The 72089-nt window shown below is 42.3% G+C and overlaps 5 non-coding genes across 5 annotated transcripts; 3 read left to right on the top strand and 2 right to left on the bottom strand.

Moving 5' to 3' along the window:
- The first annotated feature begins 19903 nt into the window (after positions 1-19903).
- LOC114810847 lies at positions 19904-20046 on the top strand. The gene has a single exon (XR_003758538.1). It is a non-coding gene; the product is annotated as a small nucleolar RNA SNORA7 (small nucleolar RNA).
- Positions 20047-28863: 8817 nt separating this feature from the next.
- LOC114810892 lies at positions 28864-29001 on the top strand. Its single transcript, XR_003758582.1, has one exon. It is a non-coding gene; the product is annotated as a small nucleolar RNA SNORA7 (small nucleolar RNA).
- A 3303-nt stretch (positions 29002-32304) lies between these two features.
- LOC114810476 lies at positions 32305-32442 on the bottom strand. Its single transcript, XR_003758175.1, has one exon. It is a non-coding gene; the product is annotated as a small nucleolar RNA SNORA7 (small nucleolar RNA).
- A 4261-nt stretch (positions 32443-36703) lies between these two features.
- Positions 36704-36810, top strand: LOC114810929. Its single transcript, XR_003758618.1, has one exon. It is a non-coding gene; the product is annotated as a U6 spliceosomal RNA (small nuclear RNA).
- A 10272-nt stretch (positions 36811-47082) lies between these two features.
- Positions 47083-47220, bottom strand: LOC114810684. Its single transcript, XR_003758379.1, has one exon. It is a non-coding gene; the product is annotated as a small nucleolar RNA SNORA7 (small nucleolar RNA).
- Positions 47221-72089: the final 24869 nt, after the last annotated feature.

The raw sequence follows: 72089 nt of genomic DNA, 5'->3' as shown, positions 1-72089 counted from the left end.
ACTAGGTCATGCTGCTCATGCTGCTTCATCTCCCATGAAGATGGCAGAGAGAGTCAGGGATGGGAAGGCAGTCCCATCTCCCAGACATGTATCTATTTTTCTAAATTTGTCAGGCGATCTGATAATAATTGTAGTATTTATTAAGTGCTTACTATGTGCCAAGCACTGCAGTCAGTCAGTCAGCCATATGTATTGAGCACTTACTGTGTGCAGAGCCCTGTACTAAGCACTTGGGAACGTACACTGTGACAATATAACAGACACATTCCCTGCCCACAATAAGCCTACAGTCTAGAGGGGGAAACAGACATTATTATAAATAAATTAATTACAGACATGTATATAAATGCTTTGGGGCTGGAAGAGGGGTTGAATAAAGGGAGCTAGTCAGAGTGATGCAGAAGGTAGTGGAAGAAAAGGACTTAGTCAGGGGAGGCCTCTAGGAGGAGATGTGCCTTCAGTAAGACTTTGAAGGTGGGGAGAATAAATGCAAAATGCTATGTTAGATATAAGATAAACAGGTTCTCCATGGAGCTCACTATCCAAGTAGGAAGGAGAACAGATATTGAATCCCCATTTTGCAAATGAGGGAATGGAGACACAGAGAAATTAAGTGACTTACCTAAGGTCCTGCAGCAGGAAAATGGCAGAGCTAAGTTTAAAACCCAGGTTCTCCAACTCCCAGGCCAGTGCTCCTTCCACTGTGCCACACTGCTTCTCAAAGCTTAAGGCTATGTACTAAGTTGGGATGTACGGTCACTCTGGCATCAAAGACTCGATGGGCTGAATGGAACAAATGAAACTTTGATCACTCAAACAGTGGTATTTCCTAAGCACAGAGTGTGTGTGTGCAGAACACTGTTTGTTCATTTACTGGGCTACATTCATTCATTCAATAGTATTTATTGAGCACTTACTATGTGCAGAGCACTGTACTAAGCGCTTGGGATGAACAAGTCGGCAACAGATAGAGACGGTCCCTGCCGTTTGACGGGCTTACAGTCTAATCGGGGGAGACGGACAGACAAGAACAATGGCACTAAACAGCGTCAAGGGGTACATAAGCTAAACCCTACAGAACATTGAACTTCCCCTATATTCTAAACAAAGGGCACTTACTTTGTGAACAAAAACTGAATTGCTGAGGACACAGAGAATGTGTCTGATGACTCTATTATATTGTCACACTGTACTCACCCAAACGCTTAGTATACTGTAGTGTACTGTAGTGCTCAGCACACAGTAAATCCTCAAATAAATATGATTGATTAATACCAAAGCCATCTTGGAGCTTTGAAAACACTAGTAACAGCTCTGTATATTAATAACCTTGATTGAATGAGTTATGGATAACCAGAAATCAAGGTTTTCATGCAGCTGTATCATGACATGCTCAACTGAACTATTGAAAGTACATCAATCAGTGCTATTTATCAAGTGTTTATAGTATGCAGACCACTCTACTGAGCACTAGGAAAGTTCAACGCAATAGAGTCACCTTGTAAACCAAGAGACCATGAAAAGCTAGAATCAGTAAAGTAAGGATAATAGATATTACTACTAATAATAATAATGTTGGTATTTGTTAAGCGCTTACCATGTGCAGAGCACTGTTCTAAGTGCTGGGGTAGATACAGGGTAATCAGGTTGTCCCTCATGAGGCTCACAGTCTTAATCCCCATTTTACAGATGAGGTAACTGAGGAACAGAGAAGTTAAGTGACTTGCCCACAGTCACATAGCTGACAAGTGGCTGTGCCAGAATTCGAATTCATGACCTCTGAGTAATTGGAGAGTCATAAGAGGAGGTTTCCATTATTTCTGGAGTATCTTCAAGGGAACCCTCTACTCAACTTTTAATTCACATTCAGAATTGTATCTTTCCAAAAGCCAAAGATGTTTCTTCATCAAACATCAAGCCTTGTTATCCTTGTGTTTACTCTGCATGTTACTTTGCATCTTTGTTCTTAGAAAATGTTCTGAATCTTTAAGCTGCCTCACCACTGGGGCCCCGCACTGGACATCCTGATGATTCAACCAGTGTCCCCACCCAAGCCCAAAGCTAAGGAGGAGAAACCCTGCCCCCTGCAAGCACTTAGTACTCGCTCATGCATACAACAAGCCTTCAATAAATACTATCGATTTATTGATCCTGCAGGAACCGAAAGACCTCTATTGTAAATATTTTTAGGTTTGTCTCCCTTCTCGGGCAGGGGTAGGGGACATGTCACTTTGTTGTTCTACAGTTGCTAAGTCTAGTATAGTGAACCTTTCCACATAGGTGCTCAATAATTGTTACTACCACTGCTGTGTAATAACTACTGTAAGAGCTTTTGATTGGTTGAATTTAGCTTTTTAGTCCTGTCCTGGGTCTGAATCAATGTCCATGAATTCTTCCCAGCACTCAGTTCAACATGTCCACATTGTAGGTGCTTACTCAGCGTGTTCCCATGTCGATCCTCAAGTCCATCTTCTCAGAACAAGAAGTAGTTCATCTAAGCTGCACATACACAGGGGCTGACAGAGAAACCAGAGGGTGGGGAGAAATGGGGGCTGGGACGCAGACCGTGTGGGGCTGCTCAATCCTGATTCTCCTCGGCCTCTTAGCTGCCTTCGACACTGTCGACATGCCCTTCTCCTGGAAACTTGGGTTTACTGATACTATGCTCCCCTGGTTCTCTTTATCTCTGACCACTCATTCTCAGTCTCTTTTACAGGCTCCTCTGATTCTCACTAACTGTTGGAGTGCTTCAAGGTTCAGTTCTGGGTCCCCCTATAATTCTCCATGTACACCCAGTCCCTTGGAGAACTCATTTGCTCCAGTGGCTTCAACTATCACCTATATGCAGTTGATCCTGATATCTACATCTCCCTGTCTCTTGCCTTATCTGCAGTCTCATATTTCCTCCTGCCTTCAGGACATCTCTACTTGGATGTCCCACTGAAACTTTAAATTAACATGTGCAAAACAGAACACCTCATATTCCCACCCTACCCTTCTTCTCTGTGATTTTCCCATCACTGTAAACAGTGCCAACATCCTTCCTGTGTCCTCCCACCTTCAAAGCACATCCCTTCCAAGAGGCCACCCTAGACTAAGCCCTCATTTCCTCTTCCCTCATTATCTTCTGCATCACCTCTGCACTTACATTTGCACCCTTTATTCACCCCTTAGAACAGTGCTTGGTATACAGTAAGCACTTATCAAATCCCATCATCATTACCCTTCCCCCAGCCCCACAGCACTGTATATATCCATATATATTTTTATTTATATTTTTTGTCTCCCCCTCTAGACTATATGTCTGTTTTGGGCAGGGAATGTGTCAAAAGTTACAGTGTGAATGGAATTCTCGGGGCTGGAAGAGCCTATCGAGACGGGCCCTCAGAAATGCTTCCACAGTCCCGAGGAATAAGGCTTAGAGTTAGGGTTAGGTTAGAGTGAGGGCCAGACTGAGCCCCCCCTTTCCCTCTGCTCCTGATTCTATTTAGTTGCCATTGTTTTTACCAGATGTTCTTCCCCTTGACTCTATTTATTGCCATTGTTCTTGCCTGTCCGTCTCCCCCAGTTAGACTGTAAGCCCGTCAAACGGCAGGGACTGTCTCTATCTGTTGCTGACTTGTTCATTCCAAGCGCTCAGTATAGTGCTCTGCACATAGTAAGCGCTCAATAAATACTATTGAATGAATGAATGAATCTCCCCCTTCCCTCCCCCCCACCCTCTGCTCTTCCCCCTTCCCCTCCCTTCAGCACTGTGCTCATTTGTACATATTATTTACCTTATTTATTTTGTTAATGAGGTGTATATCTCCTTGATTCTATTTATCTTGATGATGTTGTCTTTTGTTTTGTTCTGTTTTGCTTTGCTGTCTGTCTCCCCGGTTTAGTCTGTGAGCCCTTCATTGGTCGGGGATGGTCTCTATCTTTTGCCGAATTGTACATTCCAAGCACTTAGTACAGTGCTCTGCCCATAGTAAGCACTCAATAAATACTATTGAATGAGTGAATGAATGAATGGTTAGGGTGATATTGTACTCTCCCAACCACTTAGTATAGTGCTTTCCACATGTTAAGCACTCAATAAGTGCAATTGATTGACTGATTAATTGATTGGTAATAGAGCTGGAGCATACTGGAGCTGGTATTGGTACTGGAGCTGCATTGTGGTGATACCGCATCTCTGGTCTCTCTGGAAGAGATGAACAGCCCTGGACAGAGGTGCTGGAGTCTGGGGGAGCCAGGACCCAGGGCAGCTCAGAGTTGCCTCAGCTGTAGCCTGGCGGCAGTTATGGAAGTCTGGGTGAGGCAGGGGAGCTGGAGCCTGGGCCTCAGGCCTTCTCAAGGCAGTGCTGTAAATGGCAGGCCAGGGCAAGGAAGCTGCGTGGTCTAGTGGAAAGACCACGGGCCTGGAAGTCAGAAGCCTGGGGTTCTAAACCCAGCTCTGCTACTTGTCTGCTGTGTGATCACGGGTAAGTCACTTCACTTCACCCTACCTCTGTTTCCTCAATTTTTTAAATGGAGATTAAATACTATTCCTTCCTCCTTAGACTGGGACCCCCTTGCAAATATGAAGAATATAAAGAAATATAAAGAAATCAATCCTCCAACCTAGAACACATACTCAAATAAACCTAATTCACTCCTAATGACACCAGGTGTAGCAAATCTTAGTGGGCATTTCAAAAAAAGAAAGAAAACCATGAAACGAATCACATCAACACCAAAATAGTCAACTACAAAGCTGATAACTGATGTCTTTCTAAGGAAACCCATCCTGACTCATTAGAGGCTAACATCTGAAAGCACTAAGTATCTGTTCCTTTACACTGCTGTACTACAAAGGTGGTAAATTACAGGGATCAAATTAACTCTCCATACATTCAGGGTAAGCTTAGTCTAAAACAACCTAAGAATACAGGTTCAAAGTCAAAGTATTTACTTTGAAAAGGTGTTTGAGAAAACTTTAATATTCATTTTTAGCCTGGTTTCAATTTAACGGCAAACAGACCCTCTCAGATGCTTTTACCCACTGACAAGTAGAGGTTGTGTCAAGCTGCCATGATCCTAGAGACTAATGGAAAAATAGGCAAGCCTATCAGAGGTATTACAGCCATGTTACTGAAAGATTCTGATTCTTGGAAATCAAGCCTATGACTTCATTGAATCCATTGACTTGAAATGTAAGAATAAATATTGTTAGGAACATTTGATATTAATTTAGTGACAACATATTCTAAAAAGAAATGACCTTAAAATACCAAAACCAGTTATTTTCTAAATATTTAGCTTTCCAATAAAGTTATATCCAAATATCAACCTCGTGATAAAAACCAGCTGCAAATTTTTGAACTCCATGTCTTCTACGTATTTCAATCACTTCAATGTAATCCTCTGTTTTGAAAACATCAAATTTAACAGAAGAAGGGTGCTAAAGCTCTCAAACAATTTTGAATTCACATTGTTTTGTTAATTTTTAATCTAGTTTCTCATTTTTTTCTGGATTTTAGAAGAAATGAGAGGGTAAAAATATATAATAGTGTTGACTGAGTTGACTAAATTTATTTTATATATTGTCTATTCTCCAATAGGAGAAAGGAAAATATATATATATTTTTGGATAACAATATATAAAAGAACCCATGAAGAAATATGCTTTATTTTCTTTGGGGAAGAGTGTGCCTTAATTTATTTTGAAAATTTTGGCAGATGGAAAGGGAATTTTCCTATTCCTCTTCTCATCCATCCTTACTGTTGAAATCTGTGAGTATGAAGGTTTTTTTATTTTCCTTATGCATGGGCATTTGTTTGTGTCCCTTAAATGAACCTACCCACACCTAGTTTGATTAAATTTCAATATTAGCCCAAGGGGGGAAAAAACGAAAACACCTTTCTTTTGACTTCTTTAATATGCCCAAGAAAACTACAACAGGTGAAAAGGCCATACTTTGGAAGGACCCGAAACAGAACTCCAAAGGGTGATTTAACACATGGAATATGGATTGTTTGTTTCAGTATTAGAAGGCTAGAACAATTGCAGTTGAAAATACCATCTGGTGCTTACATGGATTTTCCTTAAAGGTCATTGTCAGGTGCAGAGCTTAATATTCTCCTTTAGTGCTTTGCTTAAGTAGCACAGGTGCAGTCTCTCCAAACCAAGCAAATATTGAAATATAGATTACCACAAGCAGAGTATCCAGCATGAAATAGGACACCTCTAAAATGAGAAAGGAAAAAAAAATAAGGCATAATGACAAGACTCTTGCCATTTTTAAGCAGCATTCTCACTACAACTAGCTATGGTTGTAAGGCAAAAAATATACATGAATCCCCCTACACAAACATGGTCTTTATCTTCGTGCATTCTGTCATTCACATTTTAAATTAAATGCAGTTTCCAAGGATTAAAGATATTTCAAGTTAAAAATAACTCAATGAAATTTACCAAAGTTCCAACTTAATATTTTGATTTTCTGCAGTTGTATCAATTCTCCTGTCTTTTTATTTTTATTTTTTTTCTGCCTGCTTGTTCTATTAGAGAGCTTTCCTTCCAGCCTCAGTGAGCTTACTAAGATTCCTCCTTTCCCTGTAACAGCTCCTGAATTCTGTGTTTCTAATCAGAGTATCCTTTAAACAGTCAGTTAGGTTATTGTTTGCAGTTAATAGCTCTTAGCTTTATCTGCTTGGTGGTGGTTTACAAATTCTGGCTAATGCTAAATTAGAACAGTAATTTCTGCCTGTGTATCTTGTTATTTTTCCCTTACCCTTGGTGCTGGCTGGGGGGAAGGGGAAAAACTGTACAGGAGATGAAAAGCTTTAACATACTCACCCTGAGAAGACAGAGGAAGATCATAGTTGTCTTGCCTTTGGATCTGGATCTCGTTAATGTCACAAAGCACTGAATTTTCTGTGGCAATAAGCTGGACTCTTCCTGCTGTTAAAGGGCCTTAAAATGAACTGGAGTTCACCAAACTTGGTGCAGCTAAACAAACTTGGGTTTACTGAAAAGGTTTCTCTGAAGCTTAAGAGGACAACAAATGGGATGGTGTTAATGCTGCAAGCCATGCAGCTGTTTGATGTCTACAAATTTGACTCAAATACCAAAAATGTATTGGCAACAACCTGCCCTCCTAAATAGACCTTAAAAAAGGGCAGTCTGCATTGTAGTAGCTGGGAGTGAAATAGCTCAGAGTAGACATTGTAGAAGTGTTGTTTTTTTTTTTTGACTTGCAATCCTCCTCGCTATCTGAACCACATCAGATCCTACCTTTGCAACCCAGCCTGTACCCATTATATTTCAAATGAAAAGACTTAGAAGAAGAAGGTAAGATGAGCGGTAAATAGTATACCTGGAAGGCACAATATATATAATAGGCTGCTGAACTATTTCTCTTGTGTTACATTTAAGGTATTATTTAAAAGAGAGTTCCTTTCTAGGAAATGTGTTCCTAGTAAATCCAATACCACCTTGGTGATCAGTTGCAGTAAACATTATATGGCTTAAGGAGATGATGCACTGTTGCCTCTGACTGGTTCTTGGATACAGCTAAACTCAATTTAAGCACTGTTGGATTTGGCCCTTTTGAGGAAATAATGAGTTTTCATTGGTCCCAGATAAGAATTTCCTGAACTGTTAAACATCTTAAAATAACACCTCCATCCATTAGCAGTGCCATATAACTCTTAAGGCCTTACAGAGTTAGCAAAATGCAAACGAAGGTTAAATAAGAAGTCCAAATGAAATGATAAATGAAATGAAAATTACAGCAAAGCTATCATCTCCAGTTCAGGAGCGGTTCTTCACTAGGAGCCAAGAATACCAAAGTTTACATTTTGTCTGAAAGATCATTTCAGGGCCAGGTACAATGACTGTGAATGAAAATAACACTTCAGATCTGGTATCACTGCTCTGATACCTTTATTCAGCAGAGTAATTGATAATAGCTCTTGGTTTAAATGAAGAAGCCAATTGTTTTTGCTCTTAAGTCTTTGAATAATAAGCACCTCAGACTGATTTCTCTCTTGTGTTTGATGTTTGTCAGTGAGGCAGTTGTCAACAAATATTTATTTTTATCCCTTTGAGATCTAGTAGATTCACGGGTGCTTATTTGATTTCATGGCTATTTTCTCTTCTCTTGTTTATAAGAAAGCGGAAAAGTAAGAAAGGAAATGGGTCAAACCTTACAAGGGAAATTAAGTAGGCACTCCTTTGCATTTCACCAGAACTTCTATTTGAAATATTTCTTACGTGATTTTTAGAATGGTAAAATAAATTCTGTGGTGGAGAGGGGAGAGTGAAGAGACATGTGGTGGCAGAGAAATTGAGTGTCAGATAATCAGGAATCTGTTTCTTTGTCTTACACCAATATTGCCCTTTTAGGACCAATCAATGCCACTGTGTTTTATCAGCTGTCAAGTGTTTCATTTGGGGAACTGTCAGATTTATGATTCCTGAATAAATGTTCTATATAAATGCAAATCAGTCTGTTTTTCATGTTGTTTTTCTAGACTTAAGCAAAGTTCAGAATTTTTGAGATTTAATCATCCTGTGTAATAGTTTTTAAGAAGATGGTGCATTTTTTCAGTATGTAAGCTCCATTATTTTTCCAACTGTATGAATCAGAGCAGCATCGGAATTTCCAGAGTGAACCTGAACTATTTATGTTCCGTGAGCCTTTCCTATTTAGGCTTCAAATTCATTTATCAAGGATGGTGCCTGATTCTGCTCTCATCCATTATGCAAAGTGGCTCAGCCATTAAGTGACAGGCTGGAAATTCGGATACTCTGAATTCTAATCCTGGAAGTGTCATTCATTAGTTGGGCGATGTTTAGCAAGTTGTTCTTTTGGGACAGTCCTCAAAAACTCTCACTGGGGAGATAGATGGCAAAGTGTGAACTTTTCAGTAGACAGGGCAAAGTCATATTTGAAATCGGGGCTTCTAATCTAGTTGAAAGTTAGCTTCTTTACAGTATTCAGTTTTTCTTCATGTTTTATTTATAGGCTTTTTGCACTAGAAATAAAGTTTTTGTGAAAATCTACTTAGTTAAATCAAATAAATCAAATAAAGCCCCTGAAGACTGTATGGAACAGAATAGCATAATATTCTCTTTTTTCAAGTATTTAGTATTCTGATTATATTAGTAAAGGGCCTTCATCCACCACTGACTAGTGATGTCTATTGAACAGCATTCAGAATGATACTACAACAGAAAGTGAGCAATAATAAAAAGTACGGTATCTTTTAAGCATTTACTATGTTCCAGGCACTGTATTAAGATCTGGCGGGGGGTGGGGAGGGGAATACAAGTAAATCAGATTGGACACAGTCCCCATCCCCCATTGGGCTCACATCTAAATCCTCATTTTACAGATGAGACAACTGAGGCACAGAGAAGTGAAGTCACACAGCAGACAAGTGGCAGAGCTGGGATTAGAACCCAAGACCCTCTGACTCCCAGACCCATGCTTTGTCCATTATGTCCCGCTACTTCCCTTCAACCTTCATTGCATCTTCATTGAAACACTGTTCAAGTGTTGTAATGATATCTATTCAAGGATAGTGAATAAAATTTCACCAGAAGAAGGGCAAAAGAATTATTAGTAATGACTATTACTTGGGAATATTTGAATAAAATTCAACTCATTAATGAAAATTTTACACTTAAAGATTTTCTGTTTTGACTGGGCTTTGTATGTCCAGCGCTTAGTAGAGAGTGCCTGGCACATAGTAAGTGCTTAACAAATACCATTATTATTATTATTATCATTATTATTATTATATTGTTCTTTAAATCTCAACTGAAGAAACAAATGCATCTGTAATCCCTTTCTAGTTTGGTCATTCATTCATTCATTCAATAGTATTTGTTGAGTGCTTACTATGTGCAGAGCACTGTACTAAGCGCTTGGAATGTACAATTCAGAAGCAGATAGAGACAATCCCTGCCTAGTGATGGGCTCACAGTCTAATCGGGGGAGACAGACAGCAAAGCAAAACAGAACGAAACAAAAACAAGACAACATTATCACAATAAATAGAATCAAGGGGATGTACCTCTCATTAACAGAATAAATAGGGTAATAAATAGTATATGCAAATGAGGACAGTGCTGAGGGGAGGGTAAGGGGGGAGGGGGAAAAGCAGAGGGTGGGGTGGGGAGAGGAGGGGGAGCAGAGGGGAAGGGGGTTCAGCTGAGGGGAGGTGAAGGGGAGGTGAAAGATCCATTACTGACACACTGGCTGAATCCACTCCAGTAGGCATATACTATATTATTGGAAACCAACCGTTTTCTATTGTATTTCTTATCTACATTTATGCAAAAGAAAGCAATAAAGGTAGACAGTGTTTAACTGGACCAATTGTGGAGGCAGGATCCTGGAGTGTGAGCCCTGGTTCCCATCCTTCAACAGTGTAAGGATTACATTCTGATCCAGGGGTTTTGTTTCACAGTCTTTTGAGTGACTCTACTGACAGCCAAGCAAGAGTAATTTTGGATGAAAACCTCCCCTCAGTACCCTGGAGTGAAACTCAAGTTATGATCAAATGTTTCTTAGGGCAGATCCCACATTAAGAAACTAATGGCCCTGACAAATGCATCTGTTTATTCCCTTCCTAAATATTTCTTTGCCTTTGGGTAGATACAACGTTGCCAGCAGATTCTCCCAGATCTTCCTCAGGTTGCTTTCGGGGGCTGAAGGAACTAGTCTATATTAAACAACATGGAGGCCCAAAGGAATGAGTGCAGGTCTGAACGGCACCTACTGTACAACCCATAAGTAGTAGAGACTTTGTCTTCTTCTGACACTTTTTGTCTAATTGATTATGGACAATATTTGCTGGAAGGGAGAGATATGAACCGACTGGAAATTTAAAAGTCAGTACAAATATATGAGAAACTGTGGCGTGGAACTGAAAGTTGATGATCATGGCAGAGATCCCAGGAATTCTTTCTAACTACAACTAATGACAATGCTTTAAAGATTTTTCTTTGCTATTTTCACAAGTTCCTCCTTCAATCTGTAAAATGATCCATCTTCCCCATCATGGAATCCATTTCCATTGCCCCAGACAACCATTCCAGATCTTTAACTTCTTTCTGAAGGCTTCAACATCTTGTTCTCCACTGCTATGTTGACCAGGGCCAAGATATGAAATCTGAATTTCCCCAAGGGCCTCCTTTGCTTCTTCAATATTTTTCTGTCCCAGGCTCTCATTCTCCTTTTCCCCAGGTGAGTAGTAGCAGGGAGGAGGCAAGACTAGAACCTCATGATGTTAAAAAAAAATTCCATTCAATCAGCATTGTTGCACAAGGCCTGTGGACCCAGTGGTGTCATAAGCATCTGGTGTTTACTTGGCAACTCTTCAGGGTACAATTACTGCTTTGGGGGCATCTGTATCCAATGTGGACTATATCCTGGATTGTGTATTTCCTTTTCTTGGGTGTGATTCTCAGGGAATTTGACCCTTTAGTTTATGTCGTTGTCTCGAGTAAGTGGTGGTGCCAATATTTTGTATACATTGGCTGCTAAGGACAGGGAGGGATTGAGGGTGACATAAAACAAGTGTGAGCAGGTGGGTGAAGCTAGTCATATCACCCCATCCCCCCACACTGAATATATGGGACAGATCCATCTACATACTTATGATGGAGTTTCCTATCATGAATAACAAGTGAGTTTAGGTTCAAATCATGAAGATATCAGAATCCAGAATTTTGATTAGGGTACTTGTTGTTTGCAGAGTGCCACTCCCACACTGTCTTTTCTGCAGTCCTGTTCCTGTTGGAGCTGAGGAGAGGACAGCCATACCTAAAATTCTAAGTACAAACCTAATTTATGGCCAAAGGAACTACAGAACAGGGCCAGTGCTCTGTCTTAGTAACCCAGATCAGCAGGCAGTTGCCAAGGGAGCCACCTTCAGTATCTGCTCCTTTCCTCTTCTCCCACTCCTTTCTGGGTCACCCTGACTTGCTCCAATTATCCATTCTCTGTCCCCACCACAAAGCACTATTTATATATCTGTAAATAATTTATTTATATTAATGTCTGTCCTCCCGTATAGACTGCAAGCTCACTGTGGTCAGGGAATGTGTCTGTTTATTGTTCTAGAGTACTCTCCCAAGCACTTAGTACAGTGGTCTGTATATAGTAAGCGCTCGATAAATATGATCGATTGACTGACTTGCTGCCCACATAATCAGTCAACATCATTTACTCAGTGTGGGAAGCTATCATTTAAGCTCCTTATGGGCAGGGAATGTGTCTGTTTATTCTTATATTGTACCCTCCCAAGTGTTTTGTACAGTGCTCTACACACAGTAAATGCTCAATAAATACAATTGAATGATAAACACTCTTTTTAATTGCATTTGCTAAATGCTTACTTTGTGCCAGACACTTGACTAAGCACTGGGGTAGATACAAGCTAATCAGGTTAGACACAGGGCATGTCCCACATGGAACTCACGGTCTTTAATCCCCATTTCATTGATGAGGAAATTAAGGTCCAGAGAAGTGACTTGCCCAAGGCCACGCAGCAGGCAAGTGGTGGGTTGTCTAGGATTAGAACCTTAGCTCCTTCTGTCTCCCAGGTCAGTGTTCTATCGGCTCGGCCACGCTTCTTCACGATACTCTCTTGGGAGACTACTAGATAAGAAGAAGATTATATCATCCCTGCTTACAATTGAGCACAGTTTTCAAGATTACTGCTTGCATGTTCATCACACACGACAACCTAGAGAGTTTTTCAATCATGAACATTCACCACTTATGGCCTTACTTATGGCCTCACCCAGCTCCACTTGGTAAGGAGTGGGCTTTGGTGGGGGTTGAGAATATGTTGGCAGCATTCCAAGTCACATAAACCCACCAACCATCTCTAGCCATCAGTCATCACATATATGCATCCTCTGTATTTATGTGTATTTTATTCACTTGTGCACTCAGTGGTTGATTTTCATTACTTTATTTTTACATACTCTTCTGTCTGTCTTCCTCTGTAGAGCGTAACCTTCTTGTGAGCAGGCAATATGTCCCATTTGCTTGTCTAGTATAGTGTCTTGCACTCAATGGACATACAAAGGAGAAGTAGAATGGCCTACTGGAAAAAATATGGGCTTAAGGGTCAGAGGACCTGGGTTCTCATCCATGCTCTATTGCATGTCTGCTGTGTGACCTTGGATAAGTCACTTAACTTTTCGGGGCCTCAGTTATTTGTTAAATGGGAACATGGGTTTTGTCCAACCCATTAGCTTTTATCTACTTGAGGGTTTATTACAGTGCCTGGCACATAGTAAGCACTTCACACACAAACAAAAACTTCTGTTGCTACTGTCATTTATAAGATTACTATTTCAAGGTGGATTTTTAAGTTATAGGCATGCACCTTACTCAATAGTTCATCTAGGCTTACTTGAATCTATTGAATACTCTGACAAATTCAGTTTGGGGAAGAATAGTAAATTCATCACTCTGAAATTTTAGGATGAGACTGAAAAGTCTCTAGTGTACTTTTAATTAGGATAACAGCTCTGGTTTAATCAATCTAGCAATGGTGTTTATAAATAGTATCTATTGGTATTTAATCTAGTGGGATGAAAACCCCCTATGCCAAATACTGGATAATGTCCTACCTAGAAGTTCCCCAGCTATTTAATTACCATTTGTATTAATGATACCTTCATCTCCTTTCAGTAAACGCTGGTTTCTGTGTATCATCTTGCTTATTTCTATGGATGGGCTCTTCAGTACTCAAGCTTCTCTTTCCTACTTTGTGATCTGATGATAGTAGCAGCATGGGGTAGTGGATAGAGCACAGGCCTGAAAGTCAGAAGGTCATGGGTTCTAATCCTGGCTCTGCCACTTGTCTGTTATGTGACCTTGGGGAAGTTACTTCACTTCTCTGGGCCTCAGTTACCTCATCTTTAAAATGAGGATTGAGACTGTGAGACCCATGTCAGTCAGACTGTGTCCAACCCATTTTGCTTGTATCTACTCCAACTGTTAGTATAGTGCCTGCTACATATTAAGCACTTTACAAATACCATAATTATGATGTATGGATCATTAGTCCATAAATGGTCAAACTTTTAAGTATACATGAGTCATGTATGTATATTTTTTCTAGGTGAATTTTTCAGGTTTTGAAAATGCATTTTATGTAAAATGCCATCTTGATCATGGATCTATTGAAAAATGTCTTGTATACCCATCATGTTCAGCAAGCTCTATCAAGGTCTTGCCCCGGATGTTCCCTCAGCTTGTAACTTCCTCCACCCCACATCGGACAGATCACTAATCTCCCTACTTTCACATCCCTTCTTAAAGCCCATTTCTTCCAACCAGGCTTCCCCAGTTGATTCCCCAGTGCCCTAGGCCATAACATCCCTTTAGCCAATTCAAACACTTGTGAAGTTTTTTTACAAAACCCTTATCATTCAAGTATATAGGTCCACTTTATTCATTGTTTTTCACCTCTAGTTAGAAATATTTTTTTATTTTTATCTTTTCTTTTAACATGTAAGCTCTTGTGGGGAGGGATTGTATCATTTTGTTCTCCTTTACATCCCAACCTGCTTAGGACAGACCACTGCACTAATTAGGCGCTAGTAAATTTTCTGCAATTTCTACCACCTGAGTGAAATTTCATTTTAGGAAGAGTAGCAAAGTACTATGTTTCATTGTCTGCCCAGCATCTCTGAGAGTTAGAGATTAGCAGTTACTATTGTCCTCATTTTATAGGTAGGGAGGTCCTCGGAGGTTGATTGAATTGCCCTAGCTCATATAGCAGCTCAATATCAGGGAATGAGTTAAAACCTAAGTCTGCTGGCTTCAAGCCCCCCATTCTTTCCAGCAACAAAGGAAATACTTCAAGAGACTTTTCTTGAATGAAAATACTAGCATGTTGCCATCTAGGGAACAAAGGGGTTCTTGCTCTTGATCTTTCTGATTCCAAATAAAACTTTTGGGAACATTGAAGACAATTTCTGATGCTTGGAAACACTTTGATGATTCCTCATGTGGCTAGTTCATATAATTCAATCTGTTCCCTCAATAAGAATCAGTTTCTAGCTCTCTGGACTAAATCAGGGTCAGAGGTGGTCAACCTCTGACTTGCGTCTCAAGTGAGTAGGATGTTTAGCATGTGTTTTCTGACCAAAATCTTTGGGCCACTCTGTCTAGAGCTCCAGAGTTGAGGTTTCACTGGGTTCTTTTTGCTGGTCTGACTAATCAAAAGACCCCCCAGGTTCCTCCAACTAGGTTTACACTGACTAGAATGAGCTGGAAATTTGATAAAAGAAACTAACTTCCCCTCCAACTGTGAATGAACACCATCTACCATCCGTGTCTTTTGGTGTCTTGTCTGAAGAGCCCACCCAGGATGGTAACTTTTTAAAGACTCTGGTTTCCTCCCTTACAGATCAAGCAATCGCACATTCTCAAATGATTCCCACCTTAGCTCATCACATACAAAAAGGTTTTGAGTCTAGTTCTTCCCCGACTCGAGCCCTACATCCCACGAAAATTGGTGATAGCTCTGCTTTGGGTGCTGAATAATGAATAAATGCTCACTGAGGCTCAATCCGTTAAACCATTCAGCTTCTCGCCTGACCACGTGTTTTGTTTTGTTGTCTGTCTCCCCCGTTTAGACTGTGAGCCTGTTGTTGGGCAGGAATTGTCTCTATCTGTTGACGAATTGTACATTCCAAGCACTTAGTACAGTGCTCTGCACATAGTAAGTGCTCAATAAATACAATCAAATGAATAAACATTATATATATAGTGAAGATTTTGAATAGTTTATGAAGTTTTCTTGGCCACAGATGGAATTTATCATCCAAAACAATGGATGGAGCCTCTCTTCAGGTCTGAGGATCCAAGCGAAGAAATTGATTATAGTCCTAGTGGCTTGCACAGCACCACAAATACTCTCTCATCAGTGGCCAGAGAAATGAGAGAAGAACCAGGAGAGGACAGTGCCAGTGAAGTTAAGGTTGGATAATGTTTCCAGAAGAAGGATGTTGTTGATAGCAAGTAGAGAAGCAGCATGGCTCAGTGGAAAGAGCACAGGCTTGGGAGTCAGAGGTCATGGGTTCGAATCCCGGCTCTGCCACTCCTCAGCCGTGTGACTGTGGGCAAGTCACTTAACTTCTCTGTGCCTCAGTTACCTCATCTGTAAAATGGAGATTAAGACTGTGAGCCTCACATGGGACACCCTGATTACCCCGTATCTCCCCCAGCGCTTAGAACAGTGCTCTGCACATAGTAAGCGCTTAACAAATATCAACATTATTATTATTATTATATTATTCAAATTATTATTATGATTTGAGAGTTTTGGCCAGGAAAGGAAGGCAAACATAGGGCTGAATGGTGGAATCCAGAGAAAATTTTACTGTGGTAGGGGAGGAAGGAACCATCAGAGTGGATGGTGAATGTATTGTTCAGAGAGGGCACTTGCTTTCATAAGATAAATCATAAGTCCAAAATGGCTTAGTGGAAAGAGAACAGGCCTGGGAGTCAGATGGTAATAATAATGTTGGTATTTGTTAAGCACTTACTATGTGCAGAGCACTGTTCTAAGCGCTGGGGGAGATACAGGGTAATTGGGTTGTCCCACATGAGGCTCACAGTTAATCCCCATTTTACAGATGAGGTAACTGAGGCACAGAGGAGTTAAGTGACTTGCCCACAGTCACACGGCTGACGAGTGGCAGAGCCGGGATTTGAACCCGTGACCTGGATTTTAATGGATGTAGAGTATGTAAAGTAATCAAAGATGATCTGGGTTCTAAATCCAGTTCTGCAACATAATTTTGGGCAAGCTCTTAACTTCCCTGTGCCTCAGTTTCCTTATCTGCAAAATGGGCATTTAGTGGGTGTTTGCCCTTCTACTTAGACTGTATCCTATATCTATCCCGTTGGTTGGTACAGTGCTTGACGCATAGTAAGTGCTTAACAAATACCACAATTGTTATTATTATTATTACTGTCATTGGTATAAAGGATAGGTTTTGAAAACAGGCATAGCACGTCCTCTTCATCAAGAAGGATGAGAGACTGTAAGTGGCTGTGGGAAAGTGTTGGAGCAGAGGGGGGAGACTTCAGGGAGCTCACACATAATGATTTAGATTTTGTAATAATAATAATGTTGGTATTTGTTAAACACTTACTATGTGCCAAGCACTGTTCTAAACGCTGGGGTAAATACAAGGTCATCAGGTTGTCCCACATGGGGCTCACAGTCTTCATCCCCATTTTACAGATGAGGTAACTGAGGCACAGAGAAGTTAAGTGACTTGCCCAAGTTCACACAGCTGACAAGTGGCAGAGCTGGGATTAGAACCCACGACCTCTGACTCCCAGGCCCGTGCTCTTTCCATTAAGCCACACTGCTTCTACAAAGTAGTCTACTTTGTCTCAAAGTAATTGGCTAGATCATCAGGGATGAGAGATGGGGGAGGTAGGTGCATGGTGAATTTCAGGAGATGAAGGTCTGCAGAAATTGGATTGGGCCATGGGCATGAAAGACAATGAGGGAGGTGAAGTTGTGTTGCTGAGAGAAAGAGGGGAAGGAGTTGTAGCAGTTGATAATGCTCTTCTCCCATACTGCTTCTACCCACAAAACTGTTCATTCCTCACAGAGGTCTCCTATCTCCAAACCCCTCCCATTTATCCCAGGGCATCATCATGCCTCACTGGGACTCATTCATTCATTCATTTACTCAGTGGAAAGAGCATGGGCTTTGGAGTCAGGGCTCATGAGTTCGAATCCCAGCTCTACCACTTGTCAGCTGTGTGACTGTGGGCAAGTCACTTAACTTCTCTGTGCCTCAGTTCCCTCAACTGTAAAATGGGGATTAAGACTGTGAGCCCCACATGGGACAACCTGATTCCCCTATGTCTACCCCAGCGCTTAGAACAGTGCTCGGCACATAGTAAGCGCTTAACAAATACCAACATTATTATTATTTATTTATTTATTGAATACTTACTATGTGCAGAGCACTGTACTAAGAGCTTGGAAAGTACAATTTGGTAAAAGTAGAGACAATCCCTACCCATCAATGGGCTCACAGTCTAGAGTGGGGGAAACAGACAACAATACAAAACAAGTTGATAGGCATCAATAGTATCAATATAAATGAATAGAATTATAGATATGTATACATCATTAATAAAAACAATAAATATGTATATATATACACAAGTGCTGTGGGGCAGGGAGGAGGGTAGAGCAGAGGGAGGGAGAAGGGGCGTTGGGGAGAGGAGGAGCAGAGGAAAAGGAGGACTGCAGGACACTCAGCTAAGAGCATCTAAGGGGCGCCCAGAGGGCAGGAGCGGAGACAGGCGGTGACTCGCCTCACAGCAGACTGCCAGCTCGCCACACTTTAAGAGGTTGGGCTCCCTGTCCAGCCTCTCATTTCTTGTTGCACAAACCCATGTCCTCAATATCTCCCTCGCCACTGAACTCAACTTCTCTAACCATCCCTCCATCAGTCTTGCACGAATAACCCCTAGCCCGGAATCCCTTCTACGATAAGCTTTCTCTACTCAAGTGATCATGCTGCAAAGCCCTTTTCGTGGAAATCCATGGACCAGGCTGACTTCAGCAACTTCAGATTTACTGTTACCTGGTGGGCAGAAGAAAGATCTAAGTAGTGTGGTCTAGTGGATAGAGCATGGGCCTGGGAGTCAGAAGAACCTGGGTTCTATTCCCAATTCTGCCATTTCTCTGTGTGATTCTTGGGCAAGTTACTTAACTTCTCTGTTCCTCAGTTACCTCATCTGTAAAATGGGAATTAAGTCTCATGTGGGGCAGGGACTATGTCCAACTTGATAAACTTGTAACTACCCCAGTGTTCAGTACGGTGCCTGACACAAAGTAAGCACTTAACAAATGCCATAAAGAAACATGTTGACAATGATGAGAAAGTTAGGAAAAGAAGTTCCTCTAGACTGTAAGTCGACTCTGGGCAGAAAACATGCCTACCAAGTCTGTTGTATTATACTCTCGCAAGCACACAGTAAGCGCTCCATAAATGCCATTGTCGATCATGACGATGAAGTTCCAGGAGCAATACGAAGAATTCAAATTTTTGACATAAAATTGAAGGTGCTTATTTATCATATCTATCATATTTATTGAACACTTACTGTGTGCAAAGCACTGTACTAAGCATCCTGGATGGCAGAGGAGATTTGAGAGTGTTTATGCAAGTGAGATAGATTTGGGGCAATACATGAGAACAAATGAGCTACTAAGACAATGAGGGTAAAGTGAGAAGACCTCTCACGGTGTCTTATGGGATCCCCCACAGTTCAGGGGTCGTGGGAGAGTGAAGAGCTGGCATAGAAGACTGGGAAGGAGCTGTCAGAGGTAGCCTGAAATTCAGAGGAGTGCTATGTCAGTAAAACCAAGGTCAGAGAAAGTTTCTTGGAGGAGCGGGTGGCCACTGGTGCTGAAAGCAACTTAGCGGTCGAGGAGGATTAGGAATGTTGAGTCAATTAGAGTCGGTTATGAGGAAATCATTGGAGACGTTATTGAGTAATAAATCTCTCCATCAGTGGCCTTCTGTGTGCAGAGTACTGTACTGAGTGCTTAGAAGAGTACGATAGAATTTATAGCCGTTCATTCATTCATTCAATTGTATTTATTAAGCGCTTACTGTGTGCAGAGTAAAGTACTAAGCACTTGGGAAAGTACAATATAACAATCGACAGTGACATTCCCTGCCCACAATGTATCCAACCTGATTAATTTGGATCTACCCCAGCACTTAGAACAGTTCCTGGCATATAGTAAGCACTTAACAATTAGCAGAATTATTATTATTATTAGAGGAGGCCAGTCAGACATTAATATAAAAAAAAGTTGCAGATAAATAGGTAAGTGCTGTGGGACTTCCCTCTTAGGATAACATCTGGAGAGTTTCCAGTACTCTACCAGTGACGGGTATGGGAGGAAGAGTCAAGCAAGTAGAAAGCATACCCATTCCATTCCTAGCATGAGCAGTGGCTAGCAATTGGAAGGCAATCTGCTACAAATAAAAACTCACCCCTGCTGGGCAGCAGAGGCATGGGAGAGAGTCGAGGGTGGAGACTTAAGTTTACTGCATGGAAGAAGACAATGGTAAACCACTTCTGTATTTTTACCAAGAAAACTCTGTGGATCCACTACCAGAACAATTGCAGATGGAGAGTGGAGCGTTCTGGGAGAGATGTGTCCTTGGAGTTGCTATGATTCGGAGACGACTCCATGGCATAATAAAAGACAAGCTGTGGGGCTGGGAGAGGGGAGAAGAGCAAAGGGAGCAAGGCAAGATGATGCAGAAGGGAGTGGGAGATGAGGAAAAGTGGGGTTTAGTCTTACTCATGATCCCTGCCCCCCCAGTAGGGGTTTATAAGCTCCTAGGGGCTTATAAGCTCTTTAGCAGCTGACTCACCCTTACCTATTTGCATTTTTAACTTGTTAATGCCAGTTTTCTATTGTATTTGTTAAGTGCTTACTACATATCAGACACTGTACTAAGCATACAAACTTAGATTGGACACAGTCCCTGTCCCATATGGGACTTACAGGCTTATTCCCCATTTTACAGATGAGGTAACTGAGGCACAGAAAAGTGAAGTGATTTGCCTAAGGTCATGCAGCAGACAAGTGGTGGAGTCCTGAATGTCAGTTCTCACTCTTTGCTAATCTCAAGCTTTGATCTCTCTTCAGGCACTTCTGTACAAATCTTTAAACTCCACTAATTTCACTGTACTCTCCTAAATGCTTAGTACAGAGTAAGTGTTCCATAAATACTATTGATTGGTCAAGCTAACCTTACTGTCCTTCATTTACTACTGTCTTCTCTGAACTATTGTCTGCGCCTTCAATCCACCTCTGTTAGATGTGGAGGTGGATGAGAAACCATTGGAGGTTCTTGAGGAAGGGGGAGACATGGACTGAACGTTTTTGTCAATAAATGATTCATGCGGAAGAGTGAAATATGGATTGGAGTGGGAAGAGACAGGAGGACGGGAGGTCAGCGAGGAGGCTGATGCAGTAGTCAAGGCGGGATAGGATACTTATCCTAACCTACTTGAATCAACATGGTAGCACTTTGACTGGTGAGGAAAGGGAAGTCTTTAAGAATCCTAAGTGGCCTCATTATTATTATTATTCTTTACTTTTTATGGTATTTGTTAAGCACATAGTATGTGCCAGACACCGAACAACGAACTAGGGTAGATAATCAAGTTGGATGCAATTGCTGTCCCACATGGGGCTCACAGTCTTAATCCCCGTTTTACAGATGAGGAAACTAAAGCACAGGGAAGTGAAGCGATTTGACTGAGGTCACACAGCAGACAAGTGGTGGAGCTGAGATCAGAACCCAGGTCCTCTGACTCCCAGACCTGTCTCCTTAGACGATGTCTTACAGGCCCAGGTGCAACATCATTGCTCTGACTTCCTTAGTTTCCCTCTTTCTGCCCCCACTATGAGAGCTCTTTCCATGAAAACTGCCCCTCGGGGAAGAGGTGGGTGTAAGGTAAATTGATCATTTTGCCACCCATATAATTACGATAAATGTAGTACTTGTTAAGTGCTTACTTATGCTAAGCACTGAGTTAGACATAGGATTGGCCACAGTTCCTGTCCCATACCTGGCATGAAGGGGGAAGGAGATCAAATAACATCTCCATTTTACAGATGAAGAAATTGAGGCACAGAGAAATTGAGCCACTTGCCCTAGGCCACACAGGAGGCAAGTGGCTGAAGTAAGCTTGGTGCCATCTCCTTGTTATTAAAATACTAAAAATAATCCTAAAATTTATTATCAAAATGTAGTGATAACACTATGAACTTACTTTGGAATTTATATAGCACAGTGCCTCACGTTTCAGTAGTGAAAGAGATACCATCGCAGATCGATGGAGATAATTCTCTGCCTACACCAGCCCCTTTTTCTTTCTAGCCCATGTTTTATCCTGAGCTCCTCTCAGGCCTTTTCTCTACCATTTGGTCTCCGCCTCGTATTCTTGACCAGTGCTCTCAGTCAGTGGGAGTGAAGTAATCCTGCCTTGTTGGTTAATGGGTTGTAGTGTACTCATAGCATCTGTAGGGAGCCAGTTGCCACTGAAAATAACATACATTGGTGTTTTGTATCAATATTATATTTATAAACCTACAAACTCTTCCCCCCAAGGCTGGGGGCCTCTAGCACCTACTGGAAAATCCAATCCAGGTTGGAAGGCGAACTAGATGGAAGGGGAACTAGTTGGAAGGAAAACTAGTCTGGAGATAATGAGTATTTTGCCTGAACTTGCATCGAACACTTAATTATCTAGTGTTTTGAGTATGACTGGAGCAACATTTTACAATTTTCTTTTTGCTGTCTCCATTTCCTGGTGATCTGGTCAGAATCAAGAAGTGCTGAAATCCCACAAGGAACTCTTTTCTGGCATATTTCTGGACTAGGGGAAAGCATGAAGAGTTAGGAGTCTCCCAAGAACTCTTTTGACTTTTCAGCCCACACATTGTTATGGATGTTTTGATCATTGTTTGGCCTTTGTGGTCATTAGTGAACTTTAGGACTTTCAACTTTCGCTACTTAATGGTAAGTGAAGGAATAATTTGTTCTTGCCACAGCAGAGGCTGAGTGTATCCATTAACTTATCTGTTTTGATAATGTTCCCTGAGTCCGGGTCAAGGGTAAATACTACTCTATTGCTGTGATATACTCTGCAGTTCTTGGTGGTTGCTTATAACCAGCTGCTCATGAGCACAGAAGCAGTGTGACCTAGTGGAACAAGCACAGACCTGGGAATCAGAGGACCTGGGTTCTAATCCTGGTTCTGCCACTTGTCTGCTGTGAACCCTTGGTCAGGTCACTTCAGTATGCAGTCCCTCAGTTACCTAGGTAGATTAAAACTGTGAGCCCTTATGTGGGACAGGGTCTGTGTCCGACCTGATTGTGTATCTACCCCAGCACTTACTACAGTGCTTGGCACATGGCAAGGCCTTAACAAATACCATTAAAAACAAGCATGTGTTCAGCATTAGAAACTGCCAAATGATCTCTGTGGCCTAGACTTTTATGGTGGTTCTTTCTCTCACTTCATGGCATAAGATGATTCAGAGACAACTCCATTTGAAATCACTGGGAATTCAGTCCTTGGATCAGTTCTCTGGGGCCCTAGAAGAAGACAAAACAATCTGATTTTAGGTGTTTATGCCCCAAAGTACTGGAAGCAGCCCTCTTCAGATTTTCGGAGCTGAATCTGTTTCTGTTTTTGAATCCCATCTGAAAACGTTTTGGTTTGGACTGCTTCTAATTGTACTGTGTTGGGGTATGCCCAAGGACTTTCTATGAAGAGATCTCTTAAAATGTATTTTTTATTAATTACTAATATTATGATTTGCTTAATTGCATAGTGTTACATACCAAAGAGTGGAATTTTTTCCTGACCTTGGATAGCAAGAAATCTTATATCCCGAAGCATGATGAGTGATGGTTCTTGTAATTTTATCCTAGCTGGTGTAACTGCAGATGTTGTTGTTTACATAAAAGACTCATTTTAGAAACTTTCTAAGGAATCTAAGCTATCTGGCCCAATAGCAACATGTGGCAGTAAGTTCCATATGTTAATTATATGTTAAATTGATGGAAAAAGGAACAGGGGAAAGTGCCTTTTATCTGGCTCTTATTCTTCCACGTTGGGAACCATGAATCTTCTGTTTGTTAAATATTCTGGTTGCCTAAAATCTGAAGCCATGAGTGATCTTCTGGTATGAATATAGTTTGGAAAAAAGATACCAGAACCTGATACCAGAGCCCCCAACTACAGCACAGTAAAACCTTTTTCAAATATCCTCATTTTCTAAAAATCTTGTGTTTCTTCAGAATAGTTTCTGAATTCCCTGAAAAGGAATAAACTTTTCAGCAGTATTATTTGTTTCAAAATACGCAAACATATTCCAGGTACTGCATCCATATATGAGAGAAGACATGTTGCAGTCCATGCTCTGGCCTGCGGATGTTTTCATTGGCTGGCTTAGATGTTAGAGAAGCAGCGTGGCTCACTGGAAAGAGTGATATGGCTTGGGAGTCAGAGGTCATGGGTTCTAATTCCGGCTCCGCCACTTGACGGCTATGTGACTTTGGGCAAGTCACTTCACTTCTCTGGGCCTCAGTTACCTCATCTGTAAAATGGGGATGAAGACTGTGAGCCCCACGTGGGACAACCTGATCACCTGGTATCTCCCTAGCGCTTAGAACAGTGCTTTGCACATAGTAAGTGCTTAACAAATACCATCATCATTATTATGTCTCCCAAGCTCTGATAGGCTGGGAGATTAGGGCAACATGCCTCACCAAATAAAACTAATTCCACTTCTCATTCTGGAGGCCTGGGACTAGGGTGGTGGTTTGGGAAACATGAGACTTTGTCTATCGAGGTTTTGACAATCTGTTTTTAGATCATTCAATTTGAGGCAGAAATCATGACCACTTGGAACTGTTGTCTATTGCTGTTCTCATAGGCAACAAACCTGAAATGATAGTAAAGGAACAGTTAAGTAGAGAAATAGGAAAAGAATCTAGGAATGCCAGAATTCCCTACCTTTGGCCAAAATAGCTCTGGAAAAATGCCATGGAAATATCATTGTCATCAACAAAACCTGCTATGTGTGTACTGCTAAATATCTTGTTCAAGCTCTTATTCAATTAACCAATTGTATTTATTTTTTACGATGTGTGTGAAACATGTACTATGTGCCAGGCACTGTACTAAGCAATGGGATAGATACGAGCTAATCAGATTGGACACAGTCCCTGTCCCACATAGGGCTAACAGTTTTAATCCCCATTTTACAGGTGAGGTAACTGAGACATAGAGAAGTGAAGTGACTTAGGCAAGTTCACACAGCAGGTAAGTAGCAGAGCTGGGATTAAAACCTATGTCCTTCTGACTCCCAGGCCTATGCTCTTTCCACTAGGCCATGCTGCTTCCTATTTTATTTATTCGTGGAGTGCTTAGTGTGTGCAAGCACTATACTAAGTACTTGGGAGAGTACAGTATAAGAGAGTTGATAGACGTGTTCCCTGCCCGCGTGTGAAACACTGACAAAATGCCGCAATTTTGCAAAGATGCCATGACTAACACTGTCTAAAGAGAGAAAAGAGAAAGCCAACTATCAAAATAATTCCAGGATCTCTCAGCTCTCCTTTGCTGGCAAGATCCTAGCTGGATCGAAAGAGCCTAGATCCCTTGGGCTGTAAGCCTGTTGTGGGCAGGGAACGGGTCTACCAACTCTGTTAGACTGTACTCTCCCAAGCGCTTAGTACAGTGCTCTGCACACAGCAAGCGCTCAATAAATACGATCGATTGATTGGAGTCTTCTTGTAGAGCAGTGATAGTGGGGAGGCGGCAGTAGAAAACAGAGACTAGTAAGCGAAAATGGGGTGATGGCTTTGAAATAGTGCCAGACATTGTGGATCACATATGTAGCAGTGTGTCAAAGTGCAATCTTTATGCACACAGGCGGGAAAGCAATTGTCCATCACACACTGGTCTAATCAGCCACACCCAGGCCCTTGGTAAAACCCAAAGTAATGCTCCCAATTAAACTTTCTTAAAGAAAAGCTTTCTTTAAAGAAGGGGTAATTAATACATTTTAAAATCTTATTTTTCTTTATTCCATTAGCGTTTTGGTTTCCTTCTTTGTTTGCTTCTTTGGTTTTTGTGTTTTGTATTTGGGCATTTCCTGCTTCTTTTTAATTGTTTTTTATTTCTGCCTAATTTTTGTTGATGTTTTACTACTAGTCTTTCAAGAAAGCAGAAAAAGCCCTCCAAACCTGATTAACAACATATTGGGTGCCTCGGTCTCACACAGTACATGAAATGGGTGCGAGCAGAGAAGTGTCTGCTTCCGTCGAGTGTTGAGCCGACCTGTTCCCATGACCAAAAATTACACATGCTACTTCTGCCGTCCATCGTACAGTGCCTGCTGCTAGCTACCTCAGGGCAAGTGAGAGGATGTGGATGGCTCAGTCCACTCCATCATCACTACAGCCCTGACAACTCACTGGCCCAACTGCTGGGGGTTGGAAATACTGTTTTTCCTCTTCACCAGTCTGACGGCTTGCTGAGGGAAAGGCAGCAGTATCATGCAACTGAAAAGATGCAGTACAGTATTTTCATGGATGCAGCGTGCCTCTCAGTCAATCAATGGAATTTATTGAGCGCTTGCTGTGTGCTGAGCACAGTCCTAAGAGTTTGGGAGAGTGCAATGCAATTGAGTTGGTAGACCCATCCGCTGCTCATATTGAGCTTATAGTGTAGAGGAGAGCTTAGAGGATACCTACACATGGCTTCTGTCTAATGGCAGGCAGTTTTATATTACAAAGCTGATGGTTAATGCTCTCCCATCTCTATCTCTTTGTCTCTGTCTCTCCTGTGTGCAGAATACTGTACAGTGTGCTTGGGGTAATGCAATAAAAGTTGGAGATACAGACTCTGACCTTGGGTGCTTTAAAAAAAAAAGTGTCAGATGTAAACATAAAAGTATAAAATCAGAGATTTAAATGCAAAAGCATTTTAATAAAGAAATCTTAAACGTTTCCTCATCTGTAAAATGGGGATTTAATAGCTGGTCTCCCTCCTCCTTAGACGGTGAGTCATCTATGGGACAGGTACTGTGTCCAACCTGATCAGCTTGTATCTACCCCAGCACTTACTAGAATGTAGAGTGAGTGCCTGCCACATAGTAAGTGCTTAACAAGTACCATGAAAAAACAGTAATCCTGAAAATAGCTGACTCACCTGGGCAGTGAAGACTGCAGCAGCTCCGGAGACATCTAACATGGCAACTGCCTGCTGGTCCATGCTGATATGGCACAGTATCATTCCTAGGCTGAGGTCACTCTGGCCAACTGGGTTATGCATGCAAAATTCTTGAATGCTCATGGCACTGTGCTGCACCTCTGCTTGGCCATCACTTGTTGCACCTACTGTCCCAGTGGGACCATGACCGGCAAGGATGGTGATCTTGTATCTATCCCAGCACTTAGGACAGTGTATAGTACATAGCACTTAACAAACAACACCATCATCATTATCATCATCATCATTATTATCATTATTATTATTATTATGAGAGAGGGCAAGTGGTTCAGGGCAAACCATTAGCATTATACTCAATTTAATAATAATGATAATGATGATGGTATTTGTTAAGCGCTTACTATGTGCAAAGCACTGTTCTAAGCGCTGGGGGGAATACAAGGTGATCAGGTTGTCCCACTTGGGGCTCACATTCTTAATCCCCATTTTACAGATGGGGGAACTGAGGCACAGAGAAGTAAAGTGACTTGCCCAAAGTCACGCAGCTGACAAGTGGCAGAGCAGGGATTAGAACCCATGACCTCTGACTCCCAAACCTGTGCTCTTTCCACTGAGCCACCCTGCTTCTTATTTCTCTGTGTAGGTTTTCATTTTTGCAGTTTTTCTTTCATTTTCTTTATCTTTTGTGGTATTTTGTACTATTTGTTAAGCACTTACTATGGGTCAGGCATTACAGTGAGTGCTGGGTTAGATAGGAGCCAATTAGGTTGGACACAGTCCATGTCCCACCTGGGGCTCACAAGCTTAATTCCCATTTTACAGAAGAGGTAACTGAGGCACAGAGAAGGGAAGTGACTTGTCCAAGTCATACAGTAGACAAGTGGCAAAACTTGGATTAGAATCAAAGTCCTTCTGACTTCCAGGCCCGTGTTCTATCCACTAAGCAACACCACTTCATTTCAACTGGTCTGAGGCTAGTCCATAATTTACCAGGGGAACATCTCTACATCACAGAGTTTTGATCTGTATGAAAATCCTTCTTTAATTATCTTTAAAAGTTGTTCAGCACTGAAGAGGTTTGCAACTTTCAATTGTTACATAATCAACCTTTGCATTTTCTATCCATCTCCTTCCCACTAAGCCTTCATCTACAAATAAATCATGATATTTTACTGCATGCTCTTGCTAAACATCATTAGCATGATCTTTCATGATTTGTGTATTCTATTTGAACTAAGACTTGTGCTGTGTTACTTGATAAGCTATCTTTCATCTTTCATTGAGATGGAAAACCCAATAATCTGACCTATCTAGTTAGTAAGCATTTCTGAGAATTTACTGAGGTCCTTTCTTGGTATAATTTCAGATTTGGTAAATTTCAGTCTGATGATCTTATTTCACTTTGCTTCTCCTTGTCCTCTACTTCTCCTTATAGGCCTGTATGACTGCTGCCTTCTCTGTTCCATTTCACTTTTTTTTAATGGTATATGCTCAGTGTTTACTATGTTCCAGGCACAGTACTAAGCACTGGGGTAGGTATAATAGTCCTGGGAGTCAGAAGGACCTGGATCCTAATCCCAACTCTGCTGCTTGTCTGCTTTGGGACCTTGGTCAAGTCACTTCCCTTCTCTGTGTCTCAGCTATTTCATATCTTATTTGTAAAATGATGACTGAGACTGTGAGTCCCTTGTGGTACAGGGACTGTGTCCTACCCGATTAGCTTACATCTCCCCAGTTCTTTGTACAGTGTCTGGCACAAAGTAAACACTTAACAAATACCCTTAAAAAAATTACTGGAAGTTAATCGCTACAGGTAGATTGGCATGGCACACTGCTGTCAAGACAGGCTGATTCTTTAATGAGAAACTGAATCTCTACATCCCCAGAATAATATAAATTTCTTGAAAAAGGTTCTTTGTGCCCAAGGTTCATGAACCTGAGAAATGGTAATACTCCTTTACTGAACAGTTTGGATATTTTTCAGAGAACAGAAAGTTGGGAATTTTATATTTTAAACTGTTTAGTAGGGCAGTTTCTCTCAGGGTCGCATCTGGAGAGTTTCCATTACTCTGCCAGTCTCGGCTATGAGATGGAGAGTCAAACAGAGGCCTGTCCATTCCATTCTTAGCTTGAGCAGTGGCTAGTGAGTGGGAGGCAGTCTGCTACAAGTTAAAGCCTAGCTGTGCTGAGCAGCAGCAGCATAGGAGAGAGTCGAAGGTGGAGAAGCAGCGTGGCTCAGTGGAAAGAGTCTGGGTTTGGGAGTCAGAGGTCATGGGTTCAAATCTCGGTTCTGCCACTTGGCAGCTGTGTGACTGTGGGCAAGTCACTTAACTTCTCTGTGCCTCAGTTCCCTCATCTGGAAAATGGGGATTAACTGTGAGCCTCACTTGGGACAACCTGATGACCCTGTTTCTCCCCCAGCACTTAGAACAGTGCTCTGCACATAGTAAGCGCTTAACAAATACCAACATTATTACTGCTTGGAAGGGGGCAATGGTACACTGCTTCCATATTTTTACCAAGAAAACTCTATGGATACACTGCCAGATTGATTGCAGAATGGGCGGGGGGGGGGCGTTCTGGGAGAGACGTGTCCAAGATGATATTATGGGTCAATCAAGATCTGACAGCATAAGACAAGAAGGGCAGTTTCCTTAGAGAAAATGCTAGAAACATATCTTGCCTTATGCTATAGTCAGCTCTATTGTCTAACACTAGAAGGACACAAGACACTTGAATTTTTATCCATTAATTCTCTATCCTGATTGATACCAGATAGTCCTAAACATCTTAGTTAGACTCAAGGAGGATAATGGTGGGGTAGAGATGGCTTATGTCAAATAATCAGGAAAACATAGAAGAGTAACTGCAGTTTAAGAGTTGGGTGATTTTTCTCAGCATAGAATATGCTCAGAGCTTCCAAATGTTGTTCAGCAAAACCTGGGATCAGCATTCAGCCAGCACAAAGATAGTTGGTGAGTAAGAGTTAGACTATCCCTGCTGCTGGTTAATAATAATAATTATAGAATTTGTTAAGCCCTTACTAAGTGCCAAACACTCCAGCAAGTGTTGGGACAGACACAATATATTGGGTTGGACACAGTCCCTGTCTGACATGGGACTTCCAGTCTAAATAGAAGGGAGAACAGGCATCATGAATCCCCATTTTACCAATGAGGAAACTGAGGTACATACATGATAACTGACTTGCCCAAGGTCACACAGAAGGCAAATGGACAACAGGTTGAATTACAGGGTGAAAATTTGAAGTAACAGGGATAACAATTTCAGGTATTTGTCTGACTGATCTGAAGTTTAAACCAGTAGTGTATCCCTTACGGAGATCCACAACATCTCTTCTCTACCAAAGCAACAACTTTTGGAGAGTCAAGTAAATAAAGCAGAATTAATCTGAATTCCCCAGAGCAGTGAAGACCTTTTTTGGGTATGTCTTCTTTATTCTGTTTCTATCCCAAACTTCCAGTTTCTGCTCATTAACCTTTTAGTGAGAATGAGTGATCAATGTAGAGAAGCACAAGGTAGGGTTACTAAAATACAGGACTGGATGATGAAACTTTTATAAAGATATAAATTCTGGAAGCCATAAATTCTAGTAAATACATTGGGGTTTTATTAAACCAGCCTGACAAGAGATGATTGAAATAATAATTACTAGTCTTATGCAGAGTAGAAGGATAACCTGGTTTATATTTGCCAATGGAGAAGGAATTATGTCATGGACAAAGCTGTTTTAGGGAAAAGTGCAAGCTTCAAGTTACAGCAAATCAAATTTTTTTTAAAAAAAGTTAAAAATTTGAACTCGGCTTTAGCCTCATTTTGAGGTTGAGGGGACAAGGACAACTTAAAACTGAAAACTAAAGGTTTCACAATGCACAAGTGTCTTATTTTGCACCAAAAAGTTCAGCCAACTGATGAAAAAAAAAAACTGAAACCTGTAGGACTCCAAACCGCAAGCAAAGAGACCTTGGCTTTCTCCTTGTAACGAAGTATCAAAAACAAGAAGCAGGATGTTCCGTAAACAGATGCTTTTAAAAGTCGAGTAACATTATGGTAACATTTACAAACACTTTACAAATGATTAGTATATGGCTTGTAGAAATTTCTATTTCTTAATTGTTTTAAGATGTATTTATCCGTCTGTGAGCTTTTATAATTGAAGGCTCTCTGTCTTTATAAGCAATTTGGAACTGGTTTAAATGATTTTTAAATCTGTTGTATGGGCTGCAAATCTGCTAATATCTGAATTAGCTATTTCCATCAATAGTTAGGGACTTAACATTTTCATAGTACTGGGGAAACCTAATAAAAACCCATTCTAGACACAGAGGTCTATTGCGGTTCACTCTCTTGTAAATTTACATCCAAAAAAGTTCTTCTCTTTGGTGGGGTTGGTTTTGGAAATAAAAAAAAAGAATTCTGTCCCTCCTGATTTTGATGTGGATTCTATCATTATGTCTTCAAAAGGTAAAGAAAAAGAATTCATTGGGTGGCATCTTTAGAAACCTTTATGCTTCCTTATGCTTCCCTGAAGAGTGTGTGTGCATGTATGTTTGTGTGTGTGCACACATGTGAGTGTGTGTTTAGATATCAGAAGAGGTCCCTTAAGTAAGCGATCTACAGGGTTACAAAGACCTTGTACGAAAACACTGTTGGAGAAACTTTGAAAACAAACTAATACTCTTCCGAAAATCCTCTCCTAAATCTTTCGGATGATCTTGCGTTGTTAGTGTCACTACAGAGCATGAGCGGCCGTCAGAACCCTTGGGTTCGGTTGGTAGGAAGAAAAGGGGAAGCTTTATTTGCCAAATGTGGAACCCACAAAAACCCTGTGGTTTTGGCATTTAGAACCGGACTCAAACCTTTTGGTGTTTGTTATTTACTTTTGGCAAAACATTACATTCTGTTTCTAAGAAAAGAGGTTTACCAAGACTCAAAAAACCTTGGACATCAAATAGCTCTTACAAAACAGCATTTTGATGATTTAAGTGTAAATGAATCAGAAACATATGGATTAAATTTCTCTTAAAATACACATGGGTTTAGAAATTAAGGGAAAAAGAACTTGGCAAAGTGATTTTTGAGTTTTACTGAATCCAAAAGGTTTGAAAAATAGTTTGAGTTGTTTGACAAACCCAAAGTGCAGCTGGCTTCTTCCATCTTCCGTTGGTGGTTCAACCCTCCCCAAGTTGAGAGGTTGCGGGCTCAAGCCCCAACGAGGGTTTGCATCCTAGACATTTGTTTTGTCTTATGCTGTCGAGTCATCTCTGACCCATAATGATTCCACGGACACATCTCTCCCAAAATGCCCCACCTCCATCTGCAATCATTCTAATAGTGTATTCATAGAGTTTTCTTTGTCAAAATATGGAAGTGCCTCCTTCTGCGCAGTAAACTTGAGTCTCCACCCTCGACTCTCTCCCATGTAGCTGCTGCCTGGCACAGGTGAGTTCTGACTTGTAGCAGGTTGCCTTCTACTTGCTAGCCACTGCCCAAGCTAAAAATGGAATGGGTATGCCTCTGCTTGATACTCCCTCCTGTAGTTGACACTGGTAGAGTACTGGAAACTCTCCAGGTGCGACCCTGAGAGGGGCCTTGACATTACAGATCAGTCAGTAGCATGTGGAAATAGGGTTTGGTGTTACCAGCTGTTCAAATCGTTATTCTTTAGCTCAAACCTTGAATTGAGGCTGATTCTGTTTCTATTGGTGGTTTCTGGTGAGAGGTTAAAAATCCCTGAGCAATTTTTTTATGGTATTTATTAAGCACTTATTCATTCATTCAATCACATTTATTGAGTGCTTACTGCATGCAGAGCTCGGTACTCAGCTCTTGGGAGAGTACAATACAACAATAAACAGACACATTCCCTGCCAACAATGAGTTTAAAGTCTAGAGAAGGGGAAGACAGACATTAAAATAAATAAATTTCAGACATGTACATAAGTGCTGAGTGGCTGGGATGGGGGAAGAACAAAGGGAGCGAGTCACGGTGATGCAGAAGGAAGTGGGAGGCGCTTAGGAAAGGCCTTTTGAAGGAAGTGTGCTTTCAATAAGGCTTTGAAGTGGGGGGGAAGTAATTGTCTGTTGAATTTGAAGAGGGAGGGCGTTCCAGCTCAGAGGCAGGATGTGGGCGAGAGGTCAGTGACAAGATAGGAGAGATCGAGGCACAGTGAGAACATTGACATGAAAGGAGTGAGTTATGCAGGCTGGGTTGTAGTAGGAGAATAGCGAAGTGAGGTAGGAAGGGGCAAGATGATTGAGTGCTTCAGAGCCAATGGTGAGGAGTGTTTCTTTGATGTAGAGCTGGATGGAAAACCACTGGAGTTTTTGAGGAGGGGGGAAATATTTCTTGAACGTTATTGTAGAAAAACGATCAGGGAAGCAGAGTGAAGTATCGACACGAGTATGGAGAGACAGGATACTGGGAGGTCAGCAAGGAGGCTGATGCAGTAATCTAAGCGGGATAGGATGAGTGATTGTATTAACGTGGCAGCAGTTTGGATGGAGAGGAAAGGGCAGATTTTAGTGATATCGTGAAGGTGGGACAGATAGGATTTGATGGTGGATTCGGTATGTGGGTTGAATGAGAGAGAGAGGAGTCAAGGATACCCCCAAGGTGATGGGCTTGTGAGACAGGAAGGATGGTGTGACATCTACATTGATGGCAAAGTCACAGGGAGGACAAGGTTTGAGTGGGAAGATAAGGAGCTTTGTTTTGGACATCTTAAGCTTGAGGTGTGGGAGGACATCCAAGTAGAGATGTCTTGAAAGCAGGAGGAAATGCAAGGCTAAGTGCCAGGCACTGTTCTAAGCACTGAGGTAGATTCGAGGTTAATCAGTCTGAACACAGTCCATGCCCCACAGGGGGCTCACAGCCTTAAACCCCATTTTAAAGAAGAGATAACTGAGGCACAGAGAAGTTAAGTGACTTGCCCAAGATCGCATAGCAGGCAAGTGGTGGAGCCAGAATTATAACCCAGATCCTTCTGACTCCCAGGCTGGTGTTCAATCCACTAGTCCACGCTGCTTCTCTTACTTTGGAAAGTAAGCTCCTTATGGACAGGGAAACCTGGCTACCAACACTGTTGCATCATACTCTTCCAAGTGTCAAGTACAGTGCTCGGCCCACGGTAAGCACATAATAAATACCATTGATTGATCGATAGTAAACCTCCCCTGATAATAATAATAATAATAATGATGGTATTTGTTAGGTGCTTACTATGTGCCAAGCACTGTTCTACACAATGGTGTAGATACAAGGTAATCAGGTTGTCCCATGTGGGGCTCACAGTCTTAATCCCCGTTTCACAGATGAGGGAACTGAGGTACAGAGAAGTTAAGTGACTTGCCCAAAGTCACACAGCTGATAAGTGGCAGAGCCGGAATTAGAACTCACGACCTCTGACTCCCAAGCCCCTGCTTTTTCCACTAAGCCGTGCTGCTTCTCTAGAGGGAGCTGCTTTTCAGTCTCTCGTACCTGGTCGCCTGTTCTTTAGGACAATATGTGGAGTGCCTGCTGAGGCTCTGTCATCAGAAGTGAAGGTTTCCGATCGAAAGAGCACTGAAGTCATCTGGTCTTGTTGGACATGGTCAGCAGGAGTCCAGAAAAGAGAACTGGCTAACATGGGTGGCGAGGATCAAAGTGCCTTCCAAAGTGGCTAGTCGGTGGATGGGTCCGTCAATTGTATTTATTCATTTCTTCATTCATTCAGGCATATTTATTGAGCACTTACTGTGTGCCGAGCACTGTATAAGTGCTGGGGAGAGTTGTAACAATATAACAGATGCATTCCCTGCCCATGACAAGCTTAGAGTCTAGAGATGAGCTTATAGTCACGACACAGCATCGGTAGTATACTGAGGTCACTTTGGTCGAAATTGGGTTTCGATTACAAAAGTCGCAAATGCACTTCAGGGAGATGCCCCCTTGCCTGCTTCCCCACTGTATTACCCCGGTAGAGACAGGACTGAAAGAGATGAGAGTGTAGGTGGCTCTTCGCTAATATAATTCCCTTCAGTTCTTTCAGACAGGTTCTTGGTCCCAAAGTCTTTGTGCTCTATTGAGATTCTCCCTTCGCTTAAGTCAGCAGACTCGATCATCACAGGGAAGTGCCACATTCATTCATTCATTCATTCATTCAATCTATTTATTGAGCGTTTACTGTGTGCAGAGCACTGTATTAAGTGCTTGGAATGTACGGATTCAGCAACAGAATGAGAAGATCCTTGCCCAACAATGGACTCACAGTCTAAAAGGAGGAGACAGCAAAACAAAACAAGTAGTCAGGACCGTCAAAATAGATAAATAGAATCATAGACATATACACATCATTAATAAAATAGAGTGATAAATAATATATACAAATATACACATGTGCTGTGGGGAGGGGAAGGGGGTAGAGCAGAGGGAGGGAGTAGGGGGAATGGGGAGGGGAGGAGGGGCAGAGGGAAAGGGAGGGCTAGGTCTGGTAAGGCCTCCTGGGGCCCTTCACAGGGACCACTGCAGAAGGTTGAGAACAATGTGAGATCTGTAAGCTTTAGAACTGAAATACTTGTAAAAATCTTGGCATTTTGCTCACTTTATCCACTGACAGAAGTAACTGAGCTGCGCTGACCTGGTCATGTCCTGGTTCTGATGTGTAGCAATGGGGAGAGGACAGTGCTCGGTGACTTTCAGGTCCCTCTAGACTGTCAGCTCATTGTGGGCAGGGAATGAATCTGTGTATTGTTGTGTTGCATTTTCCCAAGCGCTTAGTATAGTGCTCTGCACACAGTAAGCACCAATAAATATGATTGATTGAATGAATGAAGATCCCAGGGAGCCAATTAGAAAAATTTATCTACAGAGAGAGAAAGAGAGAGAGTTTGCATGCAAGAGCCAGCCATCCTTCAGGATAGGAAATGGAAAATGATGTGACTGACAAAGAAAAGTGTTCTTTATGTGCATAGGGATGTGGCTGGGAAACTGGCATATGACAGACCATCTTTTCCACTCAGTGGACACATAAAGATCTTCATTGCCTGCTCTGTCACATTTGCCACCTGGCACTGTTTTCAACTTTGACTCTCGTGTGGCCTCCAGTTCTAATTGCCGCATGCCCAGATGGTCTCTGCTTGTTGCTGGGTTCTCCACCAGTCCATAGGTTCTACCGTGTAGCTTGATGTCAGGCTTTCAAACATTTTTTACTCCAGTCCTTGGTTTCAGCTCACCGTAGATAGGGGGTCCTTTCGACCAGGTTTAGCTAGGGCCATTCTGGGGAGCCCTTCTGAGCATTCTGGGGGGAAAGATACCAACGTTCCAAACTGGGACTCTCTTGGCTATGTGTGTCCTTCGATGCAAGAACAAATTTTTGCTGTTGACTTTAAATCTAGTTTTAAAAGCTAGATTAGATCTCTTTGAAGGCAGGGATCATGCCTATCTACCAAATGTACTCTCCCATTTGCTTATTACAGTGCTCTGCACAAGAGTAATGGCATTCAATAAATGCCATTGATTAATTGATTAACCAATGTACTCCTGGAGTGTGCTCAATACGGGATGATGGTTGGGCTCAAATATCCTGGGAAATTCAACAAGACGATTAGACTGTAAGCCCGTCAAACGGCAGGGACTGTCTCTATCTGTTGCCGACTTGTTCATTCCAAGCGCTTAGTACAATGCTCTGCACATAGTAAGCGCTCAATAAATACTATTGAATGAATGAATGAAGAATTTCAGCACTTATGTACATATCCTTATCTTGATCCTTTCCCCTATATGTATAGTCCATAAAATCTTTGTGGGCAGGGATCCTGTCTACCAGTCCTGTCACACTTTCTCAAGTGCTTTGTGTGGTGCTCTGCATACAGTGTTTGCTTCAGCAGCACATATACTAAAATTGGAATGATGTAGACTAGACTAGCATGGCCCCTGCGCAAGAATGACATACAAGTTTGTGAAGCTTTCCATACTTTTTATTCATTCATCCATTCAATAGCATTTATTGAGCGCTTACTATGGGCAAAGCACTGTACTAAGTGCTTGGAATGTACAAATCGGCGATAGAGACAGTCCCTGCCCTTTGACGGGCTTACAGTCTAATCGGGGGAGACAGGCAGACAAGAACAATGGCAAGAAATAGAGTCAAGGGGAAGAACATCTCATTAAAACAATGGCAAATGAATAGAATCAGGGTGATGTACATCTCATTAAACAAAATAAATAGGGTGATGAAGATATATACAGTTGAGCGGACGAGTACAGTGCTGAGGGGGTGGCACGGAAGAGGGGTAGGAGGAGAGGGAAAGGGGGGAGAAGAGGGTTTAGCTGTGGAGAGGTGAAGGGGGGGTAGAGGGAGCAGAGAGAAAAAGGGGGGAGCTCAGTCTGGGAAGGCCTCTTGGAGGAGGTAAGCTTTACGTAGGGATTGGAAGAGGGGAAGAGAATTAGATTGTCGGAGGTGAGGAGGGAGGGCATTCCAGGAGCGGGGGAGGACGTGGCCCAGGGGTCAACGGGATAGGTGAGACCGAGGGACGGTGAGAAGGTGGGAGGCAGAGGAGCGGAGCGTGCGGGGTGGGCAGTAGAAAGAAGGGAGGAGAGGTAGGAAGGGGCAAGGTGATGGAGAGCCTTGAAGCCTAGAGTGAGGAGTTTTTGTTTGGAGCAGAGGTTGATAGGCAACCACTGGAGGTGTTTAAGAAGGGGAGTGACATGCCCAGATCGTTTCTGCAGGAAGATGAGCCGGGCAGCGGAGTGAAGAATAGACCGGAGCAGGGAGAGAGAGGAGGAAGGGAGATCAGAGAGAAGGCTGACATAGTAGTCTAGCCGGGATATTACGAGAGCCCGTAGCAGTAAGGTAGCCATTTGGGTGGAGAGGAAAGGGCAGATCTTGGCGATATATTAAAGGTGAGACCGACAGGTCTTGGTAACGGATCGGATGTGTGGGGTGAATGAGAGAGACGAGTCAAAGATGACACCAAGGTTGCGGGCCTGAGAGACGGGAAGGTTGGTCGTACCATCCTCGGTGATAGGGAAGTCTGGAAGAGGACCAGGCTTGGGAGGGAAGATGAGGAGCTCAGTTTTGCTCATGTTGCGTTTTAGGTGGCAGGCAGACATCCAGGTGGAGATGTCCTGGAGGCAGGAGGAGATGCGAGCCTGAAGGGAGGGGGAGAGGGCAGGGGCAGAGATGTAGATCTGCGTGTCATCTGCGTAGAGATGGTAGTTGTGGGTTTTTTTAGAAGGTCGTGGGTTCTAATTCTGACTCCACCACTTGTCTGCTGTGTGACCTTGGGCAAGTTACTTCTCTGTTCCTCAGTTCCCTCATCTGTAAAATGAGGATTGAGACTGTAAGCCCCATGTGGGACAGGGACTGGGTCCAACCTGATTTGCTTGAATCTTCCCCAGAGCTTAGTACAGTGCCTGGCACATAGTAAGTGCTTAACAAATATCATTATTATTAACATTAATAATAATAAGGATGATAAATACCATTCATTGATTGATTGACACCTCCTCCTCTTCCCAGCCCTGCTCTCAGGGACATAAAAAGAGAAAGGGAAATATATATAAACTTTGGGATGTTGCCTCAGTATGCCGATTTTCAACAACAATAAATAAGTAACAATAGGGTCAGGCTAGAATGCAGGGACTGCTTAGAAATGCTGCTGCCATTCATTTCTCTCACATATTGAGAAGCAGGGTGGCCTAATGGAAAAAGCACAGGCCTGGGAGTCAGAGGACCTGGGTTCTAATCCCAAGTCTGCCAATTGTCTGCTGTGTGACCTTGCGCAAGTCACTTTGCTTTGCTGTGCCTCAGTGACCTTATCTGCAAAATGGGAATTAAGACTGTGAACCCTATGTGGGACATGGACTGGGTCCAACCTGATTAGCTTGGATCTACCCCAGCCCTTAGTAGAGTGCCTGGTGCATAACAAGTGTTTAGCAAATACCATTAAAAAAGAAATGGTCAGGTTAGGAATACAGGGACTGCTTAGGAATCCTACTGCTATACATTCCCCTCACATATTCCAAGGAACCAAGTAGGGATGAGATAAGCAGTACATTGGGGCTAATAAACTGACCACCCAGAGATGCTTTCCTGTCCAACCCCCTAGAAGAGTGTAATGCCGAAGCCTTAAACTTTATGTCACATCCAACTTTGCAGTCGTTTCATCAGGACCACCTAGGCTCAAGAAAATCAACTGGTAAGGCAGGATCACACACACTGTAGTGAGTTACTGAACAACACAGAAGATCCTAGAATGTCTGGAAAGAGATAAGGGAAAGTGGCTTAATCCCAGGCAGAAAGCCGATTCCTTTGGGTACAGCCGGATTCAAAAATGAGGTAACTGCTCTCTTATGCTTTGGAGTGTGATAGATGTTGAACACTGCTGTAGTCTAAAACTTTGGCTCTTACTCTTAAGTCTTTGGGGTTTTAAAACTGCTAATAACCTAAATAAAATGATTGACAAAGCATATCAGCACTCTCTTGACATCTGCTGTTTTGACTTCACCGAGAACTTTGCAAGAAAGGCACAGAGAAGGCAATTTGGGATTTAGCGATATCTGTCTACCTGAACTGATATTCCCATCTTTAATATCATGAATAATTATTTCGGTATAATAAATGCTAAACCCAGGATACAATAGCTTTACCGAGTTACCTGGTTAATGACCACATGGCCATCTTTAGCGTCACAAGATCAGGCAGAAAGTTTATCCACGTAATGTGATCTTACAGAAGAAAAACAATCTGTGAATCACAACCAGTTAAAATATTTATATCAAATGGTCCAGAGCAATGTAATGACAAGAGAGGAAGTATCCCAGGACTTGAGATTATTTTTAAGAACTACATATTTTTGAAACTGTGGCTTGGAGTAAGTACAGTTAAAAAGAAACCTGAGAATTGGCTCACGGGGCTCTTCAGGGTCCATTCTGCCTATAAACAAATGCCTCTAAATGACTCCCCTTGAAACTGGAGCACGGATAGTGCGGTTTTATTTAGAGAAAACCATTACAGCACCTGGGGAGTTGTCACCAACCCCAGAAAGACCTCAGAAGATTCTTTACTCTATCAAGTACTGTGAGTTTTATTTTTATAGTGGTCTCTGAGCCTCGAGAATTTATGTAAAAGTGATTCTGCAAGAATAAGGCAGAGGAAACAGCACACTTCATTTTTAAGTCATTCCAAGGGTCAGTGGAGGCTTATGCCAATACGTACATTATGATGGAGTCCTCCATGCAGATGCTAGAAGGGGAAGATATAAATTGGGGGTGTCATCCCTATTTTACTGACAAGGAAATGTGTTCTGGGTAGAAAAGTGACTTTGCAGGGTTTCACAGATTGTTTACGATATGGCTGCAGGGAGAGGGAAGAAAGAGAGGAGAGTTTTTGGCTGAGCTTCATATTTTTGACCAAGTGATATTCTTTCCTTATGGGAGCTGAGCATGACATGCTAGATCTGACAAACATTAGAAATTGATGCATGATTTGGCACAAATGTCTTAAGAAGAGTAAATTCAAAAGGCAAACTTAAAATTCAGGTATGTTACTTAATATCTTTCCAAGCACATTTTCATCAGCATGGACTGGAAAGTGGGATTTTTTTGTTGTTGTTGGTTTCACTCTCCTTTCAGTTCAATACTCAGTAGTTTAATTTTTGAGAAGGAGCCTCTTTCCAAACAGCAGAAACTCTCCAAGCTCTCCAGGGGGATTTCTGGAGCCTCAGTCCAAAGTGCCAGCTATGGTTTGCCTTCTTCTCACCTAGGTATTGGTTGTTGGGGAGCTGGCATTCCTTCACGGCTCTGTCTGCCGACCCCATTATTTCTTGGGAAATCAGAAGGGCATTTCATTGGCATTTCCCTACTTGTGGTAAGCAGACCCAGAATGCTCCATCCCAAACTGCCCGAAAGCAATGATTTCATTCCTGTTTTGTGCCAGACTTCCATTAGTAAGGAAACTCCTTGCTGCTTGGAAGGAAGTCTTTGAAAAAGAAGACTCAGTTTAGGACCTTTGCTTCTGAAAGGAATAGGAACCTAGGGGCCCAGCTCCATCAGTATTGCAGCTACTCTTATGATGAACACCAGTCTCTTTACGAGCTGCATTAACTCTCCCAAGACTCTCACTAGCTTGGCCTAGTGGTTAAAACATGGGCCTGGGAGTCAGAAGGACCTGGGTTCTAATTCCGGATCTGCCACTTGCCTGCTGCGTGTCATTGGGCAATTCACTTAACATCTCTGTGCCTCAGCTCCCTCATCTGTAAAATGGGAATTAAGAATGAAAGCCCTCTTTGGATCAGGGACTGTGTCCAACCCAATTATCTTGTACTACCCCAGCGCTTAGAACTGTGCCTGGCAAATAATAAGCCCTTAACAAATACCATTATCATTGTTATTACTAGAGTGGTGTTCAGTCCAGGGTCTCTGATATTGTGATTCCACTTGTCTGTTTTTAAAATTTTAAAGTGAGAAAGCAAATACTTAATTTTTGTTTCATTTACTCTTTACCATTATACCATGTGGAACATGCAAAGCAAAAACCAGCCAAGGAGGGAATCGGTTACACTTTAGGGCCTCCAGGAGCAAAATTGTTATTTTGCCATTTGATGTTGAGGAGAGGGACGGCAGAGATGTGAAGCCAAGCCTGCATGTCTTTATGAACAACCAACTAGAAACCCTAAGTTAGCATTTGTTCTGAAAAATTTAACTTCCAGATGTTATACAATGATTCGTATTTATTAGATTTTACTTCTTTGGGCCAAGGAAGCCTCGTGACAAAACTGCTGGGGGAAGAGAGTAAGGATAATGGAATAGTAGTAGGGAACAGCAGCAGCAATAGCTACCACCTGCAGATAAATAACAAAGATTATGGCTGTTGCTGTCTCCATTTTTGTTTTTTAATATAGGGTGATCCAGGAAAGCTGGGAAAATCCTAGTGTAGGCTCATTTGTTTCTATTGAGATATGTGACGTAATGCGGCTGTGACACTGAGCTTATTGCATATATTTAAGGCATTTGCTAAGTGCTACTCTGAGCTAAGAACTGGGATGGTTACAAAGCTATGAGGTCAGACAATACCTGTCCCATATGGGCTCATGATCAACTTAAACTCTATTTTACAGATGAAGAAACTGAGTCCTAGGAGAGGTAAGGAGTAGTAACTGCATTTATTGAATTCATTCATTCATTCATTCAAAAATATTTATTGAGCGCTTACCATGTGCAGAGCACTGTACTAAGCGCTTGGAATGTACAATCCGGCAACAGATAGAGACAATCCCTGCCCATTGACGGGCTTACAGTCTAGTCAGGGGAGACAGATGGACAAAAACAATAGCAATAAATAGAATCAAGGGGATAGGCACTGCATGCAATATACTATACTAAGTCCTTGGGAAAGCACAAAACCGGCATGTGACACATTTCTAAGCCAGGAAGTATTTGTGCCTTTTTACTCAAGGTCACACTACTGTGACCAGGGGTGGATTTGGAACCCCAACCTAAGCTTCCAAACTCCCATGTTGTTTTTACTAGATTATACTGCCTTGCTCATGATTCTTGCATGGCTTTTACGTTGACTCTGTTTGGCTCTTGTTGAAATATGGTTGAATCAACAACATTATCGTTATCAGTATGTCTTTCAGTCAATCACATTTACTAAGCGTTTGTGAGAGTACAATACAACAATAAACAGACGTATTCCCAGCTCACAATGAGGTTACAGTCTAAGGGGGTAGATATATCATCATCAGATCAGATATGTCATTGACCCACATGGGGTTCAGTCTAAGTAGGAGGGAAAAGGGGTACTGAATCCCCATTATACAAATGAGGACACTGAGGCAATTAGAAGTTAAGCGACTTGCCCAAGATCAACCAACTGGCAAGTAGCAGAGCCAGGATTAGAACCCAGGTCATCTGACTCCCAGTCCTGTGCACTTTCCACTAGGCCACGCTGCTTTTCTGACATTGATACTGGACTGCTTGGTCCCAGATGGCAAATGGGTCTTCTGGGGCAAATAGGCCCTGGACTTTCTCAAAAATGGAATAACATTCCTTATTCACAACACATTAATAACCGCATTTATGGTTCTGAGTAAATAAGTTGACCATCCATCCCAGACTAGCCAAAATAGCCAAGGATGAGCATTAGTATCATTGGATTCTTGCAAGCCTGCTTGGGTAATTTTTGGAATTTCTACAGAAATTCCTACAGAAATGCTCTGTGCATGTCACTCCCCTCCTAAAAACCTTCAGTGGTTGCCTATCAACCTCCGCATGAAACAAAAACTCCTCACTCTTGGCTTTAAAGCTCTCCATCACCTTGCCCCATACTACCTCACCTCCCTTCTCTCTTTCTACTACCCACCTCATGTACTCCAGTCCTCTGCTGCTCACCTCAGCACTGCCGCCGCTCACGCCTATCCCACCATCGATCTCTGGCCCACGTCCTACCGCTTTCTTGGAATGCCCTCCCTTCTCACTTCCGCCAAACTAACTCTCTTCCCCTCTTCAAAGCCCTACTGAGAGCTCGCCTCCTCCAAGAGGCCTCCCCATTCTGACCTTCCCCCTTTTCCCTCTGCTCCCCCTCCCCCTCTGCTCCTCCCCTTTTCCCCTTCACCTCCCCTCAGCTGAGCCCCCTTTCCCTCTGCTCCCTCTCCCCTCCCTCCCCACCCCATCCTCTGCTCCTCCCTCTCTCCCTCCCCCACCCCCCAGCACTGTGCTCATTTGTATATATTATTTATTACCCCATTTATTTTGTTAATGAGGTGTACATCCCCTTGATTCTATTTATTGTGATAATGTTGTCTTGTTTTGATATTGTTCTGTTTTGCTCTGCCGTCTGTCTCCCCCAGTTATACTGTGAGCCCATCACTGGGCAGGGATTGTCTCTATCTGTTGCTGGATTGTACATTCCAAGCGCTTAGTACAGTGCTCTGCACATAGAAAGCACTCAATAAATACTATTGAATATGAATGAATGGAGGAAAAAAAGGAACAAATGACCCAGTGTTTGGATTGTCTTCGATTGTGAGCCCTCTGAAGGAAAGGGATCATGTTTAATTCCCACCTGTGGTTCCTTCCTACTGCTTAATAGAGTGGTCTGCATGCAGTAAGTGCTTACTAAATACCATGACAGCTCCTATTTTCTTCCTTAGGCACTCCACATATTCCAGCTCACTTAAAATGCTTTTATGTCTTCATCTGGGTTGGAGCAGGCCCGATATAAATAGTACAGAGGTCTCAGAATGATGGGAAATGTGACCTTAACACTCTCATCCTTACCATTCCCAAATCCTTCCCACCAACCCTATCACAAGTACCAAGATGACCTCGTTTTTAAGAAGCTATGTCATCCAGTGAGTACTTTTCAACAAAATATAGCCATTTCCCAGTACCAATAAAATAAAGTCGAGCTGAACAACAGATCTCTGTAACCTTGCAGTCTGCTTTCCTACATTTTTTTTTCCATTAAGGCCCAAAGCCAATATCACAGATCACTTTGAAATTAAATTCCCTCATTGATCTGGATAATTTGGAGTCATCAGTCCTCTTGGGTGTGTGAGTAGTGTTCCAAAATACCTTTCAGGATACTGGAGGAGCTTTAGGATTGAAGATACTTTGGCAGTCCAAGGATTGGCTCACACTTGGCAACTCTCCACCGGCTGCGAATCTGTCTGGGAAGAATTACAATCAATCTAGCCCGGAGGGTGGTCCAGATATTAGAACATGGTGCTATAAGAACCCAGCCACAGTTAATGACCTAGCAACTTGTCTTAGACTCTAGAGTAATAAAATAAGCATCGTTTGGACTCCCACCACACAGGTTGATGGGAGTCTCAGTAAATTGAATGGGTTTAGATAAAAGTGGTGGAATTGTCAGGGGTCTCTATCTGGTTGGATTTGTAATCAGATCAACTATCATCTCCCAGGCTGGAACATGCCCTTGGAAGAGAAAGAAATGGGGTTTAAGGCCATTCAAATTTCCCCCAGGATCTTCTGGATCCTGATCTTCCTAGAAAGATCCAGGAGATGCCTCTGGGACTCTCAGAGGATGGGTCATTCATTCATTCAGGCATATTTATTGAGCACTTACTATGTGCAGTACTCTGTACTAAACACTTGTAAAATACAATACAGTAATGAAGACAGACAGTCCTACCTACCACAAGCTCACGGCCCTGGGAATCTTCCACTCCCTCCCCCGTTGTGCAAACAGTTGAGTGATAGTGACAGACACAGGAGAATAAACACAGAAAAGAAGAACAAGAAGAGAATAAATCAACTTCCCACAGCTGGGACATCCTTATAGTAATAATCATCGAGTTTTGTTTCTCAAGCACCTAATATGTGCCAAACAGTGTACTAAGTGCTGACGAAGATAGATAATTATCAGTTTGGACACAGCCCCCATCCCAAAGGAGGTTCAGAGTGAAGGTAAGAGGGTGAACAGTTGCTGAATCCCCATTTTACAAATGAGGAGCCTGAGCAGAGAGGTTAAGTGACTTGTCCAAGGTCACACAAGAGATAAGTGACAAAAGTGGGATTAGAACCCAGGTCTCCTGATAGGGAAAGCTATCAAGAGGAGACTAAAGAGAGAAGAATGTGAGAGGACTCACTGTGTATGAGGAGTTAAGAGATGAAAGGAAGGGTGAGAGATTCAGAAGGGATTGGAGACTGTTCTAAGTGGGGGAGTGAATGCAACCAAATGGGGTTGGACAGTCCCTGTCCCACATAGGACTCACAATCTTAATCCCCATTTTACATCTGAAGTAACAGTCCCAGAGAAGTGAAGTGACTTGCCCAAGGTCATCCAGCAAACAAGTGGCAGAGCTGGGACTATAACCCAGGTTCTTCTGACTCCCAGGCCAGGGGTCTATCCATTAGGCTATACTGCTTCTTGGTAGGATATAGAGGAATAGAGAGGGAGGGTGACATTTGTAGGAGAGATAACCAAAAAATGGATAAACTCTGGACATATATTTATTGGCCAGACTCTAATAGCTCAGGGAAAAGGAGGAGTGTGGTCAGTCTGAACAGTCAGGCTGTTGAGTTGAAGCTGGCATTACTCAAATGTTCAGCAATTTATTTTTAGATTATTTAAAATTTTATTTTCCACTTTCAACAACTTTTTTAGAAACTCTCCCACACTGTTTTTTCCATTCATGAGAGAGCCATTCAGTGCAACAGTATCCATGGTGCCATCACCATACACATACAGAGAGACAGAGAGAGAAAGAAAGAAAAGAGAGAGAGAGAAAGGGAGAGAGGGAGAGAAATAGTGTATCACACTTGCTGGGAAGCAGAAACATGATGAAACAGACATGGGAAAGGAAACAATGCTATCCCTTTCCCCATCTTTCTCCAGTGTAAGGAAAAGAAGTGTAACACATCATGAACCTGGTCACAATACAAGCAAACATTTTTGAACTCCCTCACCACTCTTTTATTGGTATTTATTAAGCAATTACTATGTTCCAGACACAGTACTAGGTTCTGGGGTAGATTCAAGCTAACGAGGTCGGACACAATCCATATCCCATGGGGCACACCGTATTAATCCCCATTTTATGGGTGAGGGAACTGAGACCCAGAGAGGTTAAGTGACTTGCCCAAGGTCACACAACAGACAAGTGGTGGAGCCAGGATTAGAACCTCTGATTCCTAGGCCTGTGCTCTACCCCTTAGGCCATGCTGTTTCTTCACCCCCCAAAACCTCCGTGGCCTATGCCCTCAATGGGAACCCACTAATTACATCACAACCAACTCCTGAAAGTCTCATGATATTCCCATTGGAGGGACTGTTTTAGCCTTTGACTGTGCAACTTCATCTGGGCAGTTTGGTATTCTCACACTGAATGGAACTTATATACATATCTTTATACTACTCTTTTCTCCTACGAGTACCTCATTTTATTGTCTGTTTCCCCCTGTAGACTGTAAGATCTTTGAGAGTAGGGAACATGTTTGCTAACTCTGTCATATTCTTCCAACCACTTACTACAGTGCTCTCTACACAGAGTAATTCACTGTCTTATGTTGTCGAGTCGTGTCCGACCCATAGCAACACCATAGATATGTCTTCCCCAAAAGGCCCCACCTCCATCTGCAATCGTTCTGGTAGTGTATCCATAGAGTTTCCTTGGTAGAAATACAGAAAGGGTTTACCATTGCCTCCTTTTGCACACTTAACCTGGGTCTCCGCCCTCGACTATCTCTCATGTCTCTGCTGCCGAGCACAGGTGAGTTTTGACTTGTGGCAGATTGCCTTCCACTCTTTAGACACTGCCCAAGCTAGGAATGGAATGGATGTACCTCTGCTTGACTCTCCTTCCCATAGTCGAGGCTGGTAGAGTACTGGAAACTCTCCAGGTGCGACCCTGAGAGGTGACAGAGTAATAGATGTTATTAATCTATTGGTAAAAACTTGGGTGAGTATAATTAAGAGACATAATCTGTTCCCTCAAAAAGTTGACAATCTATTGCAGGAGACAGGCAAACTCCAAATTGTTTATGATAGCGGAACCAAGGAACAGAAACAGAAACAGAAGTGGTGTGGCCTAGTATCGCCTAGTTGATAGAGCACAGGCCTGGGTGTCAGAAGGATCTGGGTTCTAATTCCAGCTCTGCCACTGTCTGTGATGTGACCTTGGTTGAGTCCCTTTGCTTCTCTCTGCTTCAAGTTCCTCATCTGTAAAATGGGGATTAAGGCTGTGAGACCCATGTGGGGCCTGGACTATGTCCAACCGGGTCTACCCCAGTGCTTAGTACAGTGTTTGACACATAGTAAGCAATTAACAAATACCATTAAAAAAAGCACAACCTCAGGGAGAAAAAAATTAATCAGGATTAGAGACAGGAGTGGTAAGGACAAGGCACAGTGAACAGGTTAGCTTGGGAAGAAAAAAGAGTGGGTGAAAAATGAAGAGATATAATAAGGAGAAAACTGGTCAAGAGCCTTGAAGCAAGGAGTTTCTGCCTGAGGTGGAAGGAAATACATAGTCATTGAAAGTTTTGGAGGACTACAGTTTTCTCTGTGAATAAGGCACTTCCAGAAAATACTCTGCAGGAGGCTGATCCTAATGATAGGGGAGTCTCTGCAGGTTCAGACAATCAGCTGAGATAAATATCCAAACCTCCTTGGTCTGGAAGTCTACCAGGAGTCAAGGCTTTATATCTTGGGGTTCGATTTAAGTTTGAAAATCTTGGAGGCTTGTTTCTCAGACGGTATTTCGATATTTCTTCTTGTGGTTTGGGAATCCAAAGGCATGTAGATGGTTTTGTAAGAAGTTGGCTTTAAAATATTTGGAATCGGGAAAGCCTGTTTTGAGTCTCAATTTTTGCTGAAGGCTTGGATTGGTTCTTGGGTAATACACTCATCGCTGGTTTGAACTGAATTTGTTTGACATGCCCTATTGCTCTTTCCTCAGGAAACCCTCTTACTGTGTCATCAATCAATCATATTTATTGAGCAATTACAGTGTGCGGAATACTATACTAAGGACTTGGGAGAGTACAATGTAACAGAGCTGGTAGTTGCATGTCATGCTCTCTGACTCTCCTGCCTCTGGTTCTGGGTGATGTTTCACCACCCAACATAATAATGGTAATTATCATGGTTTTTGTTAAGTGCTTATTGTGTGCTAGGCATTGTTCTAAGCACTGAGGTAGGTAATCGATTGACTATAATTCCTGTACCACATAGAGCTCACAGTTTGCATCCCCATTTTAGAGATGAAGTAACTGAGGCCCAGAGAAGGGAAGTAATTTGCCCAAGTTCACTTGGCAGACAAGTGGGGGAGTCAGGATTAGAGCCTAGGCCCTCTGGATTCCCAGGCCCAAGCTCTATCCACTGGGCCATGCTATTTCTCATCACATCACATCTTCCCAACAGCCATCCATAGAACTTACATATAAACAGCTACTTTTAGTCATTATGTGGATTTGAGATCGTTTTGATTTTCTGTTCACAATAAGGAGGTTTAAAATCACTCAAGGGGAACAAATTTAAGTTGATTCTAGAGACAGAGTTATACTCTGGAGAATTTTCATCTTTTCCCAATAGTCTTTTCCAACCTCCTCATCCCAGTATGCAGGGCGATCATCCTGTCTGTTCCCCAGCATTAGAAACATTTCATATTTAAATGGGAATCATCCCTATGTTACCACACACAAGAAGCTGAGCTCAAAAATCCTGGTTTCCTTTATTCACACATGTGCTTCTCCATGGCTCTATTCAATGAGAACCTAAGAAAAGAACTTCAGAATGAAATTCCACGTTCTAGTGGCTCAGGTTTTCTGCAACTATTTCAAGTTTAAAGTGTCTCTTGTTTTGTCGCCTAGAGCTGCCTTCATCCCCTCTGGGCTTTTGATTCAGTCAGTATCTAATCTGGGAACTCTGTGTGTCTCCACCAAGAGATTGTTTTTCATCAGGCAATTTGAAAATTAGATATGGATGCAACATAGCCTTTCCCTGTGTCTTTCTGCCAAGTAGAGGTTATTTTAGGGTAAGCAAAACCGGCCACTACGCTCATCTATTCAGTGGGACAATTTCAACCTCTCCAGCATGAGTCGTGATGCTTTGTATCTGCCTCTTTTCTCACCTCCAGTTTGCAATCTTCTTGTAAATTTGAATTCTTACCCAAGTGATGCGACAACCTTCCTCACGGAGGTTAGGGCTGTACTGGATAAGGGAACCTGAGGATCCAAATCCAGGGGTTTTCATCCCTCCCTGATGCCTTCTGACTTGCAAAATACTTGCAGCAGCAATTTCCTTGGTGATTGGCTGTCACCTGCTTCCCTTTTTCTTGTCAGCTAAAGAATGAGGTTGAGTATCTTCACTCGTTAGTTTACAAAAGCAGCATCTCTCTTCCATAACTGGATTTGAGGAGAGTATTTTGGATATGATTAAAAAATCGGCAAGGAGCTTGCTTTGGGAGGTGGTTAGAATCCCCCTGGAAACCATTAGAGCAAAGATAGGGATGGAGACCTAGGGGATAGGCTCAACGTCTGCATTGCTGCTTGGAAGAACCGCCAGCCACCCAGAAAAAAAAGGCGTTGAGTGCACCACCATCTCTTGGGAAGAAAACACAATTGTTTATGCCAAGGAGTCTCATCCATTTCCATGCAGATTCAGAAAATACGACATTAAGAGGGTGGAAGCAGAACAACCAGTACAGAAATACCAAAGTCTAGTAACATCCTGGACCTGGTTCAGTTGGCAGAGGATGCTGACATATGACTAGAAACCGTTTACTTTCATCTATGGTTAAATGCTTCTCTAGTATGCCAACTAATCGCATACTGATTCTGAACATTCTTGTACCGAAAGGCTGGCTCTCCCTTCTGGGTGATATTATTATAACGTATTCTCCCAAGCACTTAGTACAGCGTTCTGCACACAGTAAGAGCTCAGTAAATATGATTGAATGAATTGAATGCATGAAGGTCCTGCCTCTGGCCTGGAACACTCTCCCTCTTCATATCTGACAGGCAATTACTCTCTCCACCTTCAAAGCATTACTGAAGGCACATCTCTTCCAGCAGGCCTTCCCTGACTAAGCCCTCATTTCCTCTTTTCCCACTCCCTTCTGCATCGCCCTGATTTGCTCTCTTTATTCACTCCTCCTTCAGCCCACAGCACTTCACTACATATCTGTAATTTATTTATTTATATTAATGTCTGTCTTCCACCCCAGACTGTGAGCTCACTAGGGGCATGGAACGTAGGTGCTATATTATTATACCATATTCTCCCAAGCACTCAGTACTGCTCTGTGCACATAGTCAGAGCTCAATAAATACCACTGATTGATTGACTGATTATTATTAGAAGGTGGAGTCATTGTTTCTGAGAAATTATTGAGAAGTGCCTGATATTTAGAAGACAGCAAATGTGCTGATCTCCTAATGACAGGAAATTAGGGGCTGACCTACTTCCTAAAGAATCTGTGAAGATCCTAGATAAAAGCACCAAAAAGGAAATTCATAAACTCCTAGAAGAGCATAAGATGATAGGGCTCTAGCAGCAGATACTAGGTAGCCAATATGGCATGGTGAAGAGGAAATAATGATACAAATCATGTATTCTCAATCAACTGATCACTTAATCAATCCTATTTATTGAGTGCTTACTGTATGCAGTGCACTGTATTAAGTGTTGGGAGAATCCGAAATAACAGAGTTGGTACAGTAAGCGTTTGGGAGAATAAAGTAGAAGCAAGATACATGCCCTGTCCACAAGCAACTTACACTCTAATGGGGGAAACAGATAAAATTACTTTCAAGTAACCAGAGTAGGAGGAAGGATCAAGACACAACAGGAAGTAGTGAAGCTATAGCAGGATGGAGCTGAATAAATAACCAGACTAGGAGGAAGAATTAAGACATAACAAGAAGAGGTGAAGTTATAGCAGGATGGAGCTGAATAAATCATTGGATAGCCAAATGAAAATACAAATAAAAATATGCAACTATTTCTAAGGATTGAGGACAGCTGAAGAAACTTACCCCTGGCTTGGAGAGGAAGGACCAGAACTCATGGTGGCTCAGAGAACTTGGCAGAATGGCTTTATCCACTGGAATGAAATTCAAAAGACTTTAAGTAGCTCCAGGTACTTTTGTTTCTTCTTGTTGCTCATCCCAGATCAGAGAAAAAGGTTAAAGCTATGTGAGGGTATGTGTTTGTTGGCGGGGGGCACGGGGATTCCGAGTGTGTGTATGAGGGCAGGACAAGGTAGGACTCTCATCTCCGCTGCATTTAGGGAATGTAAACATTCCTCACTATGCATATCATAATAATAATAATAATTATGGTAATTGTTAAGCACTTACTATGGGTCAAGCACTGTTCAAGGTCTAGGGTAGATACGATTTAATCAGGTTGGACAAATCCCTGTCCTACATGGGAGTCACACTCTTAACTCAGTTTTACTGATGAGGTACCTGAGGCCCAGAGAAGTGAAGTGACTTACCTAAGGTCACAAAGAAGACTTGTGGCAGAACCAGGATTAGGACCCAGGTCCTTCTGACTCCCAGGCCCATGCTCTATCCAACCAAGCCACGCTGCTTGAGAGACTGTTTCTTTTTGAGAGTCAAAGGCATCAGAACAAACAATGCTGTTGTTGCTGAAGACAGCATTTGACTTTTTTCATGGTATTTGTTAAGTGCTTACTTTGTGCCAGGCACTGTACTAAACCCTTGTGTAGACACAAGCTAATCAGGCTAGACTCAGTCCATGACCCAGATAGGGCTCACAGTCTTAATCCTATTTTACAGATGAGGTAACTAAGGCCCAGGGAAGTGAAGTGACTTGCCCAAGATCACCCAGCAAACAAGTAGTGGATCCAGGATTAGAATCCAGGTCCTTCTGATTCCCAGGCCCATGCTCTACCCACTAGGCTGCTGCTTCTCCTTATATGACTTCTTTTTCAATGATTACCTAATAACTAATGAGAGGGGACTGCTGGTGTTTTCTCAGTGAGATTTAATGTATGTGAAGAGAGATTATTGTGAAAAATGGCAATTGCATATTCTTTCAACACCTTAGCATGTTAAAACATTGTTTTTTTCTACCCTTGTACATTGTATTGCTCATTGGTACATTGTATTAGAAGTGATGTGACTTAGTGGAAGGAGCCTAGGCCTGGGAGTCAGAGGTCCTGGGAAGCAGCGTGGCTCAGTGGAAAGAGCCTGGGCTTGGGAGTCAGAGGTCATGGGTTCAAATCCCAGCTCTGCCACTTGTCAGCTGTGTGACTGTGGACAAGTCACTTAACTTCTCTGTACCTCAGTTACCTCATCTGTAAAATGGGGATTAAGACTGTGAGCCTCACGTGGGACAACCTGATTACCATGTGTCTACAGTGCTTAGAACAGTGCTCTGCACATAGTAAGCATTTAACCAATACCAAAATTATTATTAATCCTGTCTCGGCCACTTGTCTCTGTGCATTCTTGGTCAAGTCGCTTAATTTCTCTGGGCCTATTCCCTCACCTGTAAAATGTGGATTCAGTACTGGTTCTCCCTCTCACTTAAACTATAAGCACCATGTGGGATAGGAACTGTGTCCAACATGATTATATCTACCCCAGTGCTTAGCACAATGTTTGTCACATAGTGAACAGTTAATCAAGAACACATTTATTATTATCCTCTTCCAGATTAGTCTATTCTCTGACCTCCCTGAATTTGTGAACCAGACTGTGCTGGCATTCAATATCATTTCAATCGGGGGACTGATCTATGCCCATGAAAAGCATAAGGAGGAATGTTCTTAGAAAATACGGAAATACATATTTTTTTTTCTAACTCAGGGTATGGTATTCTTGACTTCCATACACCTGTTTGGAGAGATTGAGGAAAGAAGACCACAGATAAGTGATCGAATTTGATACATTTCAGACAGTACAGGCAATTTCGTCTTACTGTAAAAAATAAGGAAAATTTCTGAGTCATTGCAGTCTTGGAATGTAATAAGAAACAAATGAGAACCAGACCACAAAACATTAGGCCAAGTACATCATTACTGAATGAGTAATATGAACAACTTATATAAACTGTGGGTGAAACAGTGTTTAGCAGAAGACCATAACCTTTGATTGCATCTAGAACAGTTAAAGCCTCTTTAATCTGCACTCGATCCTTTGGGAACCAAAAACTCATCGATTGAATTCATAATCTTTAAGGACTGTAACGTTTCATTATGCTTTAACTCTCTTCTTTGATTCCCCTCTTCTTTTACTGTTGGTGTGGTCTCAGCTGTAGGAGCAAGGAAAAAACCCACTTCCTTGCTCTGGGAAGATCTATGTGGCTTCTGACAAGAACAGTCTGCTATTGGATGAGTATTTCCTCTTTCTTGTCGTTTGGGAAATGCTCTCAGTCTCTCTATCCTGACACACCCTAGTCAATGGTTTGGACAATGGGTTCCCTTTTGAATGTTTTTTTTATTTTTCAAAGGCATTTTTCCTATCACGTGAGTTTCATTTACTCCAGGAGCCTCTGGCTGGGGATCAGCTATACTCCAGGAATCCAGTTACCTTCACCAGTGAGCACAACATTTTCTTCTTAAAACTTTTTTTTTTCTGCTGTTATGCCCAGTGACTTGGCATACCTGGCATCTTCCAGGTATGGGATTAGGACGAGTTTCCTTCGATTCAAGGGGAAGAAGAGTTGGCCTGGTTTTCTCCACAGCTACTTACACCTTTCTGAGCACTGGGGCCTCGTGGAAAGAACATGGGCCTGGGAGTCAAAGGGTGTGGGTTCTAATCCTGACTCTACCACCTGCCTATCATGTGACCTTGGCCAAGTCACTTGGCTGCCCCGTGCCTCAGTTTCCTCATTCTAAATTTGGGATTCAATTCCTGTTCTCACTCCTACTTAGATTATAAATCTGATGAGGGACAGGGACTGTGTCCTACCTAATTCAGTTGTACTTACCTCAGTGCTTAGCATTTGACAAATAGTAAGCACTTAACAAATAGCATAAAAACATGCAGATCATCAACCATGAGCAGAGGCATGGGATGACAGTCTGTAGATGAGTTTCGCTGTTAATCTTAAGGAAAAAGCCCACAGTGGGATTTCAGAACCCAGTGCCCTCCAGGATGGCACTTCCTAGGGTGCTGCAAGTGCACCATGGGCTGGACACAAGCTCGATGTGGGCAGGGAATGTGTCTGCCATATTGTACTCTCCCTAGTGCTTAGTAGAATCCTCTGCACACAGTAATCGCTCAGATTGACTGACTGACCGACTGACACAGAGAAGAAAGCACACTGCTGGTCCCTAACAGGAATGTGTCTGCTATATTGTACTCTCCCTAGTGCATAGTAGAATCCTCCACACACAGTAATCACTCAGATTGATTGACTGACCGACTGACCCGGAGAAGAAAGCACACTGCTCGGCGCTACCAGGGCCATCCCAGTGGTGTGGGCAGACTAAGTAGCAGAAAAGGGGCAGGAAAGCTAAATATCCATCCCTTTACCTTCTCTCTATTCCCAAACAATCCCCCATCCATAAAGGAGAGGCAAGCATGACAGTCCATGGGCACTTCACACATCACACAATGGTAAATAATAACAATAATAATAATGATAATATTTGTTAAGCACTTGCTAAATGCCAAGCACTGTACTAAGCACTGGAGTGGTTATAAATAATCAGGTCAGACATGGTCCCTGTCCCACATGGGGCTCACAACGTAGGTTGGATCACCCTGTGGCAAAGGAACGACTGCTTCAGGTCCTATAGCTCAACAGACCCCCAAAGCCAGGAATCTAAGAGCCATGTGGACCCAAGAGACTCCTAAAAGTTCCTTTGCCTTCACTGTTCTGCTGTCCCTGGCTCGGTTGCTAAGAAACCATGCCAAACCAGGCAGGAGGGCAGACAAGTGGAAGTAAGAATTGGTCCATCCTACCCTCCTCTCCAATTGCTAACACCTCAATCCAACCCTCATCCTGCTGCCCCACTAGAGCCAATCAGGCAATAGTATTGACTGAGTGCCTAAAGGATACAGAGCACTGTTCTAAACTCCTGGGAGAATATATCCGAATTAGTGCCCTTAATCCCTGCCCTCAAAAAGTTTACAATTTAGCAGGGGAGATGGGCCCCAAAATGAATTGCAGATAGAAGGACATGAGTTAGGGCTTAAGTAACACCCAGAACAGGGACAATTTAATTTGGTTTTAGTGACAGAAATACCTTATTAGATCTTTAAATACTGGGCCCATGTCTAACTTCTGGAGAGGACATACTTCACTGTGGTTCCTTAATAAAAGGAGAAAGAAATGACAAAGAGGAAGATAAGAAGACCTACTCAAAGGGTTTGTCCAAATGTTACTCAATGCAGTCAGTACTCCAAAAATGCAGGGGTGACTTTCTTGCTCAACTCCTCTTTAAGCGAAAATTATACTGTTCCAGTGTAGACACAACTATTTTTTTCTGACATTGTATTGCACTCACTCCTAAAAGGTTCCCTAATTCCTCAATTGTGTTATCTCCCAAATCTTTAGGAGAAACACACATTTTGGGAGAATAGACTGATTTGAAAAATCTGGATTATTTAATGCCCCAAACTGCAATGGACCCAGGAATATGTCTAGAGAATTGATTTCACGCTCTTTGCTGATGATTCTAGTTTTTTTATTGTTGTCTTCGTCATCGCATTCTTTCCAACATGACCATCTTCCTCTTTGCCACTTGGATGTGTCTTCACCAACACCAGTTACAAACAAGAATCATAATAATAATTACTGTCCCTAATCATATATGTTCAACCTTAAATTTACAGATTGTATTTGGGGTTTGGAAATTATTCTATTAATAGTGAAATTTTATTAATGAGCAATTTGGAAAACACCCTAAATTAGGGGATAAGAGATGGCAGAAGAGCCAAAGACTGAGAAGAAGTCAAGGATATAGAAGGAGAACCAGGAGAGAACTGTGTCAGTAAGAAAAAGGTGGATAGTGTTTCCAGATGATGGAAATGGCTCATGATGTCGAGGGCTGCTGAGTAGTCCAGGAGAATTTCAACAGACAAGAATTTCCTCCAACAAGGGCTGGAGGGAGAAGAGAAGGTGTGAAGGGTACCTTAGTGAACTCATGACTAATTGTTTCAATTTTGTCAACAAAATTGTCAGGGTTAAGTTGGGATGAAATAGGTGTACTGGGAGTGGGCTTCAGGAGAGAGGTAAATGACTAGACTATTTGATGGGGGCAAGGGGCCTGGGAGTTAATGAAAGAGAAATGTGGTTATTACTACAAAGATAAGACAAAATGGGATGATGATAAGGTGGGTTTAAAGAACAGAAATTCCCCTGGTGTCTGGCTTTTTGTCATCCGTGCTCAATAGCCTGGGTGCAGGAATGGATGGAGCAAACTGAGGAGATTAGTTCCAGGCTGAGGATTGGTTCTGCAAGAGGAAAGGATGGTGAGGGAGTCGAGTTCAGGGTGGGGAAAGGCAGTGTTGAATGTATGGATTGTGCATCAGGTGAGATGAGGACTTGGTGGGGATTCAGGAAGGGAATGATGGTTTGGTCAGTCAGCCAGCCTGTCGTATTTATTGAGCCCTGACCGTGAGCAGAGCACTGTACTAAGCGCTTGGGAGAGTACAATATAACAATATAACAGGAGCCCACAACAACCTTGGGTAGACAATACCATTTATTCATTTATTCATTCAATCGTATTTATTGAGTGTTTACTGTGTGCATAGTACTGCACTAAGTGCTTGGAATGTACAATTTGGCAACAGATAGAGACAATCCCTGACTAACAATGGGCTCACTGTCTAAACCAGGGAGACAGACAGAAAAACAAAACAAAACAAGTAGTTAGGCATCGATACCAACAAAATAAATAGAATATATAGACACATTGTTATTAAAATGAATAGAGTAATAAATAATATGAACAAATAAACACAAGTGCTGTGGCAAAGGGAAGGGGGTAGAGCAGAGGGAGGGAGGGAGTAAGGGGAATGGGGAGGGGAGGAGGGGCTGAGGGAAAGGGAAGGCCTACTGGAGGAGGTGAGCTCTCAGTAGGGCTTTGAAGAGGGGAAGAGAGTTAGTTTGGCGAGTGAGGATACCACCATCCTCCCTATCTCACAAGCCCGTAACCTTGGCATCGTCCTCGATTCATCTCTATCATTCAACTCAAATGTTCAATCCGTCCTCAAATCCTGTTGGTTCTGTCTTCACATAATTGCTAAACTCTGCCTTTTCTTCTCCAGCCAAACTGCTACTATGCTGATCCAAGCACTTAGCCTATCCCACCTTGACTACTGCATCTGCCTCCATGCTGACCTTCCTGCCTCCTGTCTCCCCACTCCAGTTCATACTTTCTTTTGCTGAATGGATCATTTTTCTAAAAAAAATTCAGTCCCTGCCTCTCCACTCCCTCAAGAATCTCCAGTGGTTGCCCACCCACCTCCTCATCAAACAGAAACTCCTCACCATTGGCTTTAAAGCACTCAATCAGCTAACACACTCCTACCTCACCTCACTGATCCCCTACTGCAGCCCAGCCTGAACACTTAGCTCCTCTATTAACAATTTACTTACTGTTCCCCCATCTTATCTATCTCCCTGCCAACCTTTTTCCCGCCTCCTCCTCCTAGGATGAAACAACTTCCCCCTCCATATATGCCAGGCAACCATTCTTCCCACATTCAAAGTCTTATTAAAGTCACATCCCTTCCAAGAGGCCTATGGCATAGTGGATTAGAGCCCTGGACAGCGAGTCAGAAGGTCAAGGGTTCTAATCCCCAATCTGCCACTTGTTTGCTGTGTAACCTTGGGCAAGTCACCTCACTTCTCTGCACTTCAGTTACCTCAATTGTATAATGAGGTTTGAGACTGTGAGCCCTACGAGAGACAGGGACCGCCTCCAACCCTATTTTCTTGAATCCACCCATGCTTAGTAGAGTGCTTGGTTTACAGAAAGTGCTTAACAAATACTACGATTATTATTATTATTATCCTCAGCTCCCTCTCCCTCCTGCATAGTCTATGTGGTTAAATCTGTGCAATTTGGCCATTTGATATTCAACTTACACTTATGTAAGTATTTAAGCATTTTAAGTGATAAATTATGTATATTAATGTCTCTCTCCCTTTCTAGATTATAAACTCACTGTGGGCAGAGAACATGTCTACCAACTCAGTTGTATTTTACTCTCCCAAGTGTTTAATACAGTGCTCTGCGCATAGTAAGAGCTCAATAAATACCATTGATGATGATGATGATGATTGGGATGAGTAGAGAAAATGTAAAGATCAGACATCCCCACTGAAGGAAGAAACAGGGTTTTCTCCTCATGCCTCATCCCGCAAAGCAGGTGAGCACTGTTTCAGAACCAGATTGTTGGTATGCCTTTGCAACTCTGAATACCAGTAACTTTAGGAATTGAAGAAAGTTAAATCTTTTAAAAGGTATTTTTAGGTGCTTACTCTGCTTCAGTCACTGTACTAAGCACTGGAGTAAATGCAAGATAATCAGTTTGGACTCAGTCCATGTCCTATATGGGGCTTATAGTCTTAATCCCATTTTACAGATGAAGTAACTGAAGCACAGGTAGTGATTTGCCCAGGGTCTCACAGCAGACAAGTGCCAGATCTGGGATTAGAAACCAGGTCCTCTAAATCCAGGCTCTATCCAGTAGATCACAGTGCTTCTCATTTGACTAGAGAGTTGTCTATTGGGTTAGGGAAAGGAATTCTACAATCCCCTTCTACAACCTATTCTTTGTGCTTCCCTAAAATACCTTCTTCTCATATCCATTGTCATTCTCCATAAAAACTTGCTTTTTCCAGTGTGTCAAATTCAAAATCTTAGTGTCACTCTGATCTTGTGGAGAGAGTAGGGCCTGGAAGGCAGGAGAACTGGGTTCCAATCCCTTCTCTGTCACTGCTGGATAACCCTGGGCAAGTCACTTAACTTCTCTGGGCCTCAGTTTCCTCATCTGTAAAATCGAGATCAAATGTCTGTTTTTCCTCCATCTTAGACTATGAGCCCTAGATGGGACAGAGACTCTGTCTAACCTGCTTATTTTGCACCAACCCCAGAACTTAGTTCAATGCTTGGCACATAGTAAGAGCTTAAAAACTGCTACAATAATTTTTATTATTATTGCTATTATTTTTCTTCATGGCTCCTACCTAGGTCCTTTGCAAATCTTGCTACTGATTCTTTTACAAAAATAAATCTCACTAATTATTCTAGTATACATTTTTTCTTGGTATTTGTCAAGTGCTAACTATGCATCAAGCACTGTACTAAGTGTAGACGGTGTAAATACAAACTAATCAGGTTGAACACAGCACATCTTCCGTGTGGGTTGGGCAGCCTTAATGCCCACTTTAAAGATGAGGTAACTGAGGAACAGAGAGAAGTTAAGTGACTTAGCCCCGGTCACACAGCAGACATGTGGCAGAGCTGGGATTATAACCCAGGTCCTCTGATTCCCAGGCCTGGCCCGTGCTCTTTCCACTAGGCCAGGCTGCTTCACATTTTTGCTCCTTTTCTTGACTAGCCTGTTTCCATTTTCTGTATTCTAGTTTTGTCCTTAAAATTCTCTTCTTTATGTAACTTCAGAGTTTTTTGGAAGAGGCTTATCCTTTCAACTTTTGAAAAAAAGTAATTTTTACTGACTTCTAAACTGAAATGAAGCAATGAGTGAATGCGTTAGAATTTGCTGAAATGCAAAATTTGATAAAATATTTCAATTGAACCCTATACTAATTATCCTGGGAGACTTTGAATGTAGTTACCAAGTCCCTTTTCCTTATTTTGCAAAAATGAATCACGATATTGATCTCTTCTAAATAAAACCACAGGACCAATATCTTTTGGTGTTCAATTAACTGGAGATGAAAATCAGTTAAGGACAATAGGCAGACTTTTTCTGTACAGATGCAAACCATCTCCTTTCAGTTTCTAGAAATCTCCTGTCATTTCAAATTAAGCTCTGACAGACAGTCATATTTGTGGCATAGCAAGTTAGCAAATTCTTATCAGGTGTTCTATACCATGTAATTATTTTTTATTTTGGGACGATTGGGCTGGAAAGGATCTAGAAGTCCTCAAGACACATTTTAAACCATTCCAGACCAATCAGGATCTGGACTTCTTTAAAAGATTTCCAGAGAAGGGGATTCCATGATCTTCATGGGTAACACATTCCAGAGTCTTACAAAGCTTAAAGTCAGGAAGGACTGGCTACCTTATCTCTAGCCGGAATCCCTCCTGCTGCAATTTCAGCACATTTCGTCTTGCCCAGTTCCCATTTGAAATAGATAAATTACTTGGTGTCTGTCACTCACTGCCAATTTATAGGCGTCAAGGCTATTTCTACGCCTCCATTCAGCCTTTCTTTCTCCATCTTTGTTGACAGCAACAGAGAAGAAGCTCAAAAGACTGATGAGTGGGTGACATTGAGGGCCCTAATTTGGTGGAAAGAAAAGAAATTATTGTTAATAGGTAAATTTTAAATAAGCAGCAAGGTAGGGTCTAGTGGAAGAATACTCAGAGGGCAAGGTAAAAGAAATCTACTATAATCTGAATAAATCAAATGTGAATATGAGGCAGAAAGAAGGGTTGTGTTAAGGAACTGGAGGACCCAAAGTTGGTGGTTCTAACATTTAAGAAAATAGCATACAATGCTTTTAGAACTAAGAACTCTACATTATAGTTCAAACTCACTCTGGGGATTAACATTTCTTTAGTGCCCTTAAGGAGCAGTGTTTTAGAGGCATGCCCAAGTATGTATTTGAAATGATGGGGGAAGCAGCATGGTTTAGTGGAAAGAGCCCGGGTTTGGGAGTCAGAGGACATGGGTTCTAATCCCAGGTCTGCCACTTGTCTGCTGTGTAACCTTGGGCAAGTCACTTTTCATTCATTCATTCAATAGTATTTATTCAGCGCTTACTATGTGCAGAGCACTGTACTAAGCGCTTGGAATGAACAAGTTGGCAACAGATAGAGACAGTCCCTCCCATTTGACGGGCTTACAGTCTTATCGGGGGAGACAGACAGACAAGAACAATGGCAATAAATAGAGTCAAGGGGAAGAACATCTCGTAAAAACAATGGCAACTAAATAGAATCAGGGTGATGTACATTTCATTAACAAAATAAATAGGGTAATGAAAATATATACAGTCGAGCAGACGAGTACAGTTCTGAGGGGATGGGAAGGTAGAGACGGAGGAGCAGAGGGAAATGGGAGGAAAAGAGGGTTAAGCTGTGGAGAGGTGAAGGGGGGGCGGTAGAGGGAGTAGAAGGAGAAGGGGAGCTCAGTCTGGGAAGGCCTCTTGGAAAGTCACTTAACTTTTCTGTGCCTCAGTTACCTCATCTGCAAAATGGGGATTAAAAGTATGAGCCCCATGAGGGACAACCTGATTACCTTGTATCTACCCAGTGCTTAGAACAGTGCTTGGCACACAGTAAGCGCTTAACAAATACCATAATTATTATCATTATGAAGAAAGCAATGGAAAACTGAAAAAGAAGACAGGAAAAATAGAAGCATTACGGTTTTATTTTTAAGAGTACTAATGCAATTTTGCTTGTATGAGATGTTTTTAATGAAAACTTTAGTAAAATCAAATAAAGAAAAGTTTCTCTTCTCCAGGCATGATAACCCTCATTTCTTTAGTGTTTCTTAAAATGCTCATTTCCCAGACCTTAGGGAATCCCTGAATTGGACATACCGAAGTTGTGGATATCAAAATTACTCAATTATTCATTCATTCATTCAGTAGTATTTATTGAGGGCTTACTATGTGCAGAGCACTGTACTAAGCGCTTGGAATGTACAATTCGGCAACAGATAGAGACAATTCCTGCCCACTGACGAGCTTACAGTCTAATCGGGGGAGACAGACAAAAACAATAGCATAAATACTCATTCATTCATTCATTCAATAGTATTTATTGAGCCCTTACTATGTGCAGAGCACTGTACTAAGAGCTTGGAATAAACAAGTCGGCAACAGATAGAGACAGTCCCTGCCTCTTGACGGATTATCAAGGGGATGTACATCTCATTAACAAAATAAATAGTGTGATAAAAATATATACAAATGAGTAGTTGAGCACATTGCTGAGGGGATGGGAAGGGAGAGGAGGAGGAGCTGAGGGAAAGGGGAGGAAAAGGGGGCTTAGCTGAGGAGAGGTGAAGGGGGGGTAGAGAGGGGCAGCAGAGGGAGCCGAGGGAAAAGGGAAAGCTCAGTCTGGGAAGGCCTCTTGGAGGAGGTGAACTCTAAGTAGGGTTTTGAAGAGGGGAAGAGAATTAATTTGGCAGAGGTGAGGAGGGAGGGCATTCCACGACCGCGGGAGGACGTGGCCCAGGGGTCAACAGTGGGATAGGCGAGAACGGGGGACGGTGAGGAGGTGGGCGACAGAGGAGCGGAGCGTGCCGGGCGGGGAGTAGAAAGAGAGAAGGGAGGAGAGATAGGAGGGGGCAAGGTGATGGAGAGCCTTGAAGCCTAGAGTGAGAAGTTTTTGTTTCATGCAGAGGTTGATAGGCAACCACTGGAGGTTTTTAAGAAGGGGAGTGACAGGCCCAGAGTGTTTCTGCAGGAAGATGAGCCGTGCAGCGGAATGAAGAATAGACTGAATCAGGGAGAGAGAGGAGGAAGGGAGATCAGAGAAAAGGCTGACACAATAATCCAGCCGGGATATTATGAGAGACTGTACCAGTAAGATAGCCATTTGAGTGGAGAGGAAAGGGCAGATCTTGGCCATATTATAAAGGTGAGACCAGCAGGTCTTGGTGACAGATCAGATGTGTGGGGTGAACGAGAAAGCCAAGTCAAAGATAACACTGAGTTTGCAGGCTTGAGAGACGGGAAGGATGGTCATACCATCCATGGTGATAGGGAAGTCAGGGAGAGGACCGGGCTTGGTAGGGAAGATGAGGAGCTCAGTTTTGGCCATGTTGAGTTTTAGGTGGTGGGCAGACATCCAGGTAGACACGTCCTGGAGGCAGGAGGAGATATGAGCCTGAAGGGAGGGGGAGAGGACAGGGGCAGAGATGTAGATCTGTGTGTCATCTGTATAGAGATGATAGTTGAAGCCGTGAGAGCGAATGAGTTCACCAAGGGAGTGCGTGTAGATGGAGAACAGAAGAGGACCAAGAACTGACCCTTGAGGAACTCCTACAGTTAGAGGATGGGAGGGCGAGGAGGAGCCGGATCTGTACCATTATACCATAAGCATTTCAGTGCCCGAGGATGAGCCTAGAAAGCCTAGAAAGTTATGTTGGGGAAAAACTGGGGAAATCCCTCCTTTTCTTGTCTTTTCGTTATATTAAAACTGATGGTAGCCATGATCATCATTATCATCATTATCATCATCATCATCATGTACTGGCTGGCCTTGAGGAAGTCACAACTTCTCTGTGTCTCATTTTCCTCATCTGTAAAACAGAGATTAGATTTCCTCCCTCCTATTGAGACCATGAGCCTCATTTGGGTCAGAGACTGTGTCCAGTCTGATTATCTTACCTCTACACCAGAGTTTAGTACAGTGCTTGGCCCACAGTAAATGTGTATACTAGTATTACTATTATCAATGTTATCTTTATCATCCATTTTCATTGTGCTGATCATTGCACTGGGATGACTATTATGTCCATTTCTAACAAGGAACTAGAATGCACTGAATTAGACATTCTCAATAGAGGCAAGTAAGCCATAGGTCCTAATTTGGAGAAAATTAAAATCTAATGACCCACAATACAAATAACTGTAATGCTGTATTACACTGGATCAAGCACTGGAGTAGATACGATATAAGCAGATTGGACACAAACCCCTCCCATACAGGGCTCACAGCAGAAGAAACATTGTCGCATTTTATTCTCTTAAACGCTCAGCACAGTGTTCTGTGTACAATGTGTTCCATAAATACCACCAAATGATTGTGTTCATTCCAACATCATTGCCAGTGCAAAAGGGTTAATGTTATTTTAAGTTTGCTCTGCTGTTGATACCCTGAAGTTTTCAAGCAGAGTCCATTTGAAATTATTGTTTTACCCTTGTCATTTCACTTAGGTCTGACAGAAGACAAAACTAGTTCCATTTGGTTTTTCAGTCTCTCGTGTACCAAGAATGAGCCCAGGGCACCTAGTGGATATCTAATCAATATTAATTGATGATAATAAGAACAATACTTTTTTTCTGGCATCTGCTATAGATTTTTAAAGATAACTCTCTGGGCACTGTAACTTGCTGTCACAGAATTTATTAATTTTCGGGCAGTTTCCAAAACATGTGCTTGCAGTTTTTCTGCTGACTAGTTCCAGGGGTGATTATCATCACTCACTAGTAACCTATGCCGAAATTCTGAGCATTGTACTCATTCTCATTAACTTCAGTGAATTTATGGTTTCCAGCTGAAGCAGTCATGTCAGTCTGCCCAGTTTCTTAGGTTACTGATTAGAAAGCTAAATTCTACCTATTTTTCCAAATATCCACATTAAGGAGATTGCATCTGAAATATAATCTGTGAAGATTGGCTAATCTCTAATAGTGGCAAATGGATTATCATCTTCATTATCATCTGTGACCAATGTGAAGTTTGCAAGTAATACCAACTGGTGGTAGAATCATGGGAAAGGAAGAGCAGAGGTCTATGATAGGTGATGTGACATCAAACACTTGCGGTGGTATAAAGAAACTGGCGGTAACCTTTATTAAATAAATGACATCAGACATCAAGATAGTGAAATGTGGCCAGAGATTCTGAGATTTAAACTATTTTAGAATGAATGTTAGGAACCAAAATAAAAAAACAAAATCTGGTAATAAAGTGAAACCTTGCTAGAAAAAGGCATTTTTTATGTTATTTATTAAGCCCTTAATATGGCCAGGCACCAAACTAAGGGCTGAGGTAGATACCAACTAGTCAGATTGGGCACAGTCCATGTTCTACATGGGATCAGTCTCAGTCCCCATTTTACAGTTGAGGTAACTGGGGCACTAATGCTTGTTCACCTAGTAAATGGCAAATGAACATCAACTTAACCAGGCCAGATTCAAATGGTAAAAAAAAAAAGGCGGTAATCTAGGTGCATTTACAGAGGGAGCAGTGAGACTCTAAGAGACTCCCTCTAGACTGGAAGCTCATTCCGGGCAGGGAGCATGTCTGCCAACTCTGTTAAACTGAATTCTCTGAGCATTTAGTAAAGTGCTCTGCACAAATTAAGTGCTCAATAAATGCCACTGATTGATTGATTGAAGCAACTCTGCAAGAGTTTCCTCTTCTGATCTTTTGAAGCCCAGCTATTTTGAGATCCATTGCCTTATTCTCTCCCAACTTAGTACAGTGCTTTGCACACAGTAAGTGCTCAGTAAATTGATTAGTTGACTGATCCAATTTTTCAGATGAAAATTGATAGCACATTTATCATTTTTTTCCCTACTGTTATTTTCCTCATCTAGGTTTAGGAGGACATGGTCAGATTTCCATACCATGTCCCATTCACCGCTATTGCTTTATACAGCTTCCTGAGCTTCTCATTGACCACTCTAGGGAGGGGGTGACACAGTTTTTCCCACTTCAGGGTAGCCACATGTGGGAAACAAGTTAGCACTGATGGACTATTTCAAGTTTGAATCCAATGAAGTCGGTGCAGACGTGAGACATTACACCTGATTGGCTGGCAGGCATACTGATTGACAGCTTCTGCCTGGGAAGCCTGGGGTTTCTGTGTATGTGTGTGATAAGCTAGTGGGCATATCCTATTCAGGGTCTACCTCCATCTTCATGTCTCTTGGGTTTCTGATCTTCCGACCTTGTAAAGTCTTTGCTTGAGGAGGGCAATCCCTCCACCCCCCCTCCACCCTCGCCATGTGCCCACATGCCTCCCACCAAACTGATCTGTACGCTGCTGTAGCCTCCCAGCATTCCACTGCTGTGTCATGTTGTTTAAAACCATGCTTCACTGCAGCATACTATACTATACCACTACACTATATCGATACTCTACTATTCTGCAGTATACTAGTGTTTTTCTGGGTAGAAGGTCTTCCCAAAAGTTAAATCTTCCATCAGGTGTTTCTTGGACATGGTGATTATTTGGGAAGGTGCATATCCCCCTCAAAATTGCTAGCAGCACCTACAGCACCCTTGGTTATCTCTGAGACTGCTATTCAAGTACCCTAGTGGGCTGGTAATAATAATTGTGATATTTGTAAAGTGCTTACTATGAGCTATGTTCACCGATAATGCTATAGCTAAAATTCACATTTGCAGAAATCACAAATATAAATTGAGCATTTACAAATTTTGGTCTCCCTTCAAAGGATTGGACACTGTTCAGACTAAAAATTTAACCCTGGAAATGATGATATTTCAATACGTTCCATTGAATTTTGTTCAGGACTCTGAATAAAGGCGAGGAAAGATAACCAGCATGGGTGTTCCCATTAAGACCCATTCCTGGAAAAGCATTTATAAAGCTGAATTCCCAAACCTATTCACTAAGACAGGCATTGAGCACATACCCCCAAAACCACAACATATGTTCACCTTTCATGGCTATAAATGGGCATGACCCAATATAAATCACAACCAAAAGTTTATTTTTTAAACATCAGCATTTTTAATAGTCAAAACAAAATGATGATTTTTGAGTTTTGGTATGTCCTTTTTCTTTCCCAGCTCTTCTAAGATTTAGCTGTTTAAATTCTGTTTGTTTCTATATTTCTGTAGTTTGTCAAGATACCTGGCTATGATAGTGGGGGAGGTCCTTGAGTTGAGTTCCATATGTAGTTAGTCACATGTCAATATGGCATCAATAGCTGGAAAAATCCTATAACCTCAACACTCAGTACAACTCTTATTCATTCATTCATTCATTCACATTTATTGAGCGCTTACTGTGTGCAGAACACTGTACTAAGCACTTTGGTAGTACAATTAGGCAACAGATAGAGACAACAATGGGCTCACAGTCTAGAACTAGGAAGTACCTGGTTAGGGAGGAGGGACCAAGGGCAAAATACTCTTTAGGGGAGATGCTATGCAGGGACAACAGATTATTAAAGGAGAGCAAAAAAGAGCAGGGAAGGACCACGGGTACCAACTTTGATCATGTCTGAATTTTTCCCAGACCTGGAACTACAAAACCTTCACATGAAAATTGGAAACAAAGGCATGTTACCCAAGCGAAACATGAGAGGGGAGCAAACTGCTCGAGATAGAGAGCAGAAAACTGCTTTTATTTAATATTTATCTTTGATAATGTCAGGAGAACCCAGGCTTGTGCAAGACTCAAAGAACATTAAAAGGCCCTGAGGCATTTTGTTAATATTAGAAACTGGAGGGAGACCAAAGAATGTGTAGATCTGCTCACTAGGAGAAATGGCAAATATAAAAGGGTGACTTTGAAATGAGACTGGCTCTGGATTCAGTTTTTGATTATTCAGCAGCTCATTACAGGTTCCTACCAAACTATCAGCCGTATTTATTAATGAATGACATTTATCAATCCTCACTCTCTAGGCAGTGGTTCTGCTCCTATCATTCTGCCTTCTCCTTCTCAGTCTCTTTCACATTCTCCTCCTCTGCCTCCCTGCTTCTAACTCAGGGAGTCCCTCAGTGCTCAGTTTGGGTCCCATCCATTCTCCATTTACATCTACTCCTTTGGAGAATTAATTCAATCCCACAGGTTCAACTACATCTCTATGCAGATGATTCCCAAATCTACATCTCCAGCCCTGATCTCTCTCCTTCTCTGTAGTTTCTCATTTCATCCTGCCATGAGGATATCTCTCTCTTCTTCAGTGCCCCACTGATACCTCAAACTAACCATGTCCAAAACAGTACTTCTCAGCCAAACCTGATCCTTCTCCTAACTTTTCCATCACTGTAGACAATACCAGCATCCTCTCTGTCTCACAGGTCTGTAACCTTGCTCCTTTCCTCAACTCATCTCTTTCGTTCAACCTGTATATTCAGCTTGTCATGAACTACTGTCAGTTCTATCTTCACAACATCTCTAGAATGCATTCCTTCTGCTCCATCCAAACTACTTCCACCCTGGTCCAAGCATATATTATATCCCCCCTTCTCTACTGTATCAGCCTCCTCACTGACCTCTCTGCCTCCTATCTCTCCCCTCTTCAGTCTATACTTCACTCTGTTGCCTGGATAATTTTTCTACACTAATATTCAATCCAAGTTTCCCCACTTCTCAAGAACCTCCAGTGATTGCACGTCCACCATTGCATCAGACGGAGACTCCACATCACTGGCTTTAAAGCACTCAATCATCTCGCCTCCTTCTATCTTACCTCACTGATCTTCTACTACAACCCATCAGACTCACTTAACTCTACCAACATCAACCTGCTCACTATATATTGCTAAAATCCACCCTTTCCTCTCCATCCAAACTATTGCCACACTGATCCAAGCATCTAGTCTATCCTACCTTGCCTACTGCATTAGCCTCCTTGTCTCCTGTCTCTCCCCACTCCAGTCCACACTTCACTCTGCTGCCTGGATCAGTTTTCTAAAACAATCTTCAGTTCATGTCTCTCCACTTCTCAGGAACCTCCAATGGCTGCCCATTCACCTCTGCATCAAACAGAAACTCCTTATTATTGGCTTTAAAGTACTCAATCTGCTCATCCCCTCCTACCTTAACTCACTGATCTACCTCAGCCAAGCCCACCCACTTGGTTCCTCTAGCACCAGCTTACTCACTGCCCCCCAATCTCATCTATCTTGCTGTTGAACACTTTCCCACGTCCTCCCCTTAGCCTGGTATTCTCTCCCCCTCCATTTACTCCAGACCACCACTCCCCCATCTCGAAAGGATTATTAAGGTCAATCTCCTCCAAGATTTCCCCTATTAAGCCCTCTCTTACCCAGCTTCTTCTTCCTGTTTTGTCACCTATGCCCTTGGATCTGTGACCTTTGGGCATTTAAGGTTTGCCCCACCCTCAACCCACACAGCACTTGTGTACATAGCCATAAAATATATTTTATAAATTATTTATTCATATTTAGTATCAATCTCCCCCACTAGAGTGTAACCCTGTTGTGGTCAGGGAATATATCTATTAACTCTGTTGTACTGTACTCTCCCAAGTGCTTAGAACACTGCTCTGCACACAGTAAGTGCTCAATAATTACCATTGATAATGATGATGATGATGATGATGATGTTTCACTGCAGCATGATGTTGTGGACAGAGCACAGACATGGGAGTGAGAAGCTTTTAATCCCATCTCCTCCCCTTGTCCACTATGTGGCCTTGGGCTAGTGACTTAATAGTAATAATGTTGGTATTTGTTAAGCGCTTACTATGTGCCGAGCACTGTTCTAAGCACTGGGGTAGACACAGGGGAATCAGGTTGTCCCACGTGGGACTCACAGTCTTAATCCCCATTTTACAGATGAGGGAACTGAGGCACCGAGAAGTTAAGTGACTTGCCCAAAGTCACACAGCTGGCAAGTGGCAGAGCCGGGGTTTGAACCCATGACCTCTGACTCCAAAGCCTCGTGCTCTTTCCAGTGAGCCACGCTGCTTCTCTGACTTCACTTCTCTATGCCTCGGTTACCTCATCTGTAAAATGAGGATTGAAGCTGAGTCCTATGTTGGAAGGGACAGTCTCCACCCCAGTGCTTAGGTCAGGGCCTGGCACATAGGAAGCACTTAACAAATACCATTATCATTATTGTTATCACTTCCCGCCCACCAGCTAGAGCAGCTCACAGGTCCTGGCATCCTGGCAGGGCTGGGCAGAGTACATCACAAGGAAAGGCAGGCCAAGTCTACATCTGTGCGCAGCTGCAGGGGTGGTGGGTGGGAGTGCAGTGAAACTGAGCAGGGGACAGGAGCCAGTGGAGAATGTTCAGCAGAAGCTTTGCTTCCCGGGCTTTTCCTGAGCCTCAGCATCCAGGCCTTACACCAGGGTCCTCTTTGTCTTCTAGCTCTTCCACACCCGCTCCACTTCAGGGAGACCAGCAGGGCCAAAGAGGAAAGGCGTTTGGAAAGGCTCTCTCCAATTCAGTTTGAAACTCTTGTCTGAAGAAGATCCCACTCCTCTGTGGTCCTAATTCCCATAAATCCAGAATAGAGAAATTGTCGATCGTTTGAGGAGAACCTCCCTCAGGCCAGGCTGCTTTCACGCCTTTGCTCTTCCAGCAACTCATCTATTATTAGAACAAAAAAAGTGAATGAATCACTGGTATGAGGGGGGACTGTGTAATTTTGTTTTGTGTTGCATAATGACAAATGGGAAGAGAGGTTTAGTTGGAATTTTCAGCTAAAAAGAGAATTTTTCAGAAACGAAAGAACTGAAAGGCAGAGAGAGTGAGTCATCTTGGAATGTTTGTACTAAGGCTTACCATGTTCCAGAGTGCTTTCCTCAGGGGTGGGGAGGTGGAAGACGAAGTTTATTACAAACTGTATCATATTCCACATCCATCTCGAGGGAAGAGACAAAGATCATTTTCCTTTCTTCCCAGGATGTGAAATGACGACATGCTAAAGAGACCAACCTGGTACTGCGTAGTTATAATCAATCGATCCATCAAACTGTCAGTGGTATTTATTGAGCTCTCACTGTGTGCAGAGCACTGTACTAAGCCCTTGGGAAAGTCCAATACAATAGAGTTGATAGATGAGATCCCTAAGGAGCTACCAAACCAGAGGGAGCAAAACCACAGAGAAGCAGCACGGGCCTAGGAATCAGAGGGAAAATGGGTTTAGTCCTGGCTCCACTTACTAGAGCACAATATAACAATATAATAGTATATTCCCTGCCCACAACGAGCTTACAGTCTACAGTTTCTGTTTTATCAACCTTTGTAACCATTATATTATGGAGCTTGTCACTTCACATCAGTGTTTTATCTTCCACTGTATCCTCTATATTATGTAGTTCCTCATCTCTATGTTTTATATATCACTGACTTCTTCATATCATTTACACTTCTTTTGCTCATCGTTGTTGACCTTTCCATCATAGAAGCAGCATGACATAGTGGATAGAGCACGGGTCTGGAGGTCAGAAGGTCATGGGTTCTTCTCCTAGCTCCACCACTTGTCTGCTGTGTGACCTTGGCCAAGTCACTTCACTTCTCTGGGCCTCAGTTACCTCATCTGTAAAATAGGAATTGAGACTGTGATCCCCATATAATAATAATGATAATGTTGGTATTTGTTATGTGCTTACTATGTGCCAAGCACTGTTCTAAGCCCTGGGATAGATACAAGGTTATTAGCTTGTCCCATTTGGGGCTCACAGTCTTGATCCCCATTTTACAGATGAGGTAACTGAGACACAGAGAAGTTGAGTGACTTGCCCAAAGTCACACAGCTGATTAGTGGTGGAGCTGGGATTAGAACCCACGACCATGGGACAAGGACTGTGTGCAATCCGATTTACTTGTGTCCACCCCAGCACTTAGTGCCTGGCACATAGTAAGCACTTAATAAATGCCATAATTATTATTATTATTCATTTCATCCAACGGTGATCTGTCTTTATCAAGTGGACAAACAGTCCACACCCTAAGCCCCTGAAAAATATGTTTTTCTTGGCTGTGCAAAAGAGAAAATGAGTTTCAGAGTCTAATAGTTTACACATTACCCTTAATAATAATTATGGTACTAGTTAAGTGCTGATTGTGTGCCAGGCACTGTACTGAGCCCTGGGATAGATACAAGATAATTAGGTCAAGGTATAAAATAATCAGAGAAGCAGCATGGCCTAGTGGAAAGAGCTCGGGGCTGGAAA

This window comes from Ornithorhynchus anatinus, chromosome 3 (assembly GCF_004115215.2).
Source record: "Ornithorhynchus anatinus isolate Pmale09 chromosome 3, mOrnAna1.pri.v4, whole genome shotgun sequence".
Lineage (NCBI taxonomy): Eukaryota > Metazoa > Chordata > Mammalia > Monotremata > Ornithorhynchidae > Ornithorhynchus > Ornithorhynchus anatinus.
This window is presented reverse-complemented; position numbering and strand designations above follow the sequence as displayed.